Raw genomic sequence first — 70921 nt, forward strand, 5'->3', positions numbered from 1 at the left:
GTAGTGTTTCAGAGTTGTATTTATTGATCTAAGTTTAAATTGATTGCCATTGAATTGAATTATTGCAAACATAATTAAGAATTCCTAGAGTTAAGTCACAAAGTTTAACTGCTAAATAAAATTACTACGCGATCTATTTGCAGCGGACTTAAACGTACCACTTTTTGAGAATGTAAACCGTCCAAATACATCCGAGGTTGTTTTTGAAAAAAATGGCCGAGGAGTTCCGAATGTGCCAACTCCATGCCGCTAGACCGCTTGGCAGCAAGTCCGCTGCTTTGTTTTCAAAAATGTGTGAAAGGACAACAAAATAGTATTCCAATTGTCCATATAGGTGCTGAAAATGATCGATTTAAAACATCATTTTATTTTTTCAATATTGGGGGAGTCGGTTAGAAAATTACTGATAATCGCTACAGGATGTTAATTTGTTCATATTTGTGCTTATCAAGAAAAAGCTCAAAATCTTTTGAAATAGAAACCAATATAAGGATGTCGAATTCTCGCCGCTAGGTTGCAAGTCACGCAATATTTGTAAAATCGCGGAAAGTTCCACGTGAACCGTATTTAAAGCAAATATAAATATTTTTCTGACAATATCAAAACTCAGATGACATAAAGTAAGTGTTTTATAGCCTCAAGAGTAGTGACAGATTTATAGGTATTTTTGATCACTCATTTTTGACTTGGGAATATAATTTTGATAAAAACCTATGTTAGGGAGTCTAAGTGCCAATTTCAGTTCAGCCAAATGCAGATAATGTCATTTTTCGGGCAAATAGTATTCCAAATCATTTATTTTGGGTGATGTATGTAAGATGCTTTTTGAAACTGTGAACTCATTACAACAAAGCCTTCAAACACAAAAAATATTGATCAATCATACACATCATTGTGCTCAAAGATAAAGGGTAAATTGTTTGTTATAGTGCCTTACAGGAAAACAGTGTCTCTGAGATATATCAATAATAAGAAAGGAAAATGGGACAAACCGTGAATGAGTGAATATCTGTAATGAAACGATATATGTGTATATGAAAAATATTGGCTTGAAACCTCTGATAGATCTAGTAAGACGACCATGAAGTCTTTATACTGTAGTAAACGTAAATTATTTGACAAGAGAGTACACGAGAGTAAACGTAGATATTGGTATAAAGTGTGAGTAACTTGAATATGTCGAAAATGACTCATATTCATTTGGAAAACTATTGAAAAAACTGGTGTTGCTAGTAAACATATGCATAGAATCTATGGAATTTGTTAAAAATGATGGATGTATAGAGTATGATGCTTTTAGAATGTTTGATCACTGGAAATGTAACTTTGTAAATTACTAAATAACGAGTTAACAGTTGAGAGTGGCAATAAAAGTAAGTAAGTAAAGTAAGTAAATGTATTGTGACATGTGCAATTCAAACAGAGTAGTAATAGCATGTATACAAACATTTGCACCCGACCCATTGGGTCTATAGGTCACCATATCAAAAGTGTAATGTAAGTAACATAAGGTTTATAACATTATCTGACTATTATCATAACAAAATTGATATTATCCATACAATGTAAGTTCCAAGAGCGGTAGAAAGTGATCAAATATCACATTAAGTATACAAAATAGTTCGTCTTTTTAGGTAGTCATTTACATTATATTTAGACAGTTTTCTAGGGTATGAGGACATTAGAATGGATAATTTATATCATGGTCGACTAATTGACGTAAAATTATTTTGTTCAGGTGTAACAAACGCAGATCACTGTAACGATTACATTCAGAAAGAAGGTGTTTCTCGTCCTCAATATGATTTTTAGCTGGCATAATCCGCATATTCTAAGATTCCCCAGTGGTTCCCCAATAAAACTTCCAATTTCCACTCTCCATGTCAAAATTCCAGTTTAAAACTGACATAGTTTAGACCTTTCGTTCTTTTTCAGGTTAAGGCTTATGTAATCCTCTAATCTAAATGAAGTTTTGTCTATATGTTCGAAGTTTAGGGACGATTTCTCTCTTCCATACATCTGCATAATAGGAATGTATTCAGTCATTGCCTGAGGTAAATTCACAGTCGATTTATTGTCGATATTTTAAAAGTCCCACTTCATAGAATATTTCCTTTTTTCGTTTGTCCAATTATTCCTATGCATATGATTGTTATAATTAGCGTTAAACACTTTTTGTTAAGTCGCGTGTCATTCATTAGCACAAGCCTGTTTCAGAATCTGAACACAGGCTGCCAGCGCCGATACCTACTTGGGAGCCAACCGTTGGCGAGTATCGGCGTGAAGCGGTGAACACCAAGGAAATATGCTGCACGTTGTCGATAGGATGGTTTTGCAGCCCATATCGACGAAAAATAATCCATGATAAAAATGACGCAAGAGTTATTAAGCTTTTCATATGTTTTAAAACCAATGTATTTCAAGTAATGTACATTTTGTACTTTGTTGATAATGCCACCTAGCGCACGACCTACGGATTTACCTAACGCTTCACAATTATAGAAAATGTCACATTTCTCGTGAAATATGACCCCTAGATACTTGTATCGATCGACAGTTTCAAGATTATTGTCACCAATTTTGGAACGAAATCGCTACTCTTACAACTCATTCCGATGGAACATCAACATACAAACAACATATTGGTATAAGCCGTTGGGACTCCAACCGACCGCTTTATTTTGTATATACAAATATAACGTTTGAAACCGTATGCATAATCATGATATAACAATGCATGTGTAATACCATACGTACATCTATGAACTTAAATTTTCATATAGAAAGAAATCATATTGATTATTATCAGTAAACATGTCAAAAATGCATCTAGTAATTTAAGCTTAATACTATCTACTAACAAGACTTTAAAAACAAGTCTGCTCGACGGCCGGTCCCAAGGCTGAATGACCACTGAACTCTCAAAGCACGAAATCCTCGTGCAAAACTTATTCGCCACCTATCGGATTGACCGTAACAAGGGAAAATAATTTTCGTCTAATTCAATAATTTCAAACAACGAAAATTATATTTCCCTTACAACTCATTCCGATGGAACATCAACATACAAACAACATATTGTTATAAGCCGTTGAGACTCAAACCGACCGCTGAATATAAAAGAACGGGCTGTTAACCGCTGATATTCACAAAATTACAAACCCAATGATTTTGATACTTTAAGCCTTTCATCTACAGAATCTTTAACATAACCATCCTTTGCATTCTCACTCGACCACCGACCATGCCGTTTAAACATTCTATCAGGGATACCCATGTTAGCAGCAGCAGTAGCCCCACCTGATCTCAATGAATACAAACAATATTTACTAATGTTAGTAATATGTGGTTGAAATGCTTCTATGAACAATTTTCTCAAATTGCAATATGCTAAATGTTTACCATCTTCACGTAATTTATAGCCATGTTTGGTAGCCGTCAAATGAGAAAATATATAAATGTCAGAATTGATATATACGTTAGCCCAACTAAGATAACCTTCTAAATTCAAAACTTGGCACAACAATGTCCCTGTTCTTGAAATCAATATCCAGGCACCATCTCGATATTTGTCAGTTTTACTATTTTCTATGAAAACACTCATATATACTGGATTTATCAACACGTCACTTCTGCGTAAATTTAACAATTCAGCACTTCTCATAAAGCCCGAAAATGCCAACAAACAAGCACATATAGTTCTTTGTTGCTTAACATCACCTTCTCTGTACAAAGATTTAAACATCTTGGATAAAAGTTCAATTGTCATTGGTTCTTTCTTTTTAACAGGCTTAGATAATTTACGCTTAGCAGCTTCTAAAACGTTAGCTATTAACTTCGAATCACATATCGTACTAAAATCGAATAAATCATGAAACCATTTAACACTGTAAAAGGCATTCATCACTGAGCTAGGCGAGTTTGCAGTTTGAATTAGAGACGGTAGATATATAGCTATATGAAACGCCTTAGCAGGCAAGATATCCCTACTGGTTAGTCCATTACTCAAAGCCCATGCCGCCCAACGTCGGAATCCTCGTTTATAGAAATCACATGTACTTTTGGCTCGCGACTCTTCGCGTAATCCCGTCAGCATGGAGACCTTGTCCACCAAGACGTCCGGCAGCTCCTATATCTCTTCGCCATAACTACGAAAAAACACATGTAAAAACAAATTATTTATTAGCATCAAGTCAACAGCAGCAAGCAAGTTTTACAATCATAAATCATAGTTGACATGCATAATTCAAAATGCTTACAAATGTGCATTTAAAAGAATGTACAATAAATTTATGCATTCCAAATGCATCCTATGCACGAATACTCATGCACAGCACCAACTAGCCGATACCGGCCTGTTGAAGGCAAACGCCACAGTAGTCACGCCCACACAGGCTTACTGTAAACTTCAATGTGATAAGCACGAACTATTATGCACGATTACTCATGCACAGCACCAATTAGCCGATGGCAAACTACACAGTAGTCACGCCCACATAGGCTTACTGTAAACTTCAATGTGATGAGCTTTAAATGTTTGTACAATCAATGTACATAGCTAACATATTAAACTTTAAATCTTCGTTTCCAAACATACCAACGTCATTTTTGCATGGCGTGTAGGACTCCTTATTGGTGGGCAAATATATAACTTCACGAACAAACGGTCTTGTCTGACTATTCTCATTATACAATAATGGCCAATAACTAGCAGATTTCCACTCGGGAGCAACTAGTACACCCTTTGCCTTACATGCTACCATTTTTCTCAGCACCCTAGCTACTAACATAATTGGTGGTACAAACAAACCAATGTCCTTTGACCAATCAATCGTAAATGAAGTGTTATAACACCAAAATCGGGAATAAAACACTGGTAATTTTGCATTTTGTTCAGACCCAAAGTAGTCTACATCTAAATGACCCCAAATTGAATGTAACACTTCTAGGATATTGTCACCTATGGACCAATCGTCAACCTCGACTACCTTTGACAAATAATCCGCGCGACAATTGTCTCCGCGTGGAATCCACTCTGTTTCTAAGTGTATACAATAAGTGGAAGCAACATTGAAAATCTGCATAGCAACATCCTGTAAATCCTTTTCATTGACCCTTTGCTTACTATACTACAAACGGCCTGGTTATCTGTAAACCATTTTACTCTGTTATGACTCAATATATGTACAATAGAGCGCATGACTCTAAACACAGCACACAACTCCCTCCACGTGGAGGACCGGGGAGCCTCATCAGGCGACCACATACCATGAGATACCCCGTTAACAGTGTTCACCTCATAACCCGCATACCCGACACCAGAGGCATCACTATACACAATCTTGGTACATGCAGCGGATGAGGAAATCTGCCGAATATTTAATGAATGTAATGTATTTTCCCAAAAATACAACTGGTGCCTACCCTCCTCTGAGACTCTAATATAGGAGTTCCATGTGAGAGCCTTTAAAACATCCATACTCAAATAACGAGTCATAATTTGAGCAACTGGACCAATCACTATTCCCATTGATATGATTTGACCAATAAAACTGGATAACGTACGCACAGGTACCCACTGAGTCACCTTCAAAAAATGAAGGGTAGAAAGAGCTTTCTCTAATCTTCGATCAGGAATGTATATAACATACTTTTTGCTATCTAAACAGCCCCAACCACTCTAGCACTTGTACAGGCTCCCACAATGATTTACCAGCTTTAGGGATTAAACCAGAATCAAGTAAATCCTGCTTGATGTCATGTGACAACTTTAATGTGCTCTGTAATGTACCATCAGTGCCAAAGCCAACATCTAGAAACATGATCACTTTCTTACCCTCACCATGCCATTTTCTAATGAGGGGACGAGTGAATTTTGTGTACAAATAAGGGGCTACCCCTAAACCGAAGGGAAGGACTAAAACAATATAATAGCACACACTTCCCTCTTGATCTTGAAAAGAAAACCCTAAATACTGAGTATGATTATACCAACTATCCAAAAAATGATAAGCTGAGTGAATATCAAATTTGATCATATAGCTATCTTTTCAAGATACATTAGAGCAAGTCTCAGATCTTCATACCTGACGGACTGTTTCCATACATGTATGTTTACATTTCTCAAATCCAAAATTAGGCGTTTTTTGCCACTATTTTGCACAGATACTGATAGGGGGTTCACTACCGTTGGAATTAGCTCACATTTTTCTACCAACCCCTCTAAAAGATCACAAATAGCAGTTTGTACAAATTCGGGATCTTTCAATGCCGATTGATTATTATGTAACAAGCTTTTCTCAGGCAAGGAATAAAATGGAATTTTATAACCATCTTTAATTGTTTCTAAAATGAACTCACTGGCTCCAATTTTAGTCCAAAAATCTATGTGATTTTTAACTAATCTTTTACGATAATTTCTTTTAAACCATGTTCATAAATAGAAAAATTGTTTGTAAACCTATCAGTATCAAAATTAAAAGACAGGTTATCATCAAAATACTCATCTTTAACAGTCCAATCACCAGCATTATCTGTACTGCAAGTTTCATTTTTTGCCGGGCTGCTCTGTCTGTTGCTGTCCCTGCTGAGCTCCCCCAAACCTTGTATACGGGCACGTGCGCCGCACGTGGTTGTACTCGCCGCATCCGAAGCAGGGTCAAAGCTGCCCTCTGTTGCTAGGAAACCCCTGGTAGCCACGAAAGGAATGTCCGCCCCCGGATTGCACTTGCGACGTAGAGGAAGTACCAGCAAATCCGCGCGCCAGAGCCATGCTGTCCGTGTACCCCAAAGCTAAAGCTGGTGATTTAGCCTTCGTTTTGGGTTTCTGCTGCTTACGTTTCCGCACTGCTCGCGAGTCCGCCTTGAGAATGGGCGACTCGTCGTCAGAGTCACTCGCCAATGGGCTTGACTGATATTGGCGCACAGTCTCCCAGCCTCCTTCGGAAGTATCAGCAATACGTATGTGTTTGTTTCTTACGTGGAGCTTATCCGCAATGCCAGCCAGCATTTCCTTTGCGTAATCAATTTTCACATTTTCTATAGCCCACAAAATCTGCTTCACACTGTCCTCCAACTCGGAATTAAATTCAAACTGAAGCCGGTTTCCACTAAATTTCCAGGCAATGTCTTTAGTGGTTTTCAACTTTTTAACTTCATCTACAGCGAGTGACTGTCCGCGAACTTCGACTTTCAGAGAATTAATTTGCGACTTTTGTCCTCGCAACTCAAACAAAATTTCACGTAAACTATTTTGAATCTCAGGCTGCACAGTCTCCTGCTGAATATCAGCAGACGATAAAGTTTCCACCGTGTAGATAATTAGACAACAATAAAATAAGTCTGCTCGACGGCCTCCCAAGGCTGAATGACCACTCAACTCTCAAAGCACGAAATCCTCGTGCAAAACTTATTCGCCACCTATCGGATTGACCGTAACAAGGGAAAATAATTTTCGTCTAATTCAATAATTTCAAACAACGAAAATTATATTTTTTGTGTTCTGCCTTGACGAAAATGCATGCACTTTGACTTGTTTCAAACCCTCCAGCGCTTACACCAGCTATGCACCGTGTCCAGCTTAGTTTGCAGTTTTTCAGCCGTGTCACTCACGAGCGCTTTATCGTCCGCATACATTAACATAGAGAGTTTGTGATCAGCCACTTGTATTCCAAGGCCAAGTTCATTCACCTCCTGTACAAGGTCGTTTGCGAACACGGCGAACAATGTTGGCGACAAATTACACCCCTGTTTCACGCCAGTGACACAGTCCGGATGTCTCTTCGCAGTTGTACAAGTTGTGAAAGTCCTCTTTCCACTTTTCGAAAACTGTTTTTTCATCAGAAACTTTAAAACCTCTGCTGTTTACGATTCAATCGGTGTATTCCTTGCATTTCGTGGACCTATTTTTTGTATCCCCCCCCCCCAAATTCCTTTGGAATAGTTGTCGACATTTCTTCAATTTCGTACGCAAATGCGCGTCGATACGCACGTTCACTTAGTTTTAGCAGTTTATCAAACGCATTTCTTGTACAAATATAGTCCATTCCAGCCGCGTTTTCATATTTTGCCCTTCCCGACAAGAAGGAAACGCATATTCCTTAGCACACATTTATCCCTAAGTTACTGTAGATCCTGGTTCCAAAGGGGTTTTCTAGGCCTGGAGCGCCTTCAAATAGTTTTAGTCGAGCCTATCACTGGAAGTTTAAGGCGCATTTCGTTTGTTTTAGTGTTATATAATTTCTACACATATTCTTAAATGTCTACTACCAAACAGGCAAAACTCCGTTTGATTCAGGCAATTGTGTTCTGAACAAAATTCCTAAGCCATGTATGGCTGAAAAATGCAACCTCAGAATTATAGGGGTCTTAATCTTGCTCCAACCATGTATAAATTGTATTGTTCTGTTCTCAATGAGAGACTTTCTCAATGGTTAGATAAAAATAGTAAAATTGTAGATGAATCAAATGGCTTCCGTAATAAGCGAAGCACAATTGATCATTTATCGTAACTTAGGTCTGTATAAGAGTCCTGGATTAGAAGAAAACAATCAACTTTTACAGCAGCTATATACCTGGGTAAGGCGTTTGATACGTTAATATATCTTTATTAGTTGGTAAGCTGAAAAACCTTGGTATTAATTGAAAAATATAACGCAATACAGGCATTTATAAGAATGTGACTTGCTGCGTCAGTTGAGCCTTTTGAAGGGCTATATTTACAAGCGTATATTTTTAAATGAATTCATCATCTCCTCTGTAGCATTCGCGTTCCTATTTAACGCGTTAACTGAATCATTATAACACTAACTTTAGTTGATTAAAGGCACACCGATCAAAGCCGGCAACGAGAAACAAAGAAGCGTCACATGACAACACACATATATATATATAGATCGAGGTTGAGTAACACTTATTTATTTTCATGGAACTCATTTCAAAGGTAATATCAAAAACTCCTCGACGTTGGGAAGCAGTAATCTCCTAAAATGATAAATGACGTATATCCTTTACTTATTGAGTGGGGAGAGCAGGCCATTCCCATAATTGTTGAAGTCTAGCGGCATCACAATTTTCCAAAGTCACATGTTCTCTCTCATCATAGCCAAGACATCTTCCAGTCTCAATATGCTGAATAGCTCCATTCGGTAGCAAAGTCCACTGATACTCTGGAGATTTCCACCAGAACACCGGGTTTTCATCCACTACCAGTGATCCAGATGGATCTGATTTTAGCCAAGATATCCTGTTTTTTATCCGACCATCTTCTGTCATAACGAAATACTGGTTATCCCAAGTATTGCTGGGATACAGAATTAATGTTTGTCTGTCAGACCCTGGAAACACAGTGCAATCAATATATTTCCGCGCGAGTTTATTCAAAATGGGTCCATACCGCTGAGGATTTTCAGGAAAATAAACTCCATGAGATATTTCTTTAATTTTCGTTATAAAATAATCATAGTTATGGCAATTGTTCTGTTCTCGTATTCTGTGCCTTTCACTTACATCTCCAACGTCTACAGCTGGTTCCAAACGTTTTAAGTGGTCAAGCATGATTTTCTTTGTCATCCCATCAGTCCATACATCGGCAAACCTATATTTGTTTTTGTAAAAGTAAGAACTTCTTTTTTCTATCACATGCCAAGGAGTCATCCTGTACAAGTGAGCAATCTTTGAACAAGGAATCATTTCGACACGACCACCACACAGCCAAGTTTTGACTGATATTTCGGTATGTTCGAAACCCCATACTTCCATTCCAAGATCAAAGCCTCCTAGCTGAAGAAAGAATTCCTTACGCATTGCCATCATCATGCCCGGTATCATACAGTATGGAATAGGGTCCACAGTTCCGTTGCGTTTTAATATAAACTCTTCAGAAAAACGTACCCAATGCTCCATGACAGTTATCTGTTCAAAGCATAGGAGATGTGTATAAGCATCGCCTGTCCTATATTCGAACGTTTCCATATCGATCACCCCAACATGAGATGTAAGCAAGGTTTTTGGTTCTTCAACAAGTCTATGAAGAATAGGCTCTAACCAGCCAATGTTGAACTCAATATGACTATCAAGCACAATGAAATACCCTGACCTCGCCCGCTCAATTCCCTGCTGTCTGGCCATCATCAAACCAAGAGATTTCTCGTTCCGAATTAAAATCGCCTTATCCATGTTTCTTACGTAGATTTGTACTCCAATAACTGTGCTCCTATCTACAGTTCCGTCATCGACAAGAATGATTTCTTCGAGAAGTTCTCTAGGGCATGTCTCAATTACTCCATACACAGTTCTCATTAATGTACTTAGTGGTTCATCCCGGAATATGATGATAATGCTGGTAGTTGGGAGATTGTCTGAATACACCATATCTTTGCATTTCTGGGACCTTCTGTCAGCTAACGTTCGACGGATTCCAATCAGATCACTTATGAACATGTTCATCCCGTATTTCAGTGACTCGTTCCTTCTCTTTATGTAGTCTTGGTCATCATGCAGGTATCCTATATCAACTTTCGAACCCATTGCACCGGGACCCTGATCCATATTAATCTTTTCTCCATGTTGTGTTAGATTGTATCCTCTGTCTGTGTGTTTTATAACTTTCAGTTCCATTATTTCTTCACTTTCCTTAATTGCTCCAATAGTCTTTGCATCTTTCGAATTCAACTTTATAGAAACAACATTGATAAAGGCATATATTAACAATGCCCAAATCACAAGCGCTGCAAGCACAAATGCTTTGGACAACAGTCGAAGAAGTTTTCGTTTGTTGGTCATGTTCATATTTAATCAAGAAATGATAAGTATAATCAAACTTAGTTTTTCATGTAAATGCTAACCGATTCGTCTTTGTATATGCACTGATGTTCGTGCGTATTTGTGAAGAGATCAGTAGAATACTCTTTGTAACAGATGTCGACTTTTTGTTAACGTTAATAAGTCAATGTTAGATTGAAAAAGTTCAATACGCAAATGTATTAATACCGCCTTTAAGAGACTAGTGCTTGTATTGGCAATAGCGTGGAGTTTGAATTCTGTATGAGAGTTGATATTGTTTTCATACATACTACATTAGAAGTACTAAACATTAGAAATCACGGCATGTATGTATAGTAATGGGTTAAATATGTGAAATAATATTTGTATATGCTAAAAGATAATGTGTATATGTAACGACGCCTACATCCACCTGGACGCACATTTCGGGCCTCTGTGTCCGGACAGAATGGCCACCCTCGCTTATCTGAGGCAGGTCATTGCATAGTACGGCGGCATAAAACTCAAGCTCACCCGCGAACTGTTTCGGCTGCCCTTCCATCACCAAGCATTTCCTTTGAGTATTATGATAACAAGTGGGTACCACGTTTCCTGATATGACACTGATGTTGAACTGATGTAGTGTTAATATATTTATTAAACCAACGGTGTGGATTTTTTTCTCAAGATATTCGACTTTTATCAGCCCTGTCGCCTGCTACTTGGGAATGCATAAAGTGTTTCTGCTCCATGTGCTTTAAATCGGTATATATCCACTCTTTTGCTACTGAGCTCACATAAACAGTGGCCACCTTCTGTTCTTCCAAAGTGTAAGGGTACCCGCGGGTAATTAAGATTGGGTACACGTGTCGAAGCTTTCTACCCATTCATGCCCTATTTTTAAACAGATGTAAGAGCACTATAAGTATCAAGGTCCTTGAACATCCATGAACACAACATTGAAAGTCTATGGGGGAAACATTTTTATGCTTCTATATCCAAGTATTGACCGTTAGACCTGTAATACCGTGCTCCAATCAGTATGTAAATATTGAGTAAAAAAATGATTAGGCCGCTAAACCAGGCTGCCAACTCCATGCCGCTAAGCCGCTGGGCAGCTAGTCCGCTGCTTTGTTTTCAAAACTGTGTGAAATGAAAACAAAATAGTAAACCCATTGTCCAAATAGGTGCTGAAAATGATCGATTTAAAACATCAACATATTTTTCAATATTGGGGGAGTCGGTTTAGAAAAATACTGATAATCGCTACAGTATGTTAATTTGTGCATAAGAAACGTGTTATCAATCAGCCACCGGTTTCACGCCGATAGTTCGTTAATTAGAATATAAAAAATGTATCATTTAGCATCTGGTTAGTAGGTACTAGTAAATAATATCACACGTATTGAATGTCTTAAGAATAAAATAAAATAAAAAAGTGAGATATGTATGTAGTTTTTGTTTCTTTGTATCTTTTTCAAACAATCTGATAAGGACATATACGCAAATTGTCAACAAAACCATCAAATACAAACAGAAGATAAACTTTGTGTAAGCTGAATGTAAAGATTCCCTGACTTGAATAAAATGATGACAAACTCATAAAGCCTGAATGGAATCTAAAGAAAATGAAACTATCACTGACAAATTGTAATCCCCTCTCAACGCAATTGTTGTTTTTTTAAATCACCTCTTATTTACTGAATTTGAAGCTCTTGTAATGAAGGTTTAAAGGGTTTTCAATGTCATTTAAGTATATATTTATTAATGACATTAATAAAAAAATAATAAAAAATAATAATATGCATTTCATTGGTATATGGGTATTTTTTTAAAATAAAGCTCAATATCAATACCGCATACTATAATACATATATAACGAGTACAGTTCAATATAAATAGCACGTCATTGTGTAGCACTTAAAACACTCAAAAGGTGGCTGCAAGGCATTCTTTCGCTGAAACAAAGTCATAAGCAACAGCGTCTAGGTTGTCAGTCGTCTTTCTATGCACGTTCACCACCATGGGATGTTTCAACGTAGCCCCGAGAAAGACCGCTCGCTGGTGCGTTTGTTGTAAGCATCATACGTATCAGTCGCAGCAGTGACACTACTTGACTGATCAGTGACGATGGCTTCATCTCCAGGCACAGGTCAACGACCGATCGAAATATCACTCTTTCCTTCGACTGCTTGACGGCGACCATTGCTTACTTTATCATGTGTGTAGGCGGTGGATAACGTCTCCCTTGGCCTGCCTCGGCAGTGAAACGGACAGAACATTTTATATCTTTCCGTTCATTTTTATTATCTCTTTAAGTTCAAATATCTTTTGCTAGTTAAACAAGAGAAATCACTCTAATTGACCAGAAAAGGCATTGCCACCGAAATAGCAATTATTTAAGCGAATAATGATCAAATTAGTTAATTTGCATATGATCAATCTGGAAAATGAGGAAAAAAGATAAGTCAGCTGTAGATGAATCAACATCCATTATAACTACGGAATCATATTAGGACCATCGCGATCCCGCCCTTCGCATTTTGAAAATGTCCAAGAAAAACTCGATAATTGTTTGCTTAAATGTAGCATCTTTTTTCAATGTGTACAGTACTTTACTAGGAAGTCGATAAAAAAAGATGCGCCGATGCAACAATAAATGTCTCCTTTTCTCCTGACGGACTAATTCAAAAAGATGGAACGAAGTCTATGTCAACTGTCGCATCTTTTTTCAGTTTGTCATGTTCTTTATGAAGTAAACTCTCTAGGTGGTCAATGAAAGAAGATGCGCCGATAAAGCCAAAATATCGTGTGTGTGTGTTTTTCAGATAAACTCTTTTAAAAATATGCACTGAATTAATGTCAAATATCGCATGTTTTATCGATTTTTAAATAAAAATATAATTGTTTTCCTGTACAAAATACTCAACATTCAATGAAAAAAGCGAAAAATTGACAAACAAATGTAGCTTTTATTTTTTTTCTTGGGCAATTACTATTAGCTATTTAATCTATCATAGCTGCTGTTATGTAATAGTTAATGCACAAAGTGAATTCTTAATTATTAAGAATGGGCGGAGTGAGCGTAGCGAATGAGTCATGTTTAATTATCAAGAATTCATTTGATGTCATCTAACTGACTTAGAATACAACCTCATTGGCTGATACATTGTCAACGCAAAATCTGACGTAGGGAGTGTGTATCGGATTATTGACAGTAGGCGTAACACGCGCGAAAGTTAAAATTCTTAATGATAAAGAAAAGTCTACTACTTAATGGTTGTTTTTCCTGCGATTTCATTGCTTGAAAATGTAAATGGTATTCTAACGAATATCATGAACCAGAACTTTGATACATATCCACGACCACAAGCGCTTAACCAGTCACAAATCCAAAGCACATCCAAAGTCTCGTATTATACGCTTGAACGGTTTCCCGCTTCAAAAAATCATCGTCATTCGCTAAAGCAAAAAACCGTCGCGCGAGCATGTGCAGTAGCTATGTGGAACAGCGCAGCGCTTCCTCGCCCTCATTCACGTCAAAGCAGCCGAAGTGACAAGGTCTGTTGTTCATTAGATTTAAAACTCTGTTATCAAAGAAAAAAAATCTAAGTTGAGGTTTGTGATCGCGTTGACCCTGATAGGATTCCGTAATTATTAAGTAACCGCTTGGAGTTGCGCATATATCAACTTTGGACTTGACTACCACGGATTTTAGAATGTATCGGTGTACTAGTTAAATACTCATGATGTTCCATTTAAATTTCAAAGTTTAGACCGAAAAGAAATATAATGATCTAACTTTTAGTGCATATAACATATGAAAAGAAAGACTGCCAAGTCAGCCAACATGTTCCGTATCGCTCTGTTCGTTGTATTCCTCGGATTTTGTTCTGGTCAGATGATAATTCCACCGCGGCCTCTTGGGTTCGTGTATGGAAACGGAAGTAACGATGCCTTCATCCACCTAGACGCACACTTCGGGCCTTTGTGCCCTGACAGTAAGGCTGCCTTACCGAACCTGAAGCAGGTCGCGGACTATTATGGTGGCATGAAACTCAAGCTCACCCTGCACATGTTTCCGCTGCCCTACCATCACCAGGCATACCTGGCTGCAGTCGTGAGTAGTGTGATAATCAGAGGGTGTCACGTTTTCTGATATGAAATTATTGAAACACTGCTGTTGAATTGACGGGTGTCATTTTCTATATGTCAAACCAACGATATTTCTTGGTTTTTTCGACTTTTGAATTCTATATTTATCGACGTTTTACGTGCCGTTGTTAATGGCTGAAACGTCAGTAAATTGGCCGTTCACAGTTGAGTTTTTCTTTATGTTGTGATGTTACCCTAATTTTTATATAGTATAGCTGAATGAAGTATGCGTGATTTTGCTTACGTAGACCACGCAATATTTTACAATGCCAAGGTCTTTTTTTTGTGAAACTGATTTTTACTAATTTGCATGAATATTTTTTTCTTAGAATTGGCTGATTTTGGAATCAATGACTTCCATTTAGTCATTTTAGTCATATAAGATAGCTTACAATAGAACAGAACTCAATTGTTCCTAAAACGGCCAAAAACTTTTTAAAAGCGTTAGTAATGCTATTAGCCACAAAACGTCAATTTTCGACCATAAATATGAAGAACTGCGATCTAATCTTTAGCCAGTTTTCTATTATCACCGGCTTCCATATACGTTGCCAAAACGGACACTTTGTCATAGTGCAGCTTTAAACGGTTCAATGTTCAACATCTTTTCTTGACGGCACTGTTTAATGCCACCATGACTGACATGCATGAAGGACTAGCTCTTTGGAGCAATGGGATGGCGAAACTTTATTCAAAACTTCTTAAAATGACAACTTATGTCAGCTTATTTAACAGTTTAGATTAACAAACAAAGAAGAAAACAATATGTCAAAAACATAACATGTTGAAATGACAATAAAAACTTTCGCCGAACTCACCTATGCTTGATGGTTTTATATCCATAAATTCTTCCAAATAAACAAATAACCTATAGCTGAAGAATGTTTCAACGGGCCATCCATTGCACGATTTAAGATACCAAATGTCCTATACTAGAGTATATGGTATAAACATCTTCAATACAGCTATTTATAACAATTTAACCTGTATTGTACCAAGACCGATATTGTGTTTGATGTCGAGTTAATGGCTGTCTCTTTAGGGCGGTGAGGTGGTATCCAGCCTTACAGACGACAATGATACGTACATGTACATTGAGGAAGTTTATAGCAACCTGGAAATTCTCTCAAATGACGCCACCTCCAACATGTCATCAAGCGACGTCATGAAGTAAGCGTTGCGTTAGATATTGCATGCAATTCCAAAATACATGCATATCTATATAGGATGTAAAAACTTCTTCTCCACTTTTTCAATTACAGGTGTTGTTTTATCTGATTTTACGCCATGAAAACATTCAAAAATAAAACGATTGCCTTTTACAACTTATTCTTAAAAATGCAATAATGATAATTATGTATTTGCATAATTAATTAAATTGATGATTCAAAAAGTATATTGCCTTGTTATATAGGTGTATCGTTCAATAACATTTATTAAAGTACATAAACAAATTCCACTATCAGTACATTGGGCGACCTTGCGCTCGCGTGCTGTGGAGTGGACAAAGCGCGTTTTCTGGCGGCCACCAAAATCAAGGGCCATGGAAACAAAGGCCCGCACCGCCTGGAAATATTCCGCCTCAAGTACGTTTACAATATCAATTTATAATTTCAAAACATATAAATATATATGTTAGAGTTTAATGATGATTGTATATTTTTCTGGTTCACTGTTATTATATCACCATTATAAAGGCGTTATCATAGTGTCCGTGCCAATACAACGGCTGTAAAGTCGACTGGTTCTTACTGAGTTCTTACATATAATCAAGTCTCGTTTTGCGCACATTTCATGATTCTAGCCCTTTTCTACGTTCTTGGCAGCGTTTCATTAAAGAGTGTGAGGCTTAAGATCGTTACTTTCCAGACGTTAGCCCGTTTTTGGACAAATATCAAAGGAACACACAAATCATGACTCTAGCCTTTTTATTCACACATGTCATGAGATACTTCTTTAAAGCTCTATACCAATAAGCTGGTCGTTTATTTTCTAACACTGTATGTCTAGGGGGCATCGCGATGATTCTCATGATCTTTTTCCCCCATGTGGTTTTAGTTAATATCCTCCATCTGTGTGGTTTTAACTTTAAGTGTCATTTATTTCACTTTCCTTAATTGCTCCCAATAGTGTTTTGCATCTCTGGAATTACAACTTTATCAAAACAACATGTAAAGGCTTATATTAGCAATCCATAATCATAAGCGCTGCAAGTTACAAATGCTTTGAAAAACGTCGAAGAAGTTTTCGGTGTGTTGATATATGTACATATTAAATTAAGAAATTTAGTATATTAAACTGATTGTTCATGTAAATGTTAACCGATTATCGCGTGTATATGCATTGTGTTCGTGCCGTATTAAGTAAGAGATAGTAAAATAAACCCCCGGAAACAGATGCGTCTTTCTTTAATGTCAATAATGACATGACAGTTTAACGGCGCTACTTCCTAAGTTTTCAGCAAAAGGTGAAATTTGAATTCCCCGGATGAAAGTTGATATCTTTTTTCGTTAATAATACACAGTAAATTTAAACAAGAGAAATAACGGTATTTATATAATTATAGTCAGGGTAAATATCGTGACATAAATATACTTAAAGGTACTGTTTATCTGAACGAAGCCTACATCCCACTGGGCGCACACTTCGGGCTCTGTGCCGCGGACAGTAAGGCTGCCTTCCCATGCTTGTTTAAAACAATGGTCGCGGACTATACGCGGCATGAAAACTCAAGCTCACCCTCCTCGTGTTTTCGCTTGTCCAAACATCCTAGGAAATTTATGTGAGTATTGAACAGTCGGGTACCGGAAGATTTCTTGATATATTGATATATGAATTGTTTCTGCTCCATGTGCTTTAAATGCTATAAATATCCGCACTTTTGTTATTGAGCTCGACATAAGAACGATTCCACCTTTCTTTTTTCAAATGACAAACGATAAAAAATCTTACAAATAGAAGACTACCCGGGTTATGAAGATATGGTTCACGGGGTCCAAGCCTTTCTAACCATCCATGACTATTTTTAAACAGACGTGAAGAGCACTGAAGTAGCAGTTCCAGGTCCTTGGAACATTCCATGAACACAATATTGAAAGTCGTATGGCGGAAACATTTTGATGCTTATAATGTCCAAACATGACGCGTTTGCACCTCGTAATACCACTGCTCCAATCAGTATGTAATATTGAAAATAACAGTGTTACATCGTTTTTAATACGGAAGTATGAATTGCCGAAAAAAAGCTGACTTGAAATTTAACAATAGTTTTAGGGCACTAAACAGGCTGCCAACTCCATGCCGTAAATCGATTGACAGCTAGTTCGCTTCTTTTGTTTCAAAAACTGCTTGAAAGAAAACAAAATAGGATACCCATGTCATTTTTAGGTGCGTGAAAATGTCATTTAAAAAAACGATATTTTTCTAAATGGGAAAGTCGGTTTAGAAAAATGCTGAAATCGATACCAGGATTTAATATTTGTTATATTTGTGTTATCCAGGAAAACGGTAAAAAAGGCTTGACATGGAAACCAATTTAAGGCCATTAGGCGCGATTCATGTCCGCCAGGATGCCCAAGGTATTACAGCACATATTAATATCAAACTATCAGTTGACATAAAATAAAGTGTTTTATAGCCTAAATACCAGTAACTGAGTTTATAGATAATCCTGATCACTCATTCTAAATGCTAATATAATTTGATAATACCTATGCAAGGAAATCTGGTTGTGCCAGTTTCCGTTCAAACCAATGCAGCAATTATGTCATTTTCGGGCAAATAGTATCCAAATATTTATTTCTTGTGATTGTAGTGAGATGCTTTTTTGGAAACTGTAAAACATCTTTGCATGTATTGAAGCCCATCGAAGACGAGCTATGCTTTTTGGGGAAGGACAGGAAAATACACAACCAAACTCTTCTGTGCTGGTGAATGGGCTGAAGATACCAGTGGCATTTGTTTGTAAGAGGTATTCTGTGTTAAAGCTTCCCAATGTGGGATAATGTAGACCTCACTATCCTGTAAACAACAGTATACTATTAAGACACACTGTTAAATGCTGCCAGGCGTGACGTGTTTAGATGAGTGCCTGTTTATCAGTATATTGTTATGGTTTAAAACTTGTCACGTGGAAACATTTAAGATTTGTATCATAAAATTTAATTTGTCTGTAGATTGAGTAATGTGTTTTTTTTTATTTTTAACTTTTAAATATCCAGAAATATAAATACTGTGAATAATGTATGCCTAACATTTTAAGTACTGGTTTGAAGTAATCGAAAATATAAAAACAATTCACCTAGCATTAAACAATCATCTTAAGTAGTCGGACTAGTAGTGTTATGCTATGTTTCAACTGTTTAAACTTGTATAAAACTTTTAGTTTTCAATGTTACCTTTGTGAACATTAAAACACTTCAGTTTGTAAATATTGTATTAAGTCTAAATATAACTCTAATCTGAGATGGCCTAATGTACTCGCGGATATGTAATAATAGTGATATGAACTGTATGCTTGATGTACATATGAGAGACGTAAATAACTAGTTAAATATAATCATGAGATATAGGCTTTCAAAATGTGATTAAACAGCCAGACTTATTACTGGATTAATCGATAATGTCATTATTTTAGAAACATATATGTATAATGTTTCATTTAGCATCTAGATAAGTCGGTGACCCGAGTAAATAAAATCAAACGTATTGCAGGTCTTAAGAATAAAAAATGCAGAATAATGTATGTAGTGTTGTTACGCTTGTATATTTTTCTAACAAAAACTGACAAGCACATTTACGCAAATTATAACAAAACAACCAAAATCAAGCATTAGATAATTTGTGTGACCTGAATGTAAAGAGGTCTTGACTGAGTAAAATGATTAACAAACTCTTAAGGAATCTAAAGGAAATGAAATTATCCTGACAATTGTCAAATATACACCAACACTTGGGGGCCAGCTGTGCATTAGGTCTGTCGAAATGGTATTGCGGGGAGATATTTTCCCTCCCACAAGCGATTTTTTTGTTTTAAAAAGCAACTCCTATTCACATCGCGTTTGAAGCTCTTTTTAACGGAGGTTTAAAGATGTAGCAATCTCATTTAAGTACATTTTTGATGACATTAATAAAATCCAAAACGCTGAAAGTGATGACAGCCCCCTGCGGCAATGCCTTGATTGTATCAATTGTTTTGTTCACCAAAAAGCGCAAATAATTTGTCTGAAACTTACAACTTGAAAAACCTTTGGTCTCAAGTGTCGAATGTCATATGTCGCATCTTTTTTTCAATTTTATAATTCCTATATAAGGTAAAATCTTCTAGATGGTCCTATGAAAGAAGATGCGCCGATACAACCACAAATATCGCGTTTTTCGTAGGCAGTCTTTAAAAAAAATATCAATCGAAGTGAAAGTCAAATCTCTCATCTTTTTTTTGAAATTCAAATGAAATCCACACAGCTTTGCCCTAGTCAGTACCATGTACTACAAAATTTGAAAGAAAAAAGGTGCAAAATGTAACATACAAATTAACCGTTTTTTTACTGGTGCATTAAAAAGAACGAGGTGAATGATCCGATGAACGCTAACAGGATTCCGTAAACGTTATTAACCGTTTGGTGTTGCGCCATATATCAACTTTGACTCTGACTTACAAGGATTTTTTAGATGGTAATCGTTGTACTATTTAAATATCATATGAGTTCAGACCGAAAAGAAATATCAGGATGATCTAAACTTTTAGTGCTTTAACTATACAAGAAACAGACTGCAGGTGTCAGCCAACATGTTTCCGTGTCGCATTTGTCACGATTTAAAAACGTCCCATGTTAAACCAAACGCTTACAGGTCAAAATTTCACCAATTCGGAGGGCCTATTCTCATTTGTACATGCCTTATTTTTTTGAATTAACAATGACCGAGATCAAACAGAACTTGCTACCTGTCCATATTGTAGCTTTTGGAGCTGAATCGTTTGAGATCTCAAAACGCTTAACATGCTGCATACTCTCATCTACTTCCTTATTCTTTACCATTTTCGGTGCATGGTGATGTCCTCGTACACCGGGATATATGTCATTTTTAAACCGAAAACACAGTTGCTACGTTTCAACTAAGTTTATTTTCGTAGGGAGAAACTAAACTAGAAATCAGTATTATACCCAGCATAAGAGGGTATGTTCACTCTCTTCTTTTCTACAGGTTCGATGAAACAAGAATGCATGCATGTAATTATATCGCCTTAACCTGTCAATATTCACATAAAATCGTGAATTTACCTTATATATTTTGAAAAAGTGCACAAGGCAAAATTTAAGTGTGTTTCTAAACCTTAGCATAACTCCATATCGCAGCTCTACCAGTTCATGAATGAAATTAAATATTTTGAGTAAACAATGACCAGGGTTTCTTTGACGGAGACGACAGGACCTCAAATACATCCGGTTAAAAAGGTAGGACATATTTATTATGCCAACACTATTATTTGAGAAAAGATGATATATTCCAAACGGACCATCCACATAAGTTATTGATAGATATGATTAGAAAGTTAACAAGTAATTCCCGCTTCTCTAACTGTATACCCATGACATTCAATCGTTCAAAAGATGTATCAATAATACTGCATGTTGGTGATATTCGTTAGCAATTTACTATGACCTCATTTTCGTAGCATATGCACTGCGCAAGCAGTGAAGTGACACAAGCAAACACCATACTCTTGATGTAAGCAATTATCAAACTTCTCGCTAACCCATAGATATAAACCGAGCTTTTTGAATACATTTATTTTACTTATAATTTTAAGATGAATTCATAATACACCTACGATTAGCATTCATAGCGTTTCCGTCTCACGCGTTACACTCAATCATTAACGTCTATACTAAAGTTGATCAAAACCGCAACGAGAAACAGAAGCGTCAACATGACAACAAAATATATAAATCCAATAACTGGAATACAATTATTTGTATTTAGTAAAATGATTCATTTTAAAGGCAAATATCCAGAATTATTCAGTCGTTGTGTATGGTAGTTATCTTTAAAAACGTTTAAAACAGGACGTCAAGGCCTTCACTTATGAGTAGAGAAAAACTAGGCCATTCCCATAACTTGTTTGAAGTCTAGTGGGCATCCACAAATTTTCCAAAGTCACATGCTCTCTCCATCATAGCAAGACATCTCCAGTCCTCAAATCTGAATAGCTCCCACGGTAGCAAATTCCACTGATACTCGGAATATTTCACACGTAACACCGGGGTCCTATATATACTACCAACAATCCAGATGGATCTGACTTGAGCCAAGATATTTCGTTTTTTAGTACCGACCATCTTCTGCATAACGAAATAGGTTATCCAAAGTATTGCTTGTATACAGAATTAAGGTTTGATGTCAGGAACCTGAAACACTGCGCCAAGCAATAATTTCCGCGCGAGGTTTTTAAAAATAAGGTCCATAAACGCTGAGGATTTCCAGGAAAATAAAACTGCACGAGATATTTTCTTTAATTTCGTTATAAATAATCCATAGTTATGGAATTGTTCTGTTCTCGTGATCCTGTTCCTTTCACTTACATTTCCAAAGTCTACAGCTGGTCTCAATATAGTTATGGTCAGCATGATTTTTCTTTGTCACCCATCATCCATAATCGGTCAAACTATATTTGTTTTTGTAGCATAGTAAGAACTTTCTATTTCTATCCCTGCCAGGGAGTCCATCCTGTACAAATGTTGCAATCTTTGAACAAGGGAATCATTCGACACGACCCCACACTAACCAGTTTGACTGACATTTCGATATTTCACTGAACACCATACTTCCATTCCTGGCCGAAAGCCTCCTAGCTGAGAAGAAAGAATTCTTACGCATTGCCATCATCATGACCCGGTACCATACAGAAGAATGGTCCCATACTTCGTTCCGTTTTTAATATAAACTCGTCGAAAAACGTGGCCACTGCTCATTGATGGTTATTGTTCAAAGCATAGAAAGTGTATTTGCATCGCCAATGATGTATTCAAACGTATTCTCTATTATCGCTCAACTATGATACGTGTAAGCAAGGCGTTTGGTTCTTGGACAAGTCTATGGAGAATTGGCTCCAACCGCCGATGTTTGACTCGATGTGACTATCAAGCACTATGAAAATACCTGGCGCCCCGCTCAATCCTGCTTGGCCTGGCCATCATCAAACACAGTATTTCTACGTCCGAAGTTTAAAATCGCCTTATTCATGCTTTCTCACGTGGAGTTTTGCCTCCAATTACTGTGGCTCCTATCTACAGTTCCGTCATCACAAGAATGATTTCTTCGAGAATTTCGCTAGGACAGTGTTCCAAATACTCCCATACAAACCGTTCTCAATCAACGTACTTAAAGTTCATCCCGGATATCTGATGATAATGCTGGCCGTTGGTAGATTGCCTGGATTACCCAGTCTTTGCATGTCTGAGGACTTTCTGTCAGCTAACGTTCGCGTATTAACCAATCAGAATCACATATATGAACATGTTATCCCTATATTGCCAGTGAGTGTCTTCTTCTCTTAATTGTAGTCTGAGTCATCATTGCAGGTATCCTGATATCAAAACTTTCGAACCCATTGGCACCGGGACCTGATCCATACTTATCTTTTTTCCATTGGTTTTTAGTTTTTGTATCCTTCATCTGTGGTTTTATAAACTTTTGTTTTCACTTATTTTTCACGTCCTTAATATCTCATTATACTTTTGCATTTTCCAGATTCAACCTTCATAGAAACAACATTGATAAAGGCATATATCAGCAATGCCGAAGATCACAAGCGCTGCAATAAAAAGCTTTGAACAAACAGTCGAAGAAGTTTTCGGTGTGTTGATATGTACAATTAAACAAGAATGGTCTTAGTATAATTAAACTTGATTCTTCATGTAAATGCTAACCTATTCGCCGTTGTAAATATGTCACTGGTGTTCGTGGCAGGTAGTGAAGAGATAGTAAAATAACCTTGAACAGATGTCGACTTTTCCGTTATGCAATCATGATCATAGGTATTAATTTCGCCTTGTATTTCCCAAGTTTTTGCTCTATCTCGTTATAATATCTAAATATGTTAAAAAAACTGCTCATTTTTGTAGGCTCGGATTGGCATTTTAGCTATGTGTTGGCCTTTAATTGAAGTCAATGTTTACTGAAAACGTTCAATTACGCAAATGTATTTAATACCTACCATAAAGGAATTAGTTGTTCTGTACGGAACCTAGCGTGATATCTGAAATCGGTATGAGTTTGATATTGTTTTTCATAAATAATACACTAGAAGGACATAAAAGGAGAAATAACGCATTCAGGTTAGCTAAGATAAGATAAGATAAGATCGCATAAGTTGTTATTTTAAGTCGGCAAGAACAAAACAATATCAACATAAGTTCATGCGAGTTTTTGAACCGACTATTTATATAACATATGTATATGTAAAACAAGGTATCAAGCTAGAAGATTCAATATGTATATATCGTGGCGTATTAGTTAAGGTGTTTAACAGTATTTTATTAATACATATAAACTTAAAATGGGTTAAATGGGTTTGAAAATATGGTTAATGAATATCGTGGGTTCAAAGCCAAAACTTGGTATCTACAAAATGGTCAAAATGTTGAGGTTGTCCCTTAAATACACCATAAAAGGCTTTGCATAATGTCTCTAATTTCACCACTATAGCTTGTTTATTTTGAAGATATTGATCAGAGATTCAATTGCGTATCACACCAATTGTAAAATTCTCGGTGCAAAAGTCCAGTATAACTAAGATAACCTACAATTCTACCTATACTGAAGCTATACGACACTCCAAAATGAATCTGCCACTGCCGATAAAATTTTGGCACTAAGAAAAGCAACTAAAAATAATGAATTCGCTGTCAGAACCAGGTACAGTTTTACAAACATCATTACTGGCGGTAACTAAATGTCCAATTATTATGTGATATCACAATACCAAAACATAGTTTAAGAGTATACAAAATAAATTTGTTAAAATCAGAGTCCATATTCAAATGCCAGAAACTGTCATTTGGGATGCATTTGTTGGCATTTTTTATTTTAGCAAAACTACCATTATGTTCCATCAAAACGGTCCTATCATGAGATGCATTGTTTGACTATAACAATTACACAAATGAGTATAATATCGGGGTTGTATAACATTGTATATCATGAGGTTCAAAACCTCCCAAGGTATTTACTGGCATGGATTGGCTCAAGACCACAGTATCGCCCCACGTTGACCAAGATCCGGATTTGTGAATACAGAAAAAAAAAGAGTGCTTGTGTTTAAGTACAATATTTATTAAAATTGAATGAAAAGAAGCAAAAAAATGTTCTTTTGCAGAGAACTTGACTGAATTTGGACACTCTATTGGCAGAAATGATAATGTTTCAAGTAAATATTGGAAAAGTCATAGCTTGTGGAATCTGAAAATTATTGTTTGTAGCCGATTGACTCCCGGGGAAGGAGTTAGTATTTGAACTTAATTTTGACAGTCGGGTCAACGGTCAACATGGTTTTTATTGTGATTATACTTTTGTGTCTTGAAGTTCTAGAGATCCTGTCCTTTGTTTTCAATTGGGGTGTTGTATAAAGTCAAAAGCCAGTTAGTGTCTATATGAAACCATATAGTAAAAATAAACTGTGGTCCTAACGCCATGGTGTCATTCTAGATTGTTGCGGAAAGTTATAGAAAAGCAAGGTACAGCAAATGCATAGTAGGTGTTTGAAAAGTAATATTGTAAATGTAAGAAAGTAATTTAGTTCACATTACATGGTCAATAGTCAATTAATGAAGTTTCGAAAATGAAACTTGTAATAGAAATGAAGTAATAAGCAAGTAAGCTTTCAAAAAGTAATAACTTTATTTTATTTTATTTATTCTGAACCACAGTTTTGTATGTCTAAAGCATTTGAATTTTAAACATGGCCAACATGTCACTTGATAACAGTGGTTGTCTATATGTCTTCAATTGCGACATTTAGCATTTCATTGTTGATATCTTATATTAATTAAAAATGACACTTACAATTACGGTTTGTATAATGATATTTTTTTTCCGGATTGTGGTCGAAACGCTGAAGAATTAAATCCAGACATTATGAATTGAAGTAAGGTTTTGGTTGAAAGTAATAAAGCGCAAGCACACAATGTCTTAACACGGTTTACAAAATAACATTGCAAGATATAGAAACACGTTCACTAACTACAAATTGGACATGAGTTAAGGAATATTCTTAAGATTTAGGATTATCATGTTTGGCTAAACCAGGGTTCAATGATATCCCCTTATTATAGCTCTTTAGACAACGTGCAGAGGTATTTTTACTTCAGAAACCTTGGAAAAGTAGGATCCATGACTCTTCAAAAGCAAGATTTAATAGGTTTTTGTAACTTTTAATTTAGTCAACCTATTTAACTACGTAAATATTCCAAATATAGATTGCACTAATTATATTAAGAATGTAGCGCACATAAAGTTAAGGTACTTCGTTCATTGTATATGGTATTGTTTGTAATGATATATTTATAACACATCAATCACGTAGATTCTACATAATACATCCTAGGAATATAGCTTACAATTATTATTTTATTTTTATATCAAATGTTCTAATGTTTTAATCATTCTTTTTTAGGCTTTCATGCATTTTTTCACCGACGCCACGTATCTATGCAAGAATATTCAATTTATCAATGGTCACGGTTCATCTATTTGACTTATAACATTGTTTTGTGTGTGTAAACTGAAAAATACGAAATCAATTTTTCTGTCTGCTATGTTATCATCACATATGGAGAAAACCCAAGAGAGATTATCATAAACAGTTGCAAAGGCGAATCTAGAAGAATTAGAACATGATGTTCCGATAATTGTGAAAGAAAAACTGGAAAGCACGAAACGAATGTTCTGTAAAACAAAAGGATGCGACAGCAATGTGTACAGCATGACAGTTTCAGTACACTGGCAAATGAGAAACCAGGAGATTCAGAAACACTTAGAGCTAGTGATCCTACAAGGAATAATAGAACTGGTATGCTACAAATAAATGTATGAGGAACAAAAGGATGCAGAAACAATTGTGTAACCATGGAAATCTGATCATGGCAAATTATCAAGTCAAGTCACGTCAATATGTGTTATTGGTCGATTTAATAACAACTCTTGATCATAAGCTATGTATAGCTTTTTACCGATATGATCATTTTAACAATAACAACAGGAAGACAAATGCAATATGTAATTATAGACATTACAACCTTATATAAAGAATATAAGATATAATGTATCTAAAAGTACACGATAGTGGAGAGGCTATTGAACTTAAGATGTTTAACAAAGTATAAAATGGCAGTTATATATTGAAGATATAACAGAACCAGCTAGAGCTTATATTCTACAATGTACAACAAGAGAAACTGTGCACTATCAAAATTAATGTGGAATCAAAGCTAATGACAGTCACAAATTATGTCAGTCCAAGGAACACTTATCATGGCAAGTCATCAGCACACCTACGTAGTTGCAGCCAAACCAGGAGATACAGAAACAGTTTAGAGTAATGACCCTACAAATGAACAGAAAAATACATACATAAACTAAAAAAATGAATGCAGATTATGATGTGTAAGCCATGAACTGATCATGGCAATTATCAGCACAAACCTGACAAAGGAGAAACCAGTAGAAAAAGAAACAATCAAATCTAATGATTCTACAGATAAACAACAGATAATGATACACAACTCTATGAGTGTGACATACAAACAAAAAGATGCAATCAACAATTGCTGTAAGTCTGATACTTATAAATGCCATGTTGTCAGCCTCAGGCTCCAAGTGGAAACAAGACCTACAGAGAACAGTGAGAGTTAAGGATACTACACAGATCAAGACAAACTACATGCCCAAACGAGTGTTACTGTATAACAAAGGATGAAGACAACAATGGTATAAGCCATGCACGAGCAGCGCATGGTTTTGCAGCTCCATGCCAAGTGAGAAAATCAGGAGATATAGAAACAGCAAGAACTGATCCTTGTGCATACAATGATTTCTGCAATAAATGTTGAAACATGTGGTTTTGATGATTTTACATGGAACAGGTACCGAGAGTGAAATAAAGAGAGAAAAAGATCGAAGAAAAGGTCCAACAAAAAAAACTGACAATATATAGCAAGTTTGAATGGATGATGTTTCACTGAGTATTATGCACAAGACGGTTTAAAAGAATAAGTTGACAGAGGTTGTCCTGAGAAACACGCTTATATCGCAGCTAACTGAGGGATGTTTAGACCAATTATTCATACACAACAACCTCAAGCGTGTGAAAGTGTCATGCTCCATGTGAAACTGTATTCTTCCAGTAGACATGCTTTTCCAGAATCAGATTAAAAGACATATGATGAACCAGACAGTATATTGTGGGCGCTTAGAAGAATTTGAGCGGATTACATGGGTTTCCTACTGACTAGACATAAGCACGAAAATAAGAAAATTTGTTATGAAGTATCTATGAGAAGAACTGAACAACTAGATGGAGAAGAGAATCGGATACTGGTCAAGTTAGTCTGAAGTCTTGTCCTAGGGCATTGTTATTGTTCATGCTAAAAAGCGCCACATCTTTTTGTATCGTTTTTGTTACAAAATCATACGTTGCATCAAGAAAGATAATGTTTGCCATAATCACTGTATAACCATCAACTCTTATATGGCCCAAATCAATTACCTACACACATGGATTGTGATGATAACGCAAAACAGACACATCCTCTAGTACGAGGTTCTAATATTTAATTTCAACACCTTTTTTTAAAACAAAACGTTTCAAACCATGCTGTATTATTGTTAACAACCGTGGTCCTGGGCTCTAAAACTGCACCGACATTTTTTTTATTTCCGAGCAGCCAGAACTATGTACCGTCCAGATATTTGACTTCGGTTCAATATGGCCACTCTTTTAATACATGTGAAGCCAAAAATCTGATCGGCCTTTTGCAGTTCGTAGTTATTTCCCACATAAATGGACGTATTATTTCGCATTTTCAAATGCCAAACAGAAAAATGCATATTAATTAGTAATATTTATGTCCAATCGATTATCACTATGAACATGCTTAAAGCATAATTCCAGAGACAATAGAAAAACATTCATTGAAAATATCACATTTGAAACAACGAGAACGAATTTTGGAAAAGGGGACTGAAAACTACCAAAATGGCACGCGGTTTTGGTTTTGTAATCTACGATATGCTGTAAAGGTAGCATGTGTAAATGTAACCCACGCCTTCATTTACTGGACGATACACTCGGCCTCTGTGCCGGACAGTAAGGCTGGTTCCCGAGCTGAAACGGGTCGCGGACTATTATAACTGGGGTCATGAAACTCAATCTCACCCTGCACTATTTCCGCTTCCCTACCACACCAGGCATTCCTGTTAATATCTGTGTTTAATCATGGAGTCAACCTTTTCGACATGAAAGATTCGTGGATGAATAAGTGTTAATATATATATCTTAAACCACACGGTGCGGATTATTTCCTCAACATATTCTACTTTCACCGTCAATGTTTGGTGTGAATTTTGTGTTTAGATACAGCCCTATTGCCTGGTTTCTTGGGAATGCATAAAGTGTTTCTGCTCCATGTGACTTTAAATCTATAAAGATCTATCCACACTTTTGTTACTAAGCTCAAAACAGAGTCCACCTTTTTTCTTCCGAAGTGGTAAGGGTGCCCGCGGGTAATTGAGATATGTGGCACGGGTCCAAGCTCTCTACCCATCCATGCCCCTATTTTTAAACAGATGTAAGTGAGCATTAAAGTTTCAAGGTCCTTGAACATCATGAACACAACCATTTAAGTCTATGTCCAAACATAGACCTGTGGATACCGTGCCTCAATCCAATGTAAAAATGAGTAAAAGCAGTAAATGCGCTAAAACCAGACTGCCAACTCCCATTCGGACTCCTCGGGCATTTATCGCAAAAACCTCGGTGTAGCAGGTTACATCAGTTGAATATAGTTCGTAAAATTTGAATTATATCATTAATATAAATGTATGTTTCAGAGTTGTATTTATTGATCTAAGTTGTTAGGAATTGATTGCATTGATGAATTCTTGCAAAACATAATTAAGAATTCTAGAGTAAGTCACAAGTTTGAACTTGCTAAATAAAATTACTACGCGAATTCTATTTGCAAGCGGACTAAACGTACACTTTGTTGAGAATGTAAACCGTCCAAAATACATCCGAGGTGTGTTTTTGAAAAAAAGGGCCGAGGAGTTTCCGAATGTGCAACAACTCCATGCCGCTAGACCGCTTTGGCACAAGTCCGCTGTTTGTTTTCAAAAATGTGGAAAAGGACTAACAAATGTTTCCAATTGTCCATATAGGTGCTGAAAAATGATCGATTTACAAACATCATTTTATTTTTTCAAATGGGGGAGTCGGTAGAAAATTACTGATAATCGCACAGGTGTTAAATTTGTTTAAAAATATTTGTGCTTATCAAGACAAAGCTCAAATCTTGAAATAGAAACCAATTAAGGAGTCGAATTCTCGCCGCTAGGTTGCCAAGGTCACCGACAATATTGTAAAAATCGCGGAAAGTTCCACGTGAAACCGTATTTAAAGCGAATATAAATATTTTTATTCGACAATATCAAAAACTCAGATGACATAAAGTAAGTGTTTATAGCTCAAGAGTAGAATGACAGGATTTATAGGTTTTTGATCACTCATTTTTGTACTTGTTTAATATAATTTTGATAAAAACCTATTAGGGAGTCAAGTGCACAATTTCATCAGCAAATGCAGATAATGATTTTTTCGGGGAAATAGTACTTCCAAATCCATTTATTTTGGTGATGTTGTAAGATGCTTTTTGAAAACTGTGAAAACTCATTACACAAAAGCCTTCAAACACAAAAAATATTGATCAATCATACACATCTTTGGTGCTCAAAGAATAAAGGGGTAAATTGTTTTTTTAGTGCCGTACAGGAAAACAGTGTCTCGAGAGATATCAATAAATAAGAAAGGAAAAGTGGGACAAACCGTGAATGAGTGATATCTGTAATGAAAGCGATATATGTGTATATGAAAAATATGCTTGAAACCTCTGGATAGAAATTCTAGTGAACGACATGAAGTCTTTATACTTAGGTATAAACTAAACTGATTTTGACCAAGAGAAGTAACGAGAGTAAACCGTAGATATTGGTATAAAGTGGGAGTAAGCTGAATTGTCGAAAATGAACTCGATATTCATTGGAAACACTATTGAAAAAAATGGTGTTTGATAGTAAACATATGCATAGAATCTATGAATTGTTATAAAAATGATGGATGTATTAGAGTATGATGCTTTTAGAATGTTTGATCACGGAAAATGTAACTTTGTAAATATAAAATACGAGTTAACCAGTTGAGATGTGGCATAAACGTAAGTAAGTAAAGTAAGTAAAGTATTGTGACATGTTGCAATTCAAACAGACGTAGTAATAGCATTGTATACACATTTGCACCCGCCAACCCATTGGTCTATAGTCACCATATCAAAAGTGTACTTAAGTTAACATAGGTTTTATAACATTAAGTCTGCTATTATCTAACAAAATGATATTATCCCTACAATGTAAGTTCCAGGAGCGGGTAGAAAGGTGATCAAATTCACATTAAGTATACAAAATAGTTCGCTCTTTTTAGTAGTCATTGACATTATATTTAGACAGTGTTTTCTAGGGTATGAGGCATGAATTGATGGCAATTTATATCCATGTCGCTAAGTGTACGTTAAAACTATTCTGTTCAGGTGTAACAAACGACAGATCACTGTACCGGATTACATTCAGAAAGAAGGTGTTTCCACGTCCTCAATATGATTTTTTAGACTGGCATAAATCCGCTATTCTAAGATTTTCCCCAGTGTTCCCCCAATAAAACTTTCCATTCCCCACTCTCAATGTCAAAATTCCAGTTTACAAACTGATCATAGTTTAGACTTTTACGTTTTTTCTTCTACGGCTTTTTCAGGAACTTATGTAATCCTCTAATCTAAATGAAAGTGTTGTCTATATTGTTCGAAGTTTGGGACGATTTCTCTCTTCCATAATCCGCATAATAAGGAAATGTATTCCAGTCATTGCCTGAGGTAATTCACGTCGGTTTAGTGTGATATTTAAAAGTCCCACTTCATAGAATATTTCCTTTTCGTTTGTCCAATTATTCCTATGACATCATGATTGTTATAATTACGTTAAAACTTTTTGTTAAGTCGCGTGTCATTCATTAGCACAAGCCTTTTCAGAATCTAAACACAGGCTGCCAGCGCCGAGTACCTAAACTTGGGAGCAAACACGTTTGTTGGCGAGCTATCGGCGTCGTGAAGCGGGAACACCAAGGAAATTTGCTGCACGTTTTCGAAGGATGGTTTTGTCTGCTAGCCCATCATCGACGAAAAATAACTCCATGATAAAAATGACGCCAAGAGTTATTAAGCTTTTAATATGTTTTAAACCAATGTCTTTCAACGTAATGTACATTTTGTACTTGTGATAATGCCACCTAGGCGCACGACCTACGGATTTACCTAACAGCTTCACAATTATTAGAAAATTTACATTTCTCGTGAAATAGACCCTAGATACTTGTATCGATCGACAGTTTCAGATTATTGTCACCAATTTTGGAAAACGAAATCGCTACTCTTACAACTCATTCCGATGGACATCAACATACAAAACAACATATTGGTTATAAGCCGTGTGGACTCCCAACCGACCGCTCTTATTGTATATACAAAATTAACGTTTGAAACCGTATGCATAATATGATAGTAACAATGCATGTGTAATACCATACAGTCATCTATGAACTTAATATTGTCATATAGAAGAGAAATCATATTGGATTTTATCAGTAAACATGTCAAAAAGGATCTAGTAGATTTAAGCTTAATACTATCTACTAACAAGACTTTAAAAACAAGTTACTGACTCGACGGCCAAGGTCCCCAAGGCTGAAATGACCACTGCAACTCCAAAGCAGCAAATCCTCGGGCAAAACTATTCGCCACCTAATCGGATGACCTACAAGGAAATTAATTTTCGTCTAATTCAATAATTCAAAAAACGAAAATTATATTTCCCTTACAACTCATTCGTATGGAACATCAACATACAAACACATATTGTTATAAGCCGTTGAGACTCAAACCGACCGTCCTGAATATAGAAGAACTGGCCTGTTAACGCTGATATTCACAAATTACAAACCCAATGATTTTGATACTTTTAGCCTTTCATCTACAGAATTTTAACATAACCATCCTCTTGCATTCTCACTCGACCACACGAACAGCCGTTTTAAAACATTCTATCAGGATTACCCCATGTTACACAGCATACCCCACCTGATCTCAAATGATACCGAGAACACTATTTACTAATGTTAGTAATAGTGGTTGAAATGCTTCTATGAACATTTTCTCAAATTGGCAATATGCCTAAATGTTTACCATCTTCACGTAATTATAAGGCCAATGTTTTGTAGCCGTCAAATGACGAAAATATATAAATGTCAGAATGGATTATACTAGCCCAACATAAGATAACCTTCTAATTCAAAACACACTTGGCACAAACAATGTCCCTTTCTTGAAATCAAATCATCCAGCACCATCTCGATATTTGTTCATTTTTACTATTTTCTATGAAACACTCATATAGACGGATTTATCAACAGTCACTTCTGCGTAAAATCTACAATCAGAAACACTCTCATTAAAGCCCGAAAATGCCACAACAAACAGCACATATAGTTCTTTGTTGCTTAACACACCTTCTCTGGGTTGCACAAAGATTTGTAAACATCTTGGATAAAAGTTCACTTGTCATTGTTCTTTCTATTTAACGCTTTAGATAATTTACGCTTAGCAGCTTCTAACAACGTTAGCTATTAACTGCAACAATATCGTACTAAAACGAATAAATGTCATTGAACCATTAACACTTGTAAAGAGCATATCACCTCACAGTAGGCGAGTTTGTCCAGTTTGAATGAGACGGTAGATATATAGCTTATGAAACGCCTTAGCAAGTTGCAAGATATCCCTACGGGTTAGTCCATTACTCTAAAGCCATGCCGCCCATACGTCGGAATCCTCGTTTATAGAAATCATATTACTTTTGGCTCGCGACTCTTCCGGTATCGTCAGCATTGGAGACCTTGTCCCCAAGCGCACTCGGCGCTCCTATATTCTTCGCCATAGACTACGAAAAAAACACATGTAAAAGCAAATTATTTATGTATCATTCAAGTCACAAAGCAGGCACAGTTTTAACAATCTAAATCATAGGTTGATATGCATTATTCAAATTGCGTACAAAGTGCATTTAAAAGAATGTACAATAATTTATGCTATTCCAAAGCATCCTATGCACGAAATACTCATGCCCACAGCAACCAACTAGCCGATACGGCCGTTAAGGCAAACGCCACAGTAGTCCGCCCACACAGCTTTACTGTAAATTGCAGAATGTGAGTAAGCACGAACTATTATGCACGATTACTCATGCACAGCCCAATTTAGCCAGTGATGGCAAACTACACAGTAGTCACGCCCACATAGCCTTACATGTTAAACTTCAGTGATGACTTTAAATGTTTGTACAACTAACTGTACATAGCTAACATATTAAACTAAAGTCTTCGTTTCCAAAACCATACCAACGTCATTTTGACATAGGCGCGTGTAGGACTCCTATTGGTGGGCAAATATATAACTTCACGAACATACGGTCTTGTCTGAACATTCTCATTATACAATAATGGCCACTAACTAAGCAGCATTTCCACCTCGGGAGCAACTAGTACAAACCTTGCTACATGCTACCATTTTTTCTCGGCACCCTAGCTACTAACATAATGGTGTACAAACAAACCCATGTCCTTTGACCAATCCAATCGTAAATGAAGTGTTTATAACACCAAAATCGGGAATAAAAACACTTGGTAATTTGCATTTGTTCAGACCCAAAGTAGTCTGCTCTACATGACCCCAAAGTGAATGCATACACACTTCTGAGATATTGTCACCTATGGACCAATCGTCAAACATCGACTACCTTTGAACAAATAATCGCGCGCGACAATTGTCTCCAGCGTGGAATCCACTTCTGTCTCGAAGTGTATACAATAAGTGGAAGCAACATGAAAATCCGTTAGAGAAATCCTGTAAATCCTTTTATTCATTGACCCGTTGCTTACTATACTACAACGGGCCTGGTTATCTGTAAACCATTTTTACTCGTGTTATTATCAATATATGTACAATAGAGCGCATGACTCTAAACACAGCACACAACTCCTCTCACGTGGATCCGGGAGCCTCATCAGGCGACACATACCTATGAGATACCCCGTAAACAGGTTCACCTTAGACCCGCATACCCGACCACCAGAGCATCACTATTACACAATCTTGGTACATGCAGCGGATGAGGAAATCATGCCATATATTAATGAATGTAATGATATTTCCCCAAAACAACAACTGGTGCCTACCCTCCTCTGGACTCTAATCATAGCAGAGTTCCATGTGAGAGCCTTTAAAACATCCATACTCAAAAATAACGAGTCATTATTTTGAGCAACGTGGACCACTCACTATCCCATTGATTAGATTTGACCAATAAAATGGATTAATGTACGCAACAAGTACCCAACTGAGTCACCTTCAAAAATAATTACGGTAGAAAGGCTTTTCTCTAATCTTCGATTCAGGAATGTATATAACATACTTTTTGCTATCTAAACAGCCCCAACCACTCTAGCACTGTACAGAGCTCCCACAATGATTTACCCGCTTTATGGATTAAACCAGAATCAGTAAAATCACGCTGATGTCATGTGAACAACTTTATGTGCCTCTGTATGTACATCATGTGCCAAGCCAACATCAGAACACATGATCACTTTTCCTTACCATCGCCCATTGCCATTTTTCTAATGTAAGGGGGACGAAGTGAATTTTGTGTACAAATAAGGGGCTACCCCTGAAACCGAGAGGGAAGTGACCTAAACAATATAATCAGCCAGCACTTCCTCTGATTCTTGAAAAGAAAACCACTAAAACTGGAGTATGATTATACCAACTACAAATATGATAACTAGTGAATATCAAAATTGATCATTATAGCTATCTTTCCAAGATACATATTGAGCAAGTTCTCTAGATCTTTCATGAAACCTGAGCGGACTGTTTCCCATACATGTATATGTTTACATTCCTCCAAATCAAATTAGGCGTTTTTGTGCCACTATTTTGCACAGATACTGATAGGGTGGTTTCACTACCGTGAATTAGTCACTCTTTCTACCAACCCCTCTAAAGATCACAAATAGCAGTTGTACAAATTCGGTATCTTTCAATGCCGATTGATTATGTAATGTAACAAGCTTTTCTCAGGCAAGGATAAATGGACTTTATAACCATCTTTAATTGTTTCTAAACTGAACTCACCTGCTCCAATTTTAGTCCAAAAATCATGTGATTTTTAACTAATCTTTTACGAAATTTCTCTTTAAACCATGTTCATAAAATAGAAACTTGTTTTAACCTATCAGTATCAAATTAAAAAGACAGGTTATCTCAAAAATACCTCATCTGTTAACGTCCACCCTAGCATTTTGACTGACAAGTTCATTTTTTGCCGGGCTGCTCTGTCTGTTGCTGTCCCTCTGCGAGCTCCCCCAAACCTTGTATACGGGCACGTGCGCCGCAATGGTGTTTACTCGCCGCAAAAATCCCGAATCAGGGTCAAGCTGCCCTCTGTGTTGCAGGAAACCCCTGTAGCCACGAACAGGAAGTCCGCCCCCGATTGCATGCCTTGCGAACTTAGAGGAAAGTACCGAAAATCCGCGCGCCAGAGCCATGCTGTCTCCGGTACCCCAAAGCTAAAGTCTTGGGAATTTAGCCTTCGCTTTTGGGGTTTCTTTGATGCTTACGTTCCGCACTGCTCGCGAGTCCTCCTTGAGAAATGGGCGACTCGCGTCAGAGTCACTCGCCAATGGGCCTGACTGATATTGTGCGCAACAGTCTCCCAGCCATCTATTCGGAAGTATCAGCAATACGTATGGTGTTTGATTCTTACGTGGAGTATCGCAATGCCAGCCAGCATTCCCTTTGCGTAATCAATTTTCACCAATTTTCTATAGCCCACCAAAAATACTGCTCACACTGTCCTCCCAACTCGAGAATTAAATTTAAAACTGAAGCAGGTTTACACTAATTTCCAGGCAATGTCTTTAGGTGGTTTTTCAACTTTTTTAACTTCTCTACAGCGAGTGACTGTCCGCGAACGTCGACTTTCAGAGAATTAATTGCGACTTTTTGTCCTCGCAAACTCACACAAAATTCTACGTAAACTATTTTGAATTAGTCCCTCCAGTGCAAGTCTTCCTGGATCATATCAGCCAGACGATAAAGTTTCCACCGTGATAGATATTAGCAACAAATAAAATAAGTACTGCTAGACGGCTGTCCCAAGGCTGAATGACCATCTCAACTCTCCAAAGCACGGAAATCCTCGGCCAAACTTATTCGCCACCTATCGGATATGACCGAACAAGGAAAATAATTTTCGTCTAATTCAATAATTCTCAAACAACGAACAATTATATTTTGTGTTCCTGCTCTTGACGCAAAATGCAGCACTTTGACTGTTCAAACCTACAGCGCTTACATCAACCAAGCTATGCACCGTGTCCAGGCTAGTTTGCATTTTCTAGACGTGTCCTCACGAGCGCTTTATCGTCCGTAAGAACATATAACATAGAGAGTTTTGTGCATCAGCACTATGTAGTTCCAAGGCCAAGTCATCACTCAACGTACAAGGCCGTTTGCGAACCACGGCGAACAATGTTGGCGAACAAATTAACCCTGTTTCACGCCAGTGGACACAGTCGGTGTCTTTCTTGCAGTTGTACAAGTTGTGAAAGTCTCTCTTTCCACTTTTCGAAACTGTTTTTTCATCAGGAAACTGTTAAACCTCTGCTGTTTTACGATTCATCGGGTCTTCCTTGCATTTCGTGGACCTAATTTGTAATCCCCTCCTCCCCCCGACCAATCTCCTTTGGAATAGTTGTCGACACTTTCTTCAATTCGTACGCAAATTGCGCGTTCGATACGCAACGTTACACTAGTCGTTTTTAGCAGTTTATCAAACGCATTTCTTGTACAAATACAGTCCATTCCCAGCCGACGTTTACATATTTTTGCCATTCCGACAAGAGCATACCGCATATTCCTTAGCACAGCACTTTATCCCTAAGTTACTGTAGATCCTGTTTCCAAAGGGGTTTTTTCTAGGCCTGGAAGCTGCCTCAAATAGTTTTAGTCGAGCCTATCATGGAATTAGGGCATTCGTTTGTTCTTATTAGTGATATAATTTCTAACATATCTTAAAAGTACTACTACCAAACAGGGCTAAAACTCCGTTTGATTCAGGCAATTGTGTTCTGAACAAAAATTCCTAAGCCATGTATGGCTGAAAAATGCACACTCAGAATATAGGGTCTTAATCTTGCTCCAACCATGTATAAATTGTATTGTTCTGTTCTCATGAGAGACTTTCTCAATGGTTAGATAAAATAGTAAAATTGTTGATGAAATCCAAATGGCTTCCGTAATAAGCGAAGCACAATTGTCATTTATCGTAAACTTGACGGTCTGATATAGAGTCCTGGATTAGAAGTAAAACAATCAACTTTTACAAGCAGCTATATCACCTGGGTTAAGGCGTTTGATAACGTTACTATATCTTTATTACGTTGGTAAGCTGAAACAACCTTGTATTAATTGAAAAATTATAACGCAATGACAGGCATTTATAAGAATGTGACCTTGACTGCGTCGTATGAGTCCTTTTGAAGGGCTATATTACAAGCGTATATTTTTTAAATGAATTCATCATCCCTCCTCTGTAGGCATTCCGCGTTCCTATTTAACGCAGTTAACTGAATATTATAACACTAACTTTAGTTGATTAAAGGCACACCGATCAAAGCCGGACGAGAAACAAAAGAAGCGTCACCACTGACAACACACATATATAATATAGACTTCGAGGTTGAGTAACAACTATTATTTTCATGGAAACCATTTCAAAAGTAATATCAAAAATCCTCGACGTGGGGAAGCAGGAATCTCCTAAAATGAAAATGACGTATATCCTTTACCTTATTGAGTGGGGAGAGCAGGCCATTCCCATAATTGTTGAAGTCCTAGCGGCATCAGCAATTTTCCGAAAGTCACATTGTTCTCTCCTCATCATAGCCAGAACTCTTTCCAGTCCTCAATCTGCTTAATAGCTCCATGTTCAGCGCGAAGTGCCATGATAATTCTGGAGATTTGCCACCAGAAACACACGGGTTTTCATCACTACAGTGATCCAGATGGATCTGATTTTAAGCCAAGATATCCTGTTTTTTATTCCGACCATCCTTCTGTCATAACAAATACTGGTTATCCCAAGTATTGCTGGGATACAGAATTAAGTTTGTCTTGTCAGACCCTGGAAATAACACGTGACAAATCAATATATTTCCGCGCGAGGTTATTCAAAATGGGTCATCCCGCTGAGGATTTTCAGGAAAAATAAACTCCTGAGGATTTTTCTTAATTTTCGTTATAAAATAATCTAGTTATGGCAATTGTCTGTTCTCGTTTCTGTGCCTTGTCAACTTACATCTCCAACGTCTACAGCTTGGTCCACGCGTTTTAAAGTGGTGCAAGCATGATTTCTTTGTCATCCCATATCCATACATCGGCAAACCTATATTGTTTTGTAAAAGTAAGAACTTTCTTTTTTCTATCACATGCCAATGAGTCCCTGTACAATCGTGAGCAATCTTTGACACAAGGAATCATTTCGCAACACGACCACACACAAAGCCAAGTTTTTGACTGATATTTCGGATATGTTCGAAACCCCATACTTCCATTCCAAGATCAAAGCCTCCTAGCTGAAGAAAGAATTCCTACGCATTGCCATCACATGCCCGGGTATCATACAGTATGGAATAGGGGTCCACAGTTCCGTTGCGTTTAAATATAAACTCTTCAGAAAATCGTACCCAAATGCCTCCATACAGTTATCTGTATCAAAGCATAGGAGATGTGATAAGCACTCGACCTTAGTCCTATATTCGAACGTTTCTCCTATCGATCTACCCCAAAGAGATGTAAGCAGGTTTTTGGTTCTATCCAACAGTCTATGTAAGAATAGGCCTCTAACCAGCCAAGTTGAACCAATAGACTATCAAGCACAATTGGAAATACCCTGACCTCGCCCGCTCAAATTTCAAAAAAAACTGCTGTCTGGCATCATCAAACCAAGAGATCTTCTTTCCGAATTAAAATCGCCTTTCCATGTTTCTTTACGTAGATTTGTACTCCAGATAACTGTGCTCCTATCTACAGTTCCTGTACATCTGACAAGAATGATTTCTCGAGAAGTTCTCTAGGGCATGTCTCAAGTACCCCATACACAGTTCCATTAATGTACTAGTTGGTTCATCCCGGAATATGATGATAATCTGGAGTTTGGAGATTGTCTGAATACAACACATATCTTTGCATTTCCTGGGACCTCCTGTCACACTACCGTGCGACGGATTTGCCAATCAGATCACTTTGGAACATTGTTCATACCCGTATTTTCAGTGACTCGTTTCCTTCTCTTTTATGTAGTCTTGGTCATCATGCAGTATCTATATCAACTTCGAACCCATTGCCCGGGGAACCCTGATCCATATTAATCTTTTTCTCCATGTTGTGTTAGATTGTATCCCTCTGTCTGTGGTTTTATAACTTCAGTTCCATTATTTCTTTCACTTTCCTTAATTGATCCAATAGTCTTTGCATCTTTCCGAATTCAAACTTATAGAAAACAACATTGATAAAGGCATAATTAACAATGCCCAAATCACAAGCGCTGCAAGCCAAAATGCTTTGTACAACATCCGAGAAGTTTCGTTGTTGGTCGATGTTCATATTTAATCAAGAAATGATAACTATATCAACGTAGTTTTTCATTGTAAATGCTTAACGAATTCGTCTTTTGTATATGCACTGATGTTCTGTGCGTATTTGTGAAGAGATCAGAGAATACTCTTTGTAACAGATGGTCGACTTTTTGTTAACGTTAATAAGTCAATGTTAGATTGAAAGAGTTCCTACGCACATGATATTAATACCCGCCTTTAAGGAGACTAGTGCTTGTATTGGCAATAGCGTGGAGTTTGAATTCGTAGAGAGTTGATATTGTTTTCATACATAAGTACATTAGAAGTACTAAACATTAGAAATCACGGCATGTATGTATAGTAATGGGTTAAATATGTGAAATAATATTTGTATATGCTAAAAGATAATGTGATATGTAAGACGCCTACATCCACCTGGCGCCACATTTCGGGCCTCTCGTGTCCGGACAGAATGGCCACCCTCGCTTATCTGAGGCAGGGCAGCATATTAACGGCGGGCATAAAACTCAAGCTCACCCGCGAACTGTTCGGCTGCCTTCCACACTAAGCATTTCCTTTGAGTATTATGATACAAGTGGGCTACCAACGTTTCACTGATATGACACTGATGTTGAACTGACGTAGTGTTAATAATATTATTAAAACAACGGTGTGGATTTTTTTCCCTAAGATATTCGACTTTATCAGCCCTGTCGCCTGCTACTTTGGGAATGCATAAGTGTTTGCGCTCCATGAGGCTTTAAATCGGTATATATACACTCTTTGCTACTGGCTAACACATAAACAGTGTGGCCACACTTCTTTCTTCCCAAAGGTAAGGGTACCCGGGGTAATTAAGATTGGGTACCGTGTCGAAGCTTTCTACACATTCAATGCCCTATGTTTTTAAAAGATTTAAGAGGCACATAATATCAAGGTCCTTGAACATCCATGAACACAACAATGAAAGTCTATGGCGGGAAACATTGTTTATGCTTCCTATATCCAAGTATGACCGTTTAACCTTAATACCGTGCTCCAATCGGTATGTAAATAATTGAGTAAAAATGTTAGGCCGCTAACCACAGGCTTGCCAACATCCATGCCGCTAACCGCTGGGCAGGCTAGTCACGCTGCTTTGTTTTCAAAAACTGTGTGAAATGAAACAACAAATAGTACACCCATTGTCCAAATAGGTGTGATAAAATGATCGAGGGGGGGGGATTTAAAAACATCACATATTTTTTCAATAGGTTGGGGGAGTCGGTTTAGAAAAATAAGATAATCCGCTACAGTATGGTTAATTTGTGCCATAAGAAACTTGTTATCAATCAGCACCGGTGTTCACAGCCGATAGTCGTTAATTAGAATATAAAAAGGTATCATTAGCATCTGGTTAGTAGTGTACTAGTAAATAACATCACACGTTATTGAATGTTCTAAGAAATAAAATAAAATAAAAAGTGAGATATGTTGTAGTTTTTGTTCTTCTTTGTATATTTTTCAAACACATCTGATAAGGACATATACGCAAATTGTCAACAAAAAACCATGCAATGCGAAACAGACAATAACTTTGGTGTAAGCTGGAATGTAAGAGATCTCCCTGACTTGAATAAAATGATGACAAACTCATAAGCCTGAATGGAATCTAAAGAAAATGAAACATCACACTGACAATATGAATCCCCTCCAACGGACAATTGTTGTTTGTTTTTAATCCTCCTTATTTACGAATTTGAAGCTCTTGTATGAAGAGTTTTAAAGGGTTTTCATGTCATTTAGTACTATATTTATTAATGACATTAATAAAAAAATAATATAAAAATAATAATATGCATTCAGTGTGGTAATGGGTATTTTATTTAAAATAAGCTCATATCAATACCGCATCTATAATACATATATAAACGAGTACAGGGTTCAATATAAATAGCACTTCATTGTGAGCACTTAAAACACTCAAAAGGTGGCTGCAAGGCATTCTTTTCGCTGAACAAGTCATAAGCAACAGCGTTTAGGTTGTTTGTCAGTCTGTACTTTCTGATGCACGTTTCACCACCATGGGATGTTTCAACGTAGCCCCGAGAAGACGCCGCTGGTGCGTTGTTGTAAGCATCATAACGTATCCAGTCGCGCGTGCACTACTTGATGATCAGTGACGATGGCTTCAATCCAGCACAGGTCAACGACCCGATCTGAAAATATCCCTCTTTCCCTTCGATGCTTGACGGCGAACCATTGCTTACTGTTATCATGGTGGTGTAGCGGTGGATAACGTCTCCCTTGGCCTGCCGTCGGCAGTTGAAACGGACAGAAACATTATATCTTTTCGTTCATTTTTTATTATCTCTTTAGTATCAAAGATCTTTTGCTGAGCTTAACACAGGAGAAATCACTCTAATTGACCAGATAAAGGCATTGCCACCGAAATACAATTATTTAAGCGAATAATGATCAAATTAGTTATTTGCATAGTACAATCTGGAAAATGAGGGAAAAAAAGATAAGTAAGCTGTAGATGGATCACCACATCCTTATAAATAACGGAATCATATTAGGGACCATCCGCGATCCCGCCCTTCGCATTTTGAAAAATGTTCAAGAAGAACTCGATATTGGTTTGCTTAAATGTAGCATCTTTTTTCATGTGTCACAGTTACTTTAACTAGGAAGTCGATAAAAAGATGCGCCGATGCAACAATAATGTCTCCTTTTCTCCTGACGGACTAATTCAAACAGATGGAAACGACAGTCTATCGGTCAAACTGTCGCAATCTTTTTTTCAGTGTCATGTTCTTTATGAAGAAACTCTGACTAGTGGTCAACTGAAAAGATGCGCCGATAAAGCCAAAAATATACGTGTGTGTGTGTTTTCTCAGATAAACTCTTTAAAATATGCACTGAATTAAATTCTAAATATCGATGTTTATTCGATTTGTTTAAATAAAATAATAATGTTTCCTGTACAAAATACTCAACATTCAATAAGAAAAAAGCGAAAAATTGACAAACAAATGTAGCTTTTTAATTTCTTTATTTTCTCTTGGGCAATTACTAGTAGACTATTATCTATCCCCCCCCCCATAGCTGCTGTTATGTTAATAGTTATGGACACAAAGTGAATTCTTTAATTATTAAGAATGGGCGGATGAGGCGTAGCGGAAATGAGTCAATGTTTAATTATATCAAGAATTCATTTGATGTCATCTAAACTGACTTAGAATACAACCTCATGGCTGATACATTGCAACGCAAAATCTGACGTAGGCAGTGTGTATCGGATATTAAGACAGTAGCGCGAACCGCGCGAAAAGTTAAAATTCTTAATGATAAGAAAAAAGTCTATGATACTTAATGGTGTTTTTCCTGCGATGTCATTGCTTGAAAAGTTAAGGTCATTCTAACGAATACTAAGAATCCAGAACTTTTGATACATAACCAGACCACAAAGCGCTTAACCAATCACAATCCAAAGCACATCCAAAGTCTCGTTCTTATACGCTGACGGTTTCCGCCGTTCAAAAATCATCGTCATTCGCTAAAGCAAAAAAACCGTCGCGCGAGCATGTGCGTAGCTATTTGGGACAGCCCGCCGCTTTCCTCGCCTCATTCACGTCAAAGAAGCACGAAGGACAAGGTCTGCTGTTGTCATTAGCATTTTAACTCTGTTATCAAAAGAAAAAAATCTAATGTTGAGGTTTTGTGATACGCGTTGACCCTGATGAGTATTCGTAATTATTAAGTAACCGCTTGGAGTTTTGCTATGGATTTTTTGGAAGAATTAAGATCTCTGAAAAATCATTCCATTCAAACGTAGAAGTTCTACAAGTATAGGAATACATGTAGTTTAATGTCCCGAAATTGTTTACACTTTGGAAACAACAATGTCGTGTGGCTTTGAAGTTGTCGCATCCTTGTTTAAGAAATATGTTTGTTTATTATTAACGAGGAAGTGAATTTAAGTCACTATTTTCAATACCTTATTTACAAAGGTGTCTTGAACAAGTCATGAGCCATTGTTGATTAAACAGTCTTGAACTTTTTTTTGTACAAAATGGTAAGCATTTTGTCGATAGCGGTAATAAAATATTCGTTCATGAGGTGGATGGATAGCATATAGGGGGACAATGACACTCACCATGTGTCAGGAATTAGCATGCTGTAAACCAACGCCGCACGACATAAACCACTATTAACAAATAAACTTAGCGAGACGTGCTCGTCAAGCAGTCAATCAACGCCCTGGGGAAATGCCAGTTTGCACTGAAGAGACAGTGTGGCTTCGGACAGCCCATTTCAATTTTTTTTTGGAAGATAATCTTAAGATTACATACGATGAAAAATCTAATCTAGGACCTCACATCGTAGCATACAACATGCGCAGCGTGAATGACTAGACGCAAACACCATACTCTTGATATATAGCATTATCAAACTCTTAGATACCCGTAGATAAACGAGCTTTCTGAAACGCAGAAATTATACGTGTATATTTAAATCAATTCATAACCACCTCAATAGCACTCAATCATTATAACTCTAACTATAGTCATGAAAGGCACATTGCTCGAAGCAAAAACGGCAACAAAAGATAAGCAACGTCAAATGAATATATAAATCCAATGACTGAGTAACAATTATTTACATAAATGAATTGAGTGGAAATGAAATATCCAAAATTCGTTTGTTGCTGGATGGCAGTTATCTTCTAAAACATTAAAACAGACGTATATCCTATACTTATTGAGTTGGGAGAGCAGGCCATTCCCATACTTGTTGAAGTCTAGCGGCATCACAATTTTCCAAAGTCACATGCTCTCTCTCATCATAGCCAAGACATCTCCCAGTCTCAATATGCTGAATAGCTCTATTCGGTAGCAAATTCCACTGATACTCTGGATATTTCCACCAGTACACCGGGTCTTTATCTACTACCAATGAGCCAGACTGATCTGACTTGAGCAAAAATACCTTGTTTTTATCCGACCATCTTCTGTCATAACGAAATACTGGTTATCCCAAGTATTGCTGGGATATAAAATTAACGTTTGTCTGCCAGACCCTGGAATAACTGCGCAATCAATATATTTTCGCGCGAGTTTATTCAAAATGGGTCCATACCGCTGAGGATTTTGAGGAAAATAAACTGCACGAGATATTTCTTTAATTTTCGTTATAAAATAATCATAGTTATGGCAATTGTTCTGTTCTCGTATCCTGTTCCTTTCACTAACATCTCCAACGTCTACATCTGGTTTCATATTATTTAAGTGGTCAAGCATGATTTTTTCGTCATACCATCAGTACATACATCGGCAAACCTGAATTTGTTTTTGTGCAAGTATGAACTTCTTTTTTCTTTTGCCAGGGAGGCATCCTGTACAAATGATCAATCTTTGAACAAGGAATCATTTCGACACGACCACCACACAGCCAGGTTTTCACTGCCATTTCGATATGTTCCGATCCCAAACCTCCATTCCTGGGTCAAAGCCTCCTAGCTGAAGAAAGAATTCCTTATGCATTGCCATCATCATGCCCGGTACCATACACAATTCGATTGGGTCTACACTTCCGTTGCGTTTTAATATAAACTCGTCAGAAAAACGTGCCCACTGCTCATTGATAGTAATCTGTTCAAAGCTAAGGAAAAGTCTATTTGCATCGCCTGTCCTGTATTCAAACAATTCTCTATCTATCGCTCCAACATGAGATGTTTGGCGTTTGGTTCTTGGACAAGTCTATTGAGAACGGGCTCCAACCAACCGATGTTGAACTCGATGTGACTATCAAGCACAATGAAATACACTGACCTTGCCCGCTCAATTCCCTGCTGTCTGGCCATCATCAAACCACGAGATTTCTCGCTCCGAATAAGTATCACATTATCCATGTTCCTCACATGGATTTGTACTCCAATAACTGTGCTCCTATCTACAGTTCCGTTTTTAACAAGAATGATTTCTTCGAGAAGTTCGCTAGGACACGTGTCTCCATACACAGTTCTCATTAACGTACTTAGAGGTTCATCCCGGAAGATGATGATAATGCTGGCAGTTGGGAGATTGTTTGGATATACTATATCTCTGCATTTTTGAGACCTTTTGTCAGCTAGCGTCCGACGGAACCCAATCAGATCACTTATGAACATGTTCATCCCGTATTTCAGTGATTCGTTCCTTCTCTTCATGTAGTCTGGGTCATCATTCAGTTATCCAATATCAACTTTCGAACCCATTGCCCCGGGAAAAGATCTACAATGATCTTTTCCCCATGTGGTTTTAGTTAATATCCTCCATCTGTGTGGTTTATAACTTTAAGTGTCATTATTTCTTCACTTTCCTTAATTGCTCCAATAGTGTTTGCATCTCTGGAATTCAACTTTATAGAAACAACATTGATAAAGGCTTATATTAGCAATGCCATAATCATAAGCGCTGCAATTACAAATGCTTTGAAAAACAGTCGAAGAAGTTTTCGTGTGTTGATTATGTACATATTAAATTAAGAAATGTTAAGTATTATTAAACCTGATTGTTCATGTAAATGTTAACCGATTCGCCGTTGTATATGCATTGTTGTTCGTGCGTATTAGTAAGAGATAAGTAAAATAAACCCTGGAACAGATGTCGTCTTTCTATTAATGTCAATAATGACCATGCATGTTAACTGCGCTTACATTTCCTAAGTTCAGCAAAAGCGTGAAATTTGAATTCGGTATGAAAGTTGATATCGTTTTTCGTTAATAATACACAAGTAATTCTAAACAAGAGAAATAACGGTATTTATATAATTATAGTCATGGGTTAAATATGTGACATAAATATACTTAAAGGTACTGTTTATATGAAACGAAGCCTACATCCACCTGGGCGCACACTTCGGGCCTCTGTGCCCGGACAGTAAGGCTGCCTTCCCATGCTTAAAACATGTCGCGGACTATAACGGCGGCATGAAACTCAAGCTCACCCTCCTCGTGTTTTCGCTGTCCAAACATCACTAGGAAATTATGTGAGTATTGAACAGTCGGTACCACGTTTCTTGATATATTGATATATGAAGTGTTTCTGCTCCATGTGCTTTAAATCTATAAATATCCGCACTTTTGTTATTGAGCTCACATAAGCAGATTCCACCTTTCTTCTTTTCAAATGACAAACGATAAAAATCTTACAAAGTGTAAGACTACCCGCGGGTTATTGAAGATATGGTTCACGGGTCCAAGCTTTCTACCCATCCATGACCTATTTTTAAACAGACGTAAGAGCACTATAAGTATCAAGGTCCTTGAACATCCATTAACACAATATTGAAAGTCTATGGCGGAAACATTTTGATGCTTATATGTCCAAACATTGACCGTTTGACCTGTAATACCGTGCTCCAATCAGTATGTTAATATTGAAAATAACATGTTACATGTTTTTAAATATCGGAAGTAGATATTTCCGAAAAAAGCTGACTTGAAATTTAAAATAGTTTTAGGCCACTAAACCAGGCTGCCAACTCCATGCCGCTAATCCGATTGACAGCTAGTTCGCTTCTTTGTTTTCAAAACTGCTTGAAATGAAAACAAAATAGGATTCCCATTGTTCATTTAGGTGCTGAAAATGATCGATTTAAGACAAAACATATTTTTCTAAATGGGGAAGTCGGTTTAGAAAAATGCTGAGAATCGATACAGGATGTTAATTTGTTTATTTGTGTTATCCAGGAAAAACGGTAAAAAGGCTTTGACATGGAAACCAATTTAAGGCCATTAGGCCGCCGATTTCATGCCGCCAGGATGCCACGTATTACAGCAAATATATATAATATCAAAACTATCAGTTGACATAAAATAAGTGTTTTATAGCCTAAATACCAGTAATGAGTTTATAGATATTCCTGATCACTCATTTCTTAAATGCTAATATAATTTTGATAATACCTATGCAAGGAAATCTGGTGTGCCAGTTTCAGTTCAACCCAATGCAGATTATGTCATTTTTCGGGCAAATAGTATTCCAAATCATTTATTTTCTTGTGATGTATGTGAGATGCTTTTTGGAAACTGTAAACTCTTTGCATGTATTGAAGCCATCGAAGACCGAGCTATGCTTTTTGGGGAACAGGAAAATACACACCAAACTCTGCTGTTGCTGGTGATATGGGCTGAGAACCAGTGGCATTTTTGTGTAAAGAGTATTCTGTGTTAAACTCATTGTGGGGATAATGTAGACCTCACTAATCCTGTAAACAACATATACTATTAAAACACTGTTAAATGCTGCCATGGGTGAGTGTGTAGATGAGTGCCTTGTATCAGTATATTGTTTTATGGTTTAAACTTGTCACGTTGGAAACATATTAAGATTGTATCATAAAATTTAATTTGTCTGTAAGATGAGTAATATGTTTTTTTTATTTTTAACTTTTAAATATCCAGAAATATAAAATATGTGAATAATGTATGCCTAACATTTTAAGTACTGGTTTGAAGTAATCAGAAAATATAAAACAATTCACATATGCATTAACAACTCTTAAGTAGTCGGACCTAGTAGTGTTATGCTATGTTTAACTGTTTAAAACATTGTATAAACTTTTAGTTTTCAATGTTTACATTTGTGACATTAAAACACTTCAGTTTGTAAATATTGTATTAAGTCTAATATAACTCTAATCTGAGTGGCAATGTACTCGCGGATATGTTAATAATTAGTGATATGAACTGTATGCTTGATGTACATTGATGAGACGTAAATAAACTATTAAATATATCATGAGATATAGGCTTTTCAAAATGGATTAAACAGCCAGACTTATTAATTGGATTAATCGATAATTGTCATTATTTAGAAAAATATATATGTATAATGTGTCATTTAGCATCTAGTAAGTCGGTACCGGTAAATAAAATCAAACGTATTGCAAGGCTTAAGAATAAAAAATCAGATATGTATGTAGTTTGTTACTTTGTATCTTTTTCTAACAAACTGACAAGCACATTTACGCAAATTATCAACAAAACAACCAAAATCAAGCATTAGATAAATTTTGTGTGAACTGAATGTAAAGAGTCTCTGACTTGAGTAAAATGATAACAAACTCTTAAGGAAATCTAAAGGAAATGAAATTATCACTGACAAATTGTCAAATATTACACCAGACACGTGGGGACACTGTGCATTGTGGTCGCAGAAATGGTATTGCGGGAGATATTTTCCCTCCCACAGCGATTTTTTTTTAAAAATCAACTCTCATTCACTCGGTTTGAAGCTCTTTTTACGGAGGTTTAAGAGGTAGCAATCTCATTTAAGTACATTTATTGATGACATTAATAAATCAAAACGCTGAAAGTGCTGAATGCGGCAATGCCTTGATTGTATCAATTGTTTGTTCACCAAAAGCGAAAATAATGTTGTCTTGAAACTTACAACTTGAAAACCTTTGGTTCAAGTGTCGAATGTCATATGTCGCATCTTTTTTTCAATTTATAAATTCCTATATAAGTAAAATCTCTAGATGGTCTATGAAAGAAGATGCGCCGATACAACCACAAATATCGCGTTTTTCTCTAGGCAGTCTTTTAAAAAAAATATCAATCGAAGTGAAAGTCAAATCTCTCATCTTTTTTATTGAAATTCAAATGAAATACACACAGCTTTCCTATATACCATGTACTAAAAATTTGAAAGAAAAAAGGTGCAAAAATGTAACATACAAATTAACCGTTTTTTTACTTGGGCAATTAAAAAGACGAGGTGAATGATCACGATGACCCTAACAGGATTCCGTAACTGTTATGTAACCGTTTGGTGTTGCGCATATATCAACTTTGGACTTGACTACCAAGGATTTTAGATGGTATCGTTGTACTAGTTAAATACTCATGAAGTTTAGACCGAAAAGAAATATAGATGCTCTAACTTTTAGTGCATTTAACATATAAAAAGAAAGACTGCAGTGTCAGCCAACATGTTCCGTGTCGCATTGTCACGATTTAAACGTCCCATGTTAAACAAACGCTACAGGGCAAATTTCACCAATTCGGAGGTGCCTATTCATTTGTACATGCCTTATTTCTTTTAATTAACACATGACCGAGAATCAAAGCAGAACATTTGCTACCTTCCATATTTGTAGCTTTTGGAGCTGAATCGTTTGAGATTTCAAAAACAGGCTTAACATGCTGCATTTACTTCATCTACTTCTTATTCTTTACATTTTCGGTGCATGGTTTGTCCTCGTACACCGGATATTGTCATTTTACCGAATACACAGTGGCTACGTTCAACTAAGTTTATTTTTCGTAGGAGAAACGTAACTAGAAATCAGTATTACCCAGCATAAGAGTGGTATGTTCACTCTCTTCTTTCTACAGGTTCGATGAAACAGAATGGCATGCATGTAATTATAATCGCCTTAACACTGTCATATATTCACATAAAAATCGTGAATTTACCTTAATATATTTTGAAAAATGCCAAGGCAAAATTTAAGTGTGTTGTTTTTACCTTTATGCATAACTCCATATCGCACTCTACCAAGTTTCATGAATGAAACTTAAATACTTTTGAGTAAAGCCAATGACCAGGGTTTTCTTTGACGGACAGACGACAGGACCTCAAATACCATCCGGTTAAAAGGGTAGGACATATTTTATTATGCAACACTATTATTTGAGAAAAGATGATATATTCAAACGGGACATCCACATAAAGTTATTGAGTAGATAATGTAGAAAGTTTAACAAGTAATTCCCTTCTCTAACTGTTTACCCATGATTCAATCGTTCAAAAGATGATATCAATTAATACTGCATTGTTGTGATATTCGTTACAATTCTATGACCTCATTTCGTAGCATACTGCATGCGCAGCGTGAATGACAAGACGCAAACACCATACTCTTGATGTATAGCATTATCAAACTCTTCGATACCCGTAGATAAACGAGCTTTTTGAAACACTTATTTATACTTTAATTTTAGATGAATTCATAATCACCTCGATAGCATTCATAGCGTTTCCGTCTCACGCGTTAACTCAATCATTATAACTCTAACTAAAGTTGATCAAAACCGGCAACGAGAAACAAGAAGCGTCACATGACAACAAACATATATAAATCCAATAACTGAATAACAATTATTTGTTTTAGTAAAATGAATTCATTTTAAAGGAAATATCCAGAATTATTCGTCGTTGGATGGTAGTTATCTTCTAAAACGTTAAAACGGACGTCAAGCCTTCACTTATTGAGTAGAGAAACTAGGCCATTCCCATACTTGTTGAAGTCTAGTGGCATCACAATTTTCCAAAGTCACATGCTCTCTCTCATCATAGCCAAGACATCTCCCAGTCTCAATATGCTGAATAGCTCCATTCGGTAGCAAATTCCACTGATACTCTGGATATTTCCACCAGTACACCGGGTCTTTATCTACTACCAACAATCCAGATGGATCTGACTTGAGCCAAGATACTTGTTTTTTATCCGACCATCTTCTGTCATAACGAAATACTGGTTATCCCAAGTATTGCTTGGATACAGAATTAAGGTTTGTATGTCAGACCCTGGAAACACTGCGCAATCAATATATTTCCGCGCGAGTTTATTAAAAATAGGTCCATAACGCTGAGGATTTCCAGGAAAATAAACTGCACGAGATATTTCTTTAATTTTCGTTATAAAATAATCATAGTTATGGCAATTGTTCTGTTCTCGTATCCTGTTCCTTTCACTTACATTTCCAAAGTCTACAGCTGGTTTCATATTATTTAAGTGGTCAAGCATGATTTTCTTTGTCATCCCATCAGTCCATACATCGGCAAACCTATATTTGTTTTTGTGCAAGTAAGAACTTCTATTTTCTATCCCTTGCCAGGGAGTCATCCTGTACAAATGTGCAATCTTTGAACAAGGAATCATTTCGACACGACCCCCACACAACCAGGTCTTGACTGACATTTCGATATGTTCTGAACCCCATACTTCCATTCCTTGGTCAAAGCCTCCTAGCTGAAGAAAGAATTCCTTACGCATTGCCATCATCATGCCCGGTACCATACAGAATGGAATAGGGTCCATACTTCCGTTCCGTTTTAATATAAACTCGTCAGAAAAACGTGCCCACTGCTCATTGATGGTTATTTGTTCAAAGCATAGGAAAAGTGTATTTGCATCGCCAATGATGTATTCAAACGATTCTCTATCTATCGCTCCAACATGAGATGTAAGCAAGGCGTTTGGTTCTTGGACAAGTCTATGGAGAATTGGCTCCAACCAGCCGATGTTGAACTCGATGTGACTATCAAGCACTATGAAATACCCTGACCGCGCCCGCTCAATTCCCTGCTGCCTGGCCATCATCAAACCACGAGATTTCTCGTTCCGAATTAAAATCGCCTTATTCATGTTTCTCACGTGGATTTGCACTCCAATTACTGTGCTCCTATCTACAGTTCCGTCATCAACAAGAATGATTTCTTCGAGAAGTTCGCTAGGACATGTGTCAAATACTCCATACACAGTTCTCATCAACGTACTTAAAGGTTCATCCCGGAATATGATGATAATGCTGGCAGTTGGGAGATTGCCTGGATACACCATTTCTTTGCATTTCTGAGACCTTCTGTCAGCTAACGTTCGGCGTAATCCAATCAGATCACTTATGAACATGTTCATCCCGTATTTCAGTGATTCGTTCCTTCTCTTAATGTAGTCTGGGTCATCATGCAGGTATCCTATATCAACTTTCGAACCCATTGCACCGGGACCTTGATCCATACTTATCTTTTCTCCATGTGTTTTTAGTTTGTATCCTTCATCTGTGTGTTTTATAACTTTTTGTTTCATTATTTCTTCACGTTCCTTAATATCTTCATTATACTTTGCATCTTTCAGATTCAACTTCATAGAAACAACATTGATAAAGGCATATATCAGCAATGCCGAAATCACAAGCGCTGCAATAAAAAATGCTTTGAAAAACAGTCGAAGAAGTTTTCGTGTGTTGATTATGTACATATTTAAACAAGAAATGGTTAGTATAATTAAACTTGATTCTTCATGTAAATGCTAACCTATTCGCCGTTGTATATGCACTGGTGTTCGTGCATGTTAGTGAAGAGATTAGTAAAATAATCCTTGGAACAGATGTCGACTTTCCGTTTATGTCAATAATGATCATAGGTATTAATTTCGCTTGTATTTCCCAAGTTTTTGCTCTATCTCGTTATAATATCTAAATATTGTAAAAAAACTGCTCATTTTTGTAGGCTCGGATGTGGCAATTTTAGCTATGTGTTGCCTTTAATAAGTCAATGTTTAACTGAAAACGTTCAATACGCAAATGTATTAATACTACCATAAAGGGAATTAGTTGTGCCTGTACGGGAACTAGCGTGATATCTGAATTCGGTATGAGAGTTGATATTGTTTTTCATAAATAATACACTAGAAGACATAAAAGGAGAAATAACGGCATTCATGTATAGCTAAGATAAGATAAGATAAGATCAGATAAGTTTTATTTTAAGTCGGCAAGATACAAAACAATACAACATAAGTTCATGCGAGTTTTTGAACCGACTATTTATAAACATATTGTATATGGTATAACAAGTGTATCAAAGCTAAAAGTCAATTGTATATATAGTGGCGTATTATTTAAGGTGTTTAACAGTATTTTATAATACATAATAACTTAAAATGGGTTAAATGGGTTAAATATGTGAAATGAATATCGTGGGTTCAAAGCCAAAACCTTGTATCTACCAAAATGGTCAAAATTGAGGTTGTCACCTTAAATACACCATAAAAGGCTTTTGCATAATGTCTCTAATTTCACCACTATAGCTTGTTTACTTTTGAAGATATTGATCAGAGATCAATTAGCGTATCACACAATTGTAAAATCTTCGGGTGCAAAAGTCAGGTATACTAAGATACCACAAACTTATACCTATAGCTGAAGCTATACGACACTCCAAAATATCTCAGCTGCCGATAAAATGTTTTGGCACTAAGAAAAGCAACTAAAAATAAATGAATTCGAATGTCAGAACCAGGTACATGTTTACAAACATCATTATGGCTGTAACTGAAATGCCATTATTATGTGCATATCACAATACCAAAACATAGTTTAAGAGTATACAAAATAAATTTGTTAAAATCAGATACATATTCAAATGCCAGAAAACTTCATTTGGGGATGCATTTGTTTGGCATTTTTTATTTTAGCAAAATTTACCATTATGTTCCACAAAAACGGTCTATCATGAGATGCATTGTTTTGACTATAAACAATTACACAAATGAGATATAATTGGGGTTAATAACCTTGTATATCAGGTTTCAACACTCCAGTATTTTCTGGCATGGATGTGGCTCAAGACCACAGTTATCTGCCCCCCGTTGACCAAGATCCGGATGTGAATACAGAAAAAAAGAGTGCTTGTGTTCAAGTATCAATATTTTATTAAAATTGAATGAAAAAGAAGCAAAAAATGTTCTTTTTGCAGAGAACTTGACTGAATTTGACACTCTATTGCAGAAATTGATAGTTTTCAATGTAAATATTGGAAAAGTCATAGCTTGTGGAAGTCTGAAAATTAGTTGTTTGTAGCCGATTGACTCCCTGGCGGAAGGGTTATGTATTTGAACTTAATTTTGACAGTCGGGTCAATGGTCAACATGGTGTTTTCTTGTGATTATATTTTGTGTCTTGAATTGTTCTAGAGATGCCATGTCCTTGTTTTTCAATTGGGGTGTGTATAAAGTCAAAAGCCAGGTTAGTGTCTATATGAAACATATAGTAAAAATAACTGTGGTCTCACGCCATGTGTCATTCTAGATTGTCTGCGGAAAGTTATAGAAAGAAAGGTACATGCAAATAGTTGAGGTGTTGAAAGTAATATTGTAAATGTAAGAAGTAATTTTAGTTATCATGGTAATAGTCAATTAATGAAGTTTGAAAATGAAACTTGTAATAGATAATGAAGTAATAACAATAAGCTTTCAAAAGCTAATAACTTTATTTTATTTTATTTATTCTGAACACATTTTGTATGTCTACAAGCATTTGAATTTTAAACATGGGCAACATTTCACTTGTAACAGTGGTTGTCTATATGTCTTCAATTGCACATTTAGCATTTCATTGTTGGATATTTATATTTAATTAAAAATGAACACTTACAATTACGGTTTGATAATATATTTTTTTTCCGGATGTGGTCGGAAACGCTGAAGAATTAATCAGACATTCATTGAAAATTGAAGTAAGGTTTTGGTTTAAAGTAATAAATGCGCAAGCACACACATGTCTTAACACGGTTTACAAAATAACATTGCAAGATATAGAAACACGTCCACTAACTACAAATTGGACAATGAGTATAAGGAAGATTCTTACAGATTTAGGATTTATCATGTTTGGCTAAACCAGGGTGTCAATGATATCCCGCTATTTATAGCTCTTTTAAGACAACTTGTCAGAGGTATTTTTATTCAAAACCTTGAAAGTAGGATCCATGACTCTTCAAAAGCAAGATTTTACGGTATTTTTGTAAATTTTAATTTACAACCTTATTTGAACTACGTAAATATTCCAAAATATAGTATTGCACTAATTATATTAAGAATTAGCGCACATAAAGTTAAGGTACTTCGTTCATTGTATATGGTATTGTTTGTAAATGATATATTTACTAACACCATCACGTAGATATATCTACATAAGACATCTCATAGGAATATAGCTTAAACAATATTTATTTTATTTTTATATCAAATGTTCTAATGTTTAATCATTTCTTTTTTAGGCTTTCATGCATTTTTTCACCGATCGCCACGTATATATGCAGAATATTCAATTTATCAATGGTCAAGGTTCATCTTTGACTTATAACATTGTCTTTGTTGTGTAAACTGATAAATACGAAATCAATTTTGTTCTGTTCTGCTATGTTATCATCACATACTGGAGAAAACCCAAGAGAGTTATCATAACAGTTGCAAAGTCGGAATCTAGAAGAATTAGAAACAGATGTTCCTAAATTGTGAAAGAAAAACTGGAAGCACGAACCGAATGTTCTGTAAAACAAAAGGATGCAGACAGCAATTGTGTAAGCATGACAAGTTATCAGTACACCTGCAAAATGAGAAACCAGGAGATTCAGAAACACTTAGAGCTAGTGACCTACAATGGAATAATAGAAACTGTATGCACAAACTAAATGTACTGAGGAACAAAAGGATGCAGACAACAATTGTGTAAGCCATGAAACTGATCATGGCAAATTATCAAGTCAAGTCAAGTCAATATGTGTTTATTGTCGGATTCTATATAAAACTCTTGAATCATAAGCTATGTATAGCTTTTTACCGATATGATCATTTAACAAATAACAACAGGAAGACAAATGCATATGTAATTAGACATTACAACCTTATATAAAGAATATTAAAGATATATGTATCTAAAAGTACACGAAGTGAGAGGCATATTGAACTTAGATGTTAACAAAGTATAAAATGGCTAGTTATATATTGTAAGATATACAGAACCAGCTAGAGCTTATGATTCTACAAATGAACAAGAGAAACTGTATGCACTATCAAAATGTAATGTGGAATCAAAGTATGCAGTCACAAATTATGTCAGCCAAGACACTTATCATGGCAAGTCATCAGCACACCTACGTAGTGAGCAACCAGGAGATACAGAAACAGTTAGAGCTAATGACCCTACAAATGAACAAGAAAAATAAATACATAAACTAAAAAAATGAATGCAGATTATGATTGTGTAAGCCATGAAACTGATCATGGCAAATTATCAGCACAACTGACCAAGTGAGAAACCAGGAGAAAAAGAAACAATCAAATCTAATGATTCTACAGATAAACAACAGATAATGAATACACAAACTATATGAGTGTACTACAAAACAAAAAGATGCAATCAACAATTGTGTAAGTCATGATACTTATAATGCCATGTTGTCAGCTCAGCTGCCAAGTGAGAAACAAGAACATACAGAAACAGTGAGAGTTAAGGATACTACACATGATCAAGACAAAACTAAATGCACAAACTGAGTGTACTGTATAACAAAAGGATGAAGACACCAATGGTATAAGCCATGGCACCGAGCATGGCATATTGTCAGCTCAGCTGCCAAGTGAGAAACAAGGAGATATAGAAACAGCAAGAACTGATCCTTGTGCATACAATGATTCTGCAATAAATGTTGAACATTTGTTTAGATGATTTTACATGCAACAGGTACCAGAGTTGAAATAAGAGAAAAAATCGAAGAAAAGTTCCAACAAGAAAAAAACTGAAATATATAGCAAGTTTGGATGATGATGTTCCACTGAGTATTTATGCACCCAAGAAGTTAAAAGAATAAGTCTGACAGAGGTTGTCTTGAGAAACACGCTTATCGCAGCTAATGAGGGAAGTTTAGACCAATTACTTCATACCAACAACCTCAAGCGTGAAAGTGTCACTGCTCATGGAAACTGTTTCTTCCAGTCAGCATGCTTTTCAGATCAGATTAAAATGACATATGATGAACTAAGACAGTCAATATGTGGGCGCTTAGAAGAAATTTGAGCGGATTACATGGGTTTCCTACTGACTAAATTAAGCCACGAAAATAAGGAAATATTTGTTATGAAGTATCTTACTGAGATAGAACAACTAGATGGAGAAGAGAGATGGATACTGGTCAAGTTAGTCTGAGTCTTTCCTAGGTGCATTGTTATTGTTTCATGCTAAAAGAGCGCACATCTTTTTGCTTCGTTTTGTTACAAAATCATACTTGCATCAAGGAAAGATATATGTTGCCATATCACTGTATAACCATCAACTCTTATATGGCCCAATAAATTACCTACACACATGTGTTTGATGATAACGCCAAAACAGAACATCCTCTAGTACGAGGTACTAATATTTAATTTCAACACCTTTTTAAAAAAACGTTTCAAAACCATGCTGTATTATGTTACACCTGGTCCTGGCTCTAACAACTGCACCACTATTTTTTTTATTTCCGAGCAGCCAGAACTATGTACCTCCAGATATTTGACTTCGGGTTCAATATGCCCACTTCTTTTAATACATGTGAAAGCCAAAAATCTATCGGCACTTGCGTAGTTATTTCCCAACATAAATGGACGTATTATTTCCATTTTCAAATGCCAAAACAGAAACTGCATATTAATTCGTAATATTATGTCCAATCGATTATCAAACTATGAACATGCTTAAAAAGCATAATTCCAGAGACAATAGAAAAACATTCATTGAAAATATCACATTTGAAACAACGAGAACGAATTTTGGAAAAGACTGAAAAACTACCAAAATGGCACGCGGTTTTGGTTTTGTAATCTACGATATGCGTAAAGATAATGTGTAAATGTAACCACGCCTTCATTTACCTGGACGTACACTTCGGGCCTCTGTGCCCGGACAGTAAGGCTGGCTTCCCGAACTTGAAACAGGTCGCGGACTATTATAATTGGGGCATGAAACTCAATCTCACCCTGCACATATTTCCGCTTCCCTACCATCACCAGGCATTCCTGTTAATATTGTGTTAATCAGTGGAGTACAACCTTTTCTGACATGAAAGTATTCGTTGGATAGAATAAGTGTTAATATATATATATTTTAAACCAACGGTGCGGATTATTTCCTCAAAATATTCTACTTTCACCGTTCAATGTTTGGTGAATTTTGTGTTTAGATCAGCCCTATTGCCTGTTTCTTGGGAATGCATAAAGTGTTTCTGCTCCATGTGCTTTAAATCTATAAATATCCACACTTTTGTTACTAAGCTCATATAAACAGAGGCCACCTTTTTTCTTCCGAAGTGTAAGGGTGCCCGCGGGTAATTGAAGATATGGGGCACGGGTCCAAGCTCTCTACCCATCCATGCCCTATTTTTAAACAGATGTAAGAGCATTATAAGTTTCAAGGTCCTTGAACATCCATGAACACAACATTTAAAGTCTATGTCCAAACATAGACCTGTGATACCGTGCCTCAATCAATGTAAAAATTGAGTAAAAGCATGTAAATGCCGCTAAACCAGACTGCCAACTCCCATTCGGAACTCCTCGGCCATTTTATCGAAAACAACCTCGGATGTATGCAGGTACATCAGTTGAAGTAGTTCGTAAAATTTTGAATTATATCATTAATTAAATGTAGTGTTTCAGAGTTGTATTTATTGATCTAAGTTTAAATTGATTGCCATTGAATTGAATTATTGCAAACATAATTAAGAATTCCTAGAGTTAAGTCACAAAGTTTAACTGCTAAATAAAATTACTACGCGATCTATTTGCAGCGGACTTAAACGTACCACTTTTTGAGAATGTAAACCGTCCAAATACATCCGAGGTTGTTTTTGAAAAAAATGGCCGAGGAGTTCCGAATGTGCCAACTCCATGCCGCTAGACCGCTTGGCAGCAAGTCCGCTGCTTTGTTTTCAAAAATGTGTGAAAGGACAACAAAATAGTATTCCAATTGTCCATATAGGTGCTGAAAATGATCGATTTAAAACATCATTTTATTTTTTCAATATTGGGGGAGTCGGTTAGAAAATTACTGATAATCGCTACAGGATGTTAATTTGTTCATATTTGTGCTTATCAAGAAAAAGCTCAAAATCTTTTGAAATAGAAACCAATATAAGGATGTCGAATTCTCGCCGCTAGGTTGCAAGTCACGCAATATTTGTAAAATCGCGGAAAGTTCCACGTGAACCGTATTTAAAGCAAATATAAATATTTTTCTGACAATATCAAAACTCAGATGACATAAAGTAAGTGTTTTATAGCCTCAAGAGTAGTGACAGATTTATAGGTATTTTTGATCACTCATTTTTGACTTGGGAATATAATTTTGATAAAAACCTATGTTAGGGAGTCTAAGTGCCAATTTCAGTTCAGCCAAATGCAGATAATGTCATTTTTCGGGCAAATAGTATTCCAAATCATTTATTTTGGGTGATGTATGTAAGATGCTTTTTGAAACTGTGAACTCATTACAACAAAGCCTTCAAACACAAAAAATATTGATCAATCATACACATCATTGTGCTCAAAGATAAAGGGTAAATTGTTTGTTATAGTGCCTTACAGGAAAACAGTGTCTCTGAGATATATCAATAATAAGAAAGGAAAATGGGACAAACCGTGAATGAGTGAATATCTGTAATGAAACGATATATGTGTATATGAAAAATATTGGCTTGAAACCTCTGATAGATCTAGTAAGACGACCATGAAGTCTTTATACTGTAGTAAACGTAAATTATTTGACAAGAGAGTACACGAGAGTAAACGTAGATATTGGTATAAAGTGTGAGTAACTTGAATATGTCGAAAATGACTCATATTCATTTGGAAAACTATTGAAAAAACTGGTGTTGCTAGTAAACATATGCATAGAATCTATGGAATTTGTTAAAAATGATGGATGTATAGAGTATGATGCTTTTAGAATGTTTGATCACTGGAAATGTAACTTTGTAAATTACTAAATAACGAGTTAACAGTTGAGAGTGGCAATAAAAGTAAGTAAGTAAAGTAAGTAAATGTATTGTGACATGTGCAATTCAAACAGAGTAGTAATAGCATGTATACAAACATTTGCACCCGACCCATTGGGTCTATAGGTCACCATATCAAAAGTGTAATGTAAGTAACATAAGGTTTATAACATTATCTGACTATTATCATAACAAAATTGATATTATCCATACAATGTAAGTTCCAAGAGCGGTAGAAAGTGATCAAATATCACATTAAGTATACAAAATAGTTCGTCTTTTTAGGTAGTCATTTACATTATATTTAGACAGTTTTCTAGGGTATGAGGACATTAGAATGGATAATTTATATCATGGTCGACTAATTGACGTAAAATTATTTTGTTCAGGTGTAACAAACGCAGATCACTGTAACGATTACATTCAGAAAGAAGGTGTTTCTCGTCCTCAATATGATTTTTAGCTGGCATAATCCGCATATTCTAAGATTCCCCAGTGGTTCCCCAATAAAACTTCCAATTTCCACTCTCCATGTCAAAATTCCAGTTTAAAACTGACATAGTTTAGACCTTTCGTTCTTTTTCAGGTTAAGGCTTATGTAATCCTCTAATCTAAATGAAGTTTTGTCTATATGTTCGAAGTTTAGGGACGATTTCTCTCTTCCATACATCTGCATAATAGGAATGTATTCAGTCATTGCCTGAGGTAAATTCACAGTCGATTTATTGTCGATATTTTAAAAGTCCCACTTCATAGAATATTTCCTTTTTTCGTTTGTCCAATTATTCCTATGCATATGATTGTTATAATTAGCGTTAAACACTTTTTGTTAAGTCGCGTGTCATTCATTAGCACAAGCCTGTTTCAGAATCTGAACACAGGCTGCCAGCGCCGATACCTACTTGGGAGCCAACCGTTGGCGAGTATCGGCGTGAAGCGGTGAACACCAAGGAAATATGCTGCACGTTGTCGATAGGATGGTTTTGCAGCCCATATCGACGAAAAATAATCCATGATAAAAATGACGCAAGAGTTATTAAGCTTTTCATATGTTTTAAAACCAATGTATTTCAAGTAATGTACATTTTGTACTTTGTTGATAATGCCACCTAGCGCACGACCTACGGATTTACCTAACGCTTCACAATTATAGAAAATGTCACATTTCTCGTGAAATATGACCCCTAGATACTTGTATCGATCGACAGTTTCAAGATTATTGTCACCAATTTTGGAACGAAATCGCTACTCTTACAACTCATTCCGATGGAACATCAACATACAAACAACATATTGGTATAAGCCGTTGGGACTCCAACCGACCGCTTTATTTTGTATATACAAATATAACGTTTGAAACCGTATGCATAATCATGATATAACAATGCATGTGTAATACCATACGTACATCTATGAACTTAAATTTTCATATAGAAAGAAATCATATTGATTATTATCAGTAAACATGTCAAAAATGCATCTAGTAATTTAAGCTTAATACTATCTACTAACAAGACTTTAAAAACAAGTCTGCTCGACGGCCGGTCCCAAGGCTGAATGACCACTGAACTCTCAAAGCACGAAATCCTCGTGCAAAACTTATTCGCCACCTATCGGATTGACCGTAACAAGGGAAAATAATTTTCGTCTAATTCAATAATTTCAAACAACGAAAATTATATTTCCCTTACAACTCATTCCGATGGAACATCAACATACAAACAACATATTGTTATAAGCCGTTGAGACTCAAACCGACCGCTGAATATAAAAGAACGGGCTGTTAACCGCTGATATTCACAAAATTACAAACCCAATGATTTTGATACTTTAAGCCTTTCATCTACAGAATCTTTAACATAACCATCCTTTGCATTCTCACTCGACCACCGACCATGCCGTTTAAACATTCTATCAGGGATACCCATGTTAGCAGCAGCAGTAGCCCCACCTGATCTCAATGAATACAAACAATATTTACTAATGTTAGTAATATGTGGTTGAAATGCTTCTATGAACAATTTTCTCAAATTGCAATATGCTAAATGTTTACCATCTTCACGTAATTTATAGCCATGTTTGGTAGCCGTCAAATGAGAAAATATATAAATGTCAGAATTGATATATACGTTAGCCCAACTAAGATAACCTTCTAAATTCAAAACTTGGCACAACAATGTCCCTGTTCTTGAAATCAATATCCAGGCACCATCTCGATATTTGTCAGTTTTACTATTTTCTATGAAAACACTCATATATACTGGATTTATCAACACGTCACTTCTGCGTAAATTTAACAATTCAGCACTTCTCATAAAGCCCGAAAATGCCAACAAACAAGCACATATAGTTCTTTGTTGCTTAACATCACCTTCTCTGTACAAAGATTTAAACATCTTGGATAAAAGTTCAATTGTCATTGGTTCTTTCTTTTTAACAGGCTTAGATAATTTACGCTTAGCAGCTTCTAAAACGTTAGCTATTAACTTCGAATCACATATCGTACTAAAATCGAATAAATCATGAAACCATTTAACACTGTAAAAGGCATTCATCACTGAGCTAGGCGAGTTTGCAGTTTGAATTAGAGACGGTAGATATATAGCTATATGAAACGCCTTAGCAGGCAAGATATCCCTACTGGTTAGTCCATTACTCAAAGCCCATGCCGCCCAACGTCGGAATCCTCGTTTATAGAAATCACATGTACTTTTGGCTCGCGACTCTTCGCGTAATCCCGTCAGCATGGAGACCTTGTCCACCAAGACGTCCGGCAGCTCCTATATCTCTTCGCCATAACTACGAAAAAACACATGTAAAAACAAATTATTTATTAGCATCAAGTCAACAGCAGCAAGCAAGTTTTACAATCATAAATCATAGTTGACATGCATAATTCAAAATGCTTACAAATGTGCATTTAAAAGAATGTACAATAAATTTATGCATTCCAAATGCATCCTATGCACGAATACTCATGCACAGCACCAACTAGCCGATACCGGCCTGTTGAAGGCAAACGCCACAGTAGTCACGCCCACACAGGCTTACTGTAAACTTCAATGTGATAAGCACGAACTATTATGCACGATTACTCATGCACAGCACCAATTAGCCGATGGCAAACTACACAGTAGTCACGCCCACATAGGCTTACTGTAAACTTCAATGTGATGAGCTTTAAATGTTTGTACAATCAATGTACATAGCTAACATATTAAACTTTAAATCTTCGTTTCCAAACATACCAACGTCATTTTTGCATGGCGTGTAGGACTCCTTATTGGTGGGCAAATATATAACTTCACGAACAAACGGTCTTGTCTGACTATTCTCATTATACAATAATGGCCAATAACTAGCAGATTTCCACTCGGGAGCAACTAGTACACCCTTTGCCTTACATGCTACCATTTTTCTCAGCACCCTAGCTACTAACATAATTGGTGGTACAAACAAACCAATGTCCTTTGACCAATCAATCGTAAATGAAGTGTTATAACACCAAAATCGGGAATAAAACACTGGTAATTTTGCATTTTGTTCAGACCCAAAGTAGTCTACATCTAAATGACCCCAAATTGAATGTAACACTTCTAGGATATTGTCACCTATGGACCAATCGTCAACCTCGACTACCTTTGACAAATAATCCGCGCGACAATTGTCTCCGCGTGGAATCCACTCTGTTTCTAAGTGTATACAATAAGTGGAAGCAACATTGAAAATCTGCATAGCAACATCCTGTAAATCCTTTTTCATTGACCCTTTGCTTACTATACTACAAACGGCCTGGTTATCTGTAAACCATTTTACTCTGTTATGACTCAATATATGTACAATAGAGCGCATGACTCTAAACACAGCACACAACTCCCTCCACGTGGAGGACCGGGGAGCCTCATCAGGCGACCACATACCATGAGATACCCCGTTAACAGTGTTCACCTCATAACCCGCATACCCGACACCAGAGGCATCACTATACACAATCTTGGTACATGCAGCGGATGAGGAAATCTGCCGAATATTTAATGAATGTAATGTATTTTCCCAAAAATACAACTGGTGCCTACCCTCCTCTGAGACTCTAATATAGGAGTTCCATGTGAGAGCCTTTAAAACATCCATACTCAAATAACGAGTCATAATTTGAGCAACTGGACCAATCACTATTCCCATTGATATGATTTGACCAATAAAACTGGATAACGTACGCACAGGTACCCACTGAGTCACCTTCAAAAAATGAAGGGTAGAAAGAGCTTTCTCTAATCTTCGATCAGGAATGTATATAACATACTTTTTGCTATCTAAAACAGCCCCAACCACTCTAGCACTTGTACAGGCTCCCACAATGATTTACCAGCTTTAGGGATTAAACCAGAATCAAGTAAATCCTGCTTGATGTCATGTGACAACTTTAATGTGCTCTGTAATGTACCATCAGTGCCAAAGCCAACATCTAGAAACATGATCACTTTCTTACCCTCACCATGCCATTTTCTAATGAGGGGACGAGTGAATTTTGTGTACAAATAAGGGGCTACCCCTAAACCGAAGGGAAGGACTAAAACAATATAATAGCACACACTTCCCTCTTGATCTTGAAAAGAAAACCCTAAATACTGAGTATGATTATACCAACTATCCAAAAAATGATAAGCTGAGTGAATATCAAATTTGATCATATAGCTATCTTTTCCAAGATACATTAGAGCAAGTCTCAGATCTTCATACCTGACGGACTGTTTCCATACATGTATGTTTACATTTCTCAAATCCAAAATTAGGCGTTTTTTGCCACTATTTTGCACAGATACTGATAGGGGGTTCACTACCGTTGGAATTAGCTCACATTTTTCTACCAACCCCTCTAAAAGATCACAAATAGCAGTTTGTACAAATTCGGGATCTTTCAATGCCGATTGATTATTATGTAACAAGCTTTTCTCAGGCAAGGAATAAAATGGAATTTTATAACCATCTTTAATTGTTTCTAAAATGAACTCACTGGCTCCAATTTTAGTCCAAAAATCTATGTGATTTTTAACTAATCTTTTACGATAATTTCTTTTAAACCATGTTCATAAATAGAAAACTTGTTTGTAAACCTATCAGTATCAAAATTAAAAGACAGGTTATCATCAAAATACTCATCTTTAACAGTCCAATCACCAGCATTATCTGTACTGCAAGTTTCATTTTTTGCCGGGCTGCTCTGTCTGTTGCTGTCCCTGCTGAGCTCCCCCAAACCTTGTATACGGGCACGTGCGCCGCACGTGGTTGTACTCGCCGCATCCGAAGCAGGGTCAAAGCTGCCCTCTGTTGCTAGGAAACCCCTGGTAGCCACGAAAGGAATGTCCGCCCCCGGATTGCACTTGCGACGTAGAGGAAGTACCAGCAAATCCGCGCGCCAGAGCCATGCTGTCCGTGTACCCCAAAGCTAAAGCTGGTGATTTAGCCTTCGTTTTGGGTTTCTGCTGCTTACGTTTCCGCACTGCTCGCGAGTCCGCCTTGAGAATGGGCGACTCGTCGTCAGAGTCACTCGCCAATGGGCTTGACTGATATTGGCGCACAGTCTCCCAGCCTCCTTCGGAAGTATCAGCAATACGTATGTGTTTGTTTCTTACGTGGAGCTTATCCGCAATGCCAGCCAGCATTTCCTTTGCGTAATCAATTTTCACATTTTCTATAGCCCACAAAATCTGCTTCACACTGTCCTCCAACTCGGAATTAAATTCAAACTGAAGCCGGTTTCCACTAAATTTCCAGGCAATGTCTTTAGTGGTTTTCAACTTTTTAACTTCATCTACAGCGAGTGACTGTCCGCGAACTTCGACTTTCAGAGAATTAATTTGCGACTTTTGTCCTCGCAACTCAAACAAAATTTCACGTAAACTATTTTGAATCTCAGGCTGCACAGTCTCCTGCTGAATATCAGCAGACGATAAAGTTTCCACCGTGTAGATAATTAGACAACAATAAAATAAGTCTGCTCGACGGCCTGTCCCAAGGCTGAATGACCACTCAACTCTCAAAGCACGAAATCCTCGTGCAAAACTTATTCGCCACCTATCGGATTGACCGTAACAAGGGAAAATAATTTTCGTCTAATTCAATAATTTCAAACAACGAAAATTATATTTTTTGTGTTCTGCCTTGACGAAAATGCATGCACTTTGACTTGTTTCAAACCCTCCAGCGCTTACACCAGCTATGCACCGTGTCCAGCTTAGTTTGCAGTTTTTCAGCCGTGTCACTCACGAGCGCTTTATCGTCCGCATACATTAACATAGAGAGTTTGTGATCAGCCACTTGTATTCCAAGGCCAAGTTCATTCACCTCCTGTACAAGGTCGTTTGCGAACACGGCGAACAATGTTGGCGACAAATTACACCCCTGTTTCACGCCAGTGACACAGTCCGGATGTCTCTTCGCAGTTGTACAAGTTGTGAAAGTCCTCTTTCCACTTTTCGAAAACTGTTTTTTCATCAGAAACTTTAAAACCTCTGCTGTTTACGATTCAATCGGTGTATTCCTTGCATTTCGTGGACCTATTTTTTGTATCCCCCCCCCCCCAAATTCCTTTGGAATAGTTGTCGACATTTCTTCAATTTCGTACGCAAATGCGCGTCGATACGCACGTTCACTTAGTTTTAGCAGTTTATCAAACGCATTTCTTGTACAAATATAGTCCATTCCAGCCGCGTTTTCATATTTTGCCCTTCCCGACAAGAAGGAAACGCATATTCCTTAGCACACATTTTATCCCTAAGTTACTGTAGATCCTGGTTCCAAAGGGGTTTTCTAGGCCTGGAGCGCCTTCAAATAGTTTTAGTCGAGCCTATCACTGGAAGTTTAAGGCGCATTTCGTTTGTTTTAGTGTTATATAATTTCTACACATATTCTTAAATGTCTACTACCAAACAGGCAAAACTCCGTTTGATTCAGGCAATTGTGTTCTGAACAAAATTCCTAAGCCATGTATGGCTGAAAAATGCAACCTCAGAATTATAGGGGTCTTAATCTTGCTCCAACCATGTATAAATTGTATTGTTCTGTTCTCAATGAGAGACTTTCTCAATGGTTAGATAAAAATAGTAAAATTGTAGATGAATCAAATGGCTTCCGTAATAAGCGAAGCACAATTGATCATTTATCGTAACTTAGGTCTGTATAAGAGTCCTGGATTAGAAGAAAACAATCAACTTTTACAGCAGCTATATACCTGGGTAAGGCGTTTGATACGTTAATATATCTTTATTAGTTGGTAAGCTGAAAAACCTTGGTATTAATTGAAAAATATAACGCAATACAGGCATTTATAAGAATGTGACTTGCTGCGTCAGTTGAGCCTTTTGAAGGGCTATATTTACAAGCGTATATTTTTAAATGAATTCATCATCTCCTCTGTAGCATTCGCGTTCCTATTTAACGCGTTAACTGAATCATTATAACACTAACTTTAGTTGATTAAAGGCACACCGATCAAAGCCGGCAACGAGAAACAAAGAAGCGTCACATGACAACACACATATATATATATAGATCGAGGTTGAGTAACACTTATTTATTTTCATGGAACTCATTTCAAAGGTAATATCAAAAACTCCTCGACGTTGGGAAGCAGTAATCTCCTAAAATGATAAATGACGTATATCCTTTACTTATTGAGTGGGGAGAGCAGGCCATTCCCATAATTGTTGAAGTCTAGCGGCATCACAATTTTCCAAAGTCACATGTTCTCTCTCATCATAGCCAAGACATCTTCCAGTCTCAATATGCTGAATAGCTCCATTCGGTAGCAAAGTCCACTGATACTCTGGAGATTTCCACCAGAACACCGGGTTTTCATCCACTACCAGTGATCCAGATGGATCTGATTTTAGCCAAGATATCCTGTTTTTTATCCGACCATCTTCTGTCATAACGAAATACTGGTTATCCCAAGTATTGCTGGGATACAGAATTAATGTTTGTCTGTCAGACCCTGGAAACACAGTGCAATCAATATATTTCCGCGCGAGTTTATTCAAAATGGGTCCATACCGCTGAGGATTTTCAGGAAAATAAACTCCATGAGATATTTCTTTAATTTTCGTTATAAAATAATCATAGTTATGGCAATTGTTCTGTTCTCGTATTCTGTGCCTTTCACTTACATCTCCAACGTCTACAGCTGGTTCCAAACGTTTTAAGTGGTCAAGCATGATTTTCTTTGTCATCCCATCAGTCCATACATCGGCAAACCTATATTTGTTTTTGTAAAAGTAAGAACTTCTTTTTTCTATCACATGCCAAGGAGTCATCCTGTACAAGTGAGCAATCTTTGAACAAGGAATCATTTCGACACGACCACCACACAGCCAAGTTTTGACTGATATTTCGGTATGTTCGAAACCCCATACTTCCATTCCAAGATCAAAGCCTCCTAGCTGAAGAAAGAATTCCTTACGCATTGCCATCATCATGCCCGGTATCATACAGTATGGAATAGGGTCCACAGTTCCGTTGCGTTTTAATATAAACTCTTCAGAAAAACGTACCCAATGCTCCATGACAGTTATCTGTTCAAAGCATAGGAGATGTGTATAAGCATCGCCTGTCCTATATTCGAACGTTTCCATATCGATCACCCCAACATGAGATGTAAGCAAGGTTTTTGGTTCTTCAACAAGTCTATGAAGAATAGGCTCTAACCAGCCAATGTTGAACTCAATATGACTATCAAGCACAATGAAATACCCTGACCTCGCCCGCTCAATTCCCTGCTGTCTGGCCATCATCAAACCAAGAGATTTCTCGTTCCGAATTAAAATCGCCTTATCCATGTTTCTTACGTAGATTTGTACTCCAATAACTGTGCTCCTATCTACAGTTCCGTCATCGACAAGAATGATTTCTTCGAGAAGTTCTCTAGGGCATGTCTCAATTACTCCATACACAGTTCTCATTAATGTACTTAGTGGTTCATCCCGGAATATGATGATAATGCTGGTAGTTGGGAGATTGTCTGAATACACCATATCTTTGCATTTCTGGGACCTTCTGTCAGCTAACGTTCGACGGATTCCAATCAGATCACTTATGAACATGTTCATCCCGTATTTCAGTGACTCGTTCCTTCTCTTTATGTAGTCTTGGTCATCATGCAGGTATCCTATATCAACTTTCGAACCCATTGCACCGGGACCCTGATCCATATTAATCTTTTCTCCATGTTGTGTTAGATTGTATCCTCTGTCTGTGTGTTTTATAACTTTCAGTTCCATTATTTCTTCACTTTCCTTAATTGCTCCAATAGTCTTTGCATCTTTCGAATTCAACTTTATAGAAACAACATTGATAAAGGCATATATTA

General features: G+C 36.7%; 2 protein-coding genes across 2 annotated transcripts; one reads left to right on the forward strand and one right to left on the reverse strand.

Moving 5' to 3' along the window:
* Positions 1-14558: 14558 nt before the first annotated feature.
* LOC128231020 (uncharacterized) lies at positions 14559-37039 on the forward strand. Its single transcript, XM_052943444.1, has 4 exons — positions 14559-14881; positions 15959-16086; positions 16383-16502; positions 36646-37039. Exons 1-4 carry the CDS (start codon positions 14582-14584, stop codon positions 37037-37039), a joined length of 942 nt encoding a protein of 313 aa, XP_052799404.1. The 5' UTR covers positions 14559-14581.
* Positions 37040-46685: 9646 nt separating this feature from the next.
* Positions 46686-53764, reverse strand: LOC128231021 (polypeptide N-acetylgalactosaminyltransferase 13-like). The gene is made up of 2 exons (XM_052943445.1): positions 52944-53764; positions 46686-47040 (listed from the first exon to the last, which is right to left on the reverse strand). Exons 1-2 carry the CDS (start codon positions 53762-53764, stop codon positions 46686-46688), a joined length of 1176 nt encoding a protein of 391 aa, XP_052799405.1.
* Positions 53765-70921: the final 17157 nt, after the last annotated feature.

Source organism: Mya arenaria, chromosome 4, assembly GCF_026914265.1.
Source record: "Mya arenaria isolate MELC-2E11 chromosome 4, ASM2691426v1".
NCBI classification, from domain to species: domain Eukaryota; kingdom Metazoa; phylum Mollusca; class Bivalvia; order Myida; family Myidae; genus Mya; species Mya arenaria.

What these genes read in the sequence shown, in the direction of transcription:
- LOC128231020 (XM_052943444.1), top strand. Translation starts at nt 14,582, where the DNA reads ATGAAAAGAAAGACTGCCAAGTCAGCCAACATGTTCCGTATCGCTCTG. An exon ending in AGGCATACCTGGCTGCAGTC is followed by an intron (nt 14,882 to 15,958) that starts GTGAGTAGTGTG and finishes CTGTCTCTTTAG; the next exon opens with GGCGGTGAGGTGGTATCCAG. An exon ending in TCATCAAGCGACGTCATGAA is followed by an intron (nt 16,087 to 16,382) that starts GTAAGCGTTGCG and finishes TTCCACTATCAG; the next exon opens with TACATTGGGCGACCTTGCGC.
- LOC128231021 (XM_052943445.1), bottom strand. Translation starts at nt 53,764, where the DNA reads ATGGATCAAGGTCCCGGTGCAATGGGTTCGAAAGTTGATATAGGATAC. An exon ending in GGTTCAGAACATATCGAAAT is followed by an intron (nt 47,041 to 52,943) that starts GTCAGTCAAGAC and finishes CCCAACTGCCAG; the next exon opens with CATTATCATCATCTTCCGGG.